The sequence below is a fragment of the Vigna radiata genome, unplaced genomic scaffold, assembly GCF_000741045.1.
Source record: "Vigna radiata var. radiata cultivar VC1973A unplaced genomic scaffold, Vradiata_ver6 scaffold_100, whole genome shotgun sequence".
NCBI classification, from domain to species: domain Eukaryota; kingdom Viridiplantae; phylum Streptophyta; class Magnoliopsida; order Fabales; family Fabaceae; genus Vigna; species Vigna radiata.
The window spans coordinates 522,921-595,009 of NW_014544133.1; the positions used below are offsets into that span (position 1 = coordinate 522,921).

The window sequence follows — 72,089 nt, forward strand, 5'->3', positions numbered from 1 at the left end:
TGCAATAATAAATCTCAATTTTTGTTGTCTTCTCTTTATGTGATTTTCTTTATATAAGTTTCTTCAAAAAAGATTCTTTACTCAAAGCGTTGACTTTCACATAGGTGTATAGTCTTTTGGTACGAGGTTAGGTGCTATGTTGTTTTTCTAAAAGCAACTGTGTTGCTTATACATATACGTCGAACACAAGGCATTAAGGAAACATTTTCATAATGTCTTCCTATATCTTAACATTCTTCTGAATCAATTCATCAAAATTTAGTATTAGAGCAATCTAAATGAAATTTGATGGATAAGTATATTATTTTATCATGTGGTGGAGAGAAAAAAAAGCAGTCTAAAATTCATTGTCTAAATATGTTTTCCATTTTCTTTGATTTTATACATTTTGACTCTTTGAGAAAAAAAAAATTCTGGTGGAAATAAATTATGAGATTTAGAAAATAAGGAAATACCATTTTTCTAAAGAATCCTACAAAAAAAATCTCATTAAAATTGGATCTCTAAATTTAAATATGGATTTATGTTTACTAACAAAAAAGTATATCTATTTGTACAAATTTAACTTTTGTATATTAACTTACCATAAGGCAAACTCCCTAACCCCCACTTTTGTTGGTTTGGAGGGACTTCAATGAGGTCACTCCCCTTATATTTTCACTTGCCTTCATGCTAGTGTGGCATGCCTTATAATGGTAGTAGTTGTGTACCAACTTGTTCAAAGACTAAGCCATGAATGTATAAATATGTAATAATTCAAACTTTTAAACTATGAATGACTTATTAAATTAGTTATAGTTTATTTTGTAGGTATGGCTCGAATAATCATAGTAATTCTAGAACTAATACATACAACAAACCTCGACTTTTGAAAGGAATGTCTTTATTGGATAAAAATATTTATGTAGGTTTTGCCTATTGCTTTGATTATTCATGATAACTCTTTGGATCACATGACCCTTGTGTCAATGATGCATCATTCAAATTTATGCACTATCAACTTTCGATATTATGATAGTGGCCTACTATAGTGGTGACAGATGACAATGAATTATGGTTCAATTTCAAAAAGGAGACCTAAGAAATGACTACCACATCCAACCAAGGTAGTAAGTTTGCAAATTACTCCCTAATATGGGGAGGTGGTGACAATAAGTAACAATATATAATAGCATTTAAATCCCTTAACAATGATCAATTTGAGGACAAGTTTAATGTTAACAATTGCGAAAATTCAAGCTTTAATATAATATATTTAAGTTCTTGTACTTAAAAAGCTTGTAATTGGATCTTGGGTTTGGTTGATCGTATGCCTCTAGTGTGCATCAGTACACTCGTCCCTTTTGTCGGAGATGCGCTCCTAACTTTAACTAGTTAGGTTGTGTCTCAAGTGTCGCTACTTTAAAGAAATTAGAGTGCTTAGCACAAACTTACATTCTAAATACATTAAAATGGGATAACACTACATGAATATTATCGTATTAGTCTTCGAGATCATAGTAATAATTAACTAAAACACCGAGGACATTCGTATTTTATAGTTATAGGTGAAACTCTTGATTTGATGAAAGATGAACAATTAAAAAAACATTTACGAATAACATTTTCAAATAACATTTTCATTAATGAAGAACAAAAATTAGATGATGAAAAACATTAAAATATCATCTTAGTCTCAATCATAAACTATGTTAAACTAGAGATTCATAGATGTTTTTTTAAGACTCTTCTAATACTTTATAAAAAAAATCAAAGTCTTTAGATTTCCAAACTAAAACTTAAAGAAATTAATGAAAGTCACCAATAGAAATGGAGTCTTGAGAAAATAAAAGTTTGAAGCAAACTTCTTGTATGCTGGAATAACTCAAATGGTTAGAGTGTGTGGCCCTTAACCACACGGTTGGAGGTTGAAGTCCTCTTTCTAGTGTTTTGTTCTATCTATTTTATATTTTACATTTTCTATCATATTTTATGTATATTTATATTTAAAGTATAAAAAAAATATCTTGTCAATTATTCATATTATTTCTTAATCTTAGTATTGTGATATGAAAGTAATAACTTATAAAATGTAACTTTGTGTTGAATTCAATTTAATTTAAAGATTCAGTTTAATATATAGAAAAAAAGATCAACTTTGTAAGTTTCTCATTGATTTATGTGGATAAATCATGGATTTTGCCTCCATGATTAACGATGGTTTCTTACTCAATTGGTAAATTTTTGAAACATGGATTATTTTTATGTAATAGACGAAATTACATTATAATTTCACTATTTTTATAAAAAAAAATTGGTATGAACTAGTAAATCTTTGTGTAAGAACTTAGAAAATAGAGTACCAGAGTAGAAGAAAGTATTAAAATAATGAGACAGATAAATTTATTTTAAATTAATCTTACAATATAAATAGAATTTCCTAAACCCGTCTCATTATCTAAAATATCGTCTATCTCTCTAAACTTTTTTCTCTTAGTTTCCTCTCACTTCTCTCTAATATTTCTTACTCCTAAATCATTTGTTCAACGATCAGGAGCTGTCTAGGTGATCCTTGCGATTGACCAGGGCTACCTATGTGACCGATCAATTTGTTGAGTTGAGCAAGTAAGATTCGTTCTTTTTTCTTGGTATTCTCTTACATTGTGATCATGCAAAGAAATATGTTTTTGCATGTGATGATTGTTCCTCTTCCTTAGTTATTAGCTCAATTTAAGTTCTAAGGTTTGTCTCCAAATGTCAATCAGTGATTTGTAGGTCGTTTTAAAGGTTCTTTACGGTGGAAGGAATTGTCGAGGTAAGGGAAGTTAAAACTTTTGTTCTAAATAGTGATTATGTTGGGAGAAATGTTATATCTATGTGCGGTGATTGAAAATTTGGAATTGTATATGCTTGGTTATATGAGAATGTTGAGAATTTGATTATGTTTGTTATGATCATGAGATTGGATGATTTGGATGAGTATAATTGGATTGATTATGTGTTTTGCAGTCATTTTGAATGGTAAATTCAGTTAGATAGCTAAAAATTTGTTGTAGAATAGGTAAGAGGGGTTAGTGTTGATGTTAGGTTGAGTTTAGTGGTTTTTGGTTGAATTTAGAGTTGTTGCATAGGGAAATTTTGGTTTGTGGTTTGTGCATAGAGAGCCAGTTTGCATATAAAGTTTAAAATTGATCTTTGTTTATAAATAACTGTAAGTTTGTACTTTATAATGGAGTTATGATTGATCTATCATATTAACTATATGATAACTATTATATAGTGATAATGTTATATTTTGGGATGTTACACTTTGTTCATATAACCATTTGTAAATATATCAAAGATTTTTTTACCACAAAAATATACATCTCTAAATCATTTTGTTTTTATAAATATTTTTACTTTTTTTTTTTCATTGAACATCAATAGTGTGTGATATATGACAAATTTACGTATAAAGATAATAACGCGATTGGAGTATTAAAAATAATTTTTAAATCTTTTTTATTGATGATTAGTATTAAATTATTAGAATTAGTAGGAGTAGTGAATGTTTCTCCATAACAAATTAATATGTAATGGTAATTTATCAAAGAAAAATATGTTTTAATCAAAAAGTATTTCTATAATAGGAATATTATGAATAAAAAAAGTGAATATATCTATAATGACTGGAAATGTAAGGATAAGTATCTAGACTCAAAGTTGGTAACTAAGGGTGTGTATACTTTGAGGAGATAATTTGGGGAGAGTGAATGGATGGATTTGAAGAGATTTGAGGGTAATTTTTTTTATTGTTTATTTGAGTGAATTTGAAAGTAAGAGTAGACTTAAAAGTAAAGTTTGTGAGAATTAATGTAAAATTTGACCGATGTGACAGATGAAAAAATTGGTTTAATTGATAAAAATTGAAGATTACGAAAAAAAATAAAAATTAATTTTTAAAATTCTATTGTTATTATTAGGTTAAAACCACTTAAGCGTCCCTATTTTTGTAGGGTATTCCCATTTTGGTCCCCTTCATTTAAAACTTCCCAATTTGGTCCTTAAAAATGCTAATTTTAAACAAATTAATCCCTGCCGTTAAAATTGAATAACGGTGTTAAATATGTGCACATGTGGCATTATAAATGAATTTTATATTAAATTTTTTTAATGAATATTTGTGTAATAGAAGGGCAATCCGGGAATTAGAAAGACTTTCTTCTCTGAAACCCTAATTCCTCTACCATTAGCCAAACCCCAACCGCCGACCACCATCCACCATCTTCTTCCTCGCACGCCGTCAACAACCTTTCCGCATCAACCATGTGCTATCTGCTTCACCGGACCACACCCAAGTCGTCGCAGCCCACAACAATCAACACAACTAAACCGCCACCATCTTCCTCTTATCTAAGGCCAATCACCATTTTCAGACCATCACCGAACAACGACGCCATTCTCCACCCTCGCACCTGCCAGAGAAAACCCAATAACACCCAGAAACGCGATGGCAGCTCTCGCACACACCTGCAGAAAAATCTCAATCGAGATCACCGCATGGAGTACCGTCGTTCTCCTTCGTTCATCACCACCTGCACTCAGAAAAACCAAGCGAACCAACCCTCCATGGATGTCGTCTCTAATCGCAACAACGTTCTTCTCCATCCACCATTGCTGCACCTGCAATCAAAATCCACAAAAAACCCAGAGAGCAAATGAAACTGTCTTTTTTATTTTTCCGAGTTGCCTTTCCTTCTACAATTGTGTGGCTTTCACCCCCTTCCTGGAAATAAAATCATTAGGGTTTTTAATTGGGGAAACCCTTTTTCATTTCTTCCCTTGTTTCCCCATGTCCTTCACTTCCAGATTGGGGTTCCCTTTTTTCTTTTTCTTTTTTGTTTTCCTTTTTGGTTTCTGAGAGATTGAAATGGTGGTGGCTTAGCACTGCTCTGTCCGGCATCAGACAACACGCGGTTGCAGATGTGTTCATGGTGGAGAAGATGAAGATCCCTTTCCACCCAAATATTCATTAAAAAAATTTAATATAAAATTCATTAAGATGAAGTCTTTCTTTTTTTTTCCTACTTTGCCCTTCTATTACACAAATATTCATTAAAAAAATTTAATATAAAATTCATTTATAATGCCACATATGCATATATTTAACACCGTTACTCAATTTTAACGGTAGGGGTTAATTTGTTTAAAATTAACATTTTTAAGGACCAAATTGAGAAGTTTTAAATGAAGGGAACCAAAATGGGAATACCCTACGAAAATAGGGACGCTTAAGTGGTTTTAACCTTATTATTACTACTACTGTTATTATTATTATTATCATTATAATTATTATTAGTTAAGGATAGTAGTGTAAAATACTAACTTTTCTCTCCCAAATCTTCTCTCATAATAGAGGGATAGAATATTCATTAAATTCATCCCTAAATCAATGCGTCAATTTAAGCCTAGATCATTTCAAAATAACACGATGATTTTTCGCAAATCCATCTTCTACTATATGTAAGAATAGTAAACCATTTCAAGTGAACAGTTTATAAAAAAAATAAAGTAAAATTATTGTTTATTAGTTAATCAAAATTTGTAAAGTTTTTAATAGGATAATTTGTTTTGCTTTTTTCTAGTTAAGTCTCAAAAGGTGAGATGAGATGGACAAGTTTGCTCATCCATTTTTTTTTTAAATTGAATATTAAAATAAAATTAAATTAAAAGTTTACTTTTTTTATGTTATATTACTTTAAAGATGCAAATAAATAATATTATTTTAATTTAAATTATTAACGCTTGTAAAATAAATTTTAACTATTAATCATAATAAAATAATTTAACATGTAAATATAATAATCATTTTAATTATTTTTTAGAGATATTAATTAATCAATTATAAACTTAAAAAATATTTATAATTAAATATGTTTAATATATGTTTATACATACATTCTTTATATATATAAATTTTAAAAATAGATAAAATTTAATAAAAAAGCTAAGGAATCGCCAAGTCAATTCATCATTTGCAAAGACAAATCAATGTTTTTAGTCTGTTTTAATATTACATCTAATAGAGTTATTTAATGTTTTCATTATCTTTATTAATGACTTTGCAAACGGTGAAATAGGTCAAACCAATATTTTCATTATCTTTATTAATGACTTTGCAAAGTTTAGTCATCTGAAAATTATTGGGTCACAAATGTTTTATTATAATTGTAAGACAATTATAGAATATTTGATGGATAAGGAGAGTGTGTAGAACTTTAGCCATTCCAAAGTTTTTTAAAACTAACATTATATTGGCCCACCGAATTGTATTAACAAAACTTAAATATCTGCGTTTTGGTGATTTTATACGTTCCAAGAGTTAGATCACTTCTCTAAATCTTTTGTAAGAAAAAATTGAGTGTTCCATTCGTTTATATCAACTTAATATATATACTTTTCATGTTTTTTTTCTTTTAAATAAAATGAAAGTAAAAGACAATTATGACCGGCAAAAAAATCCACACCCGCAGTCCGCAGATAAAATTTGCGATGAATAGTTGATATCTGTAAATATTTACTACCAGTAACTTGTGAGTAGCGGATATTTTAATACCCGCTTATAAGCAGGTTGGGTGCGAATATTATACTATTCGTACCCACAGGTATCTGTTATCCATAAAAAATAAAAATAAAAATTTAATTTGTATTTTATTAAGTTAAATTTAATTAAAATTAACATTAATTTATATTTTACAAGGTTAAGTTTAATTAAAATTAAATTTTAATTTATATTTAATTTTATTTATATTATATTTATATATTTTTTTAATTCTATTTAAATTTTATTTTAAAAATTTATAAAAATATATTTTTTTAAAATATTTGTGAGTATCCACGGATATTCGCAGGTTTTAAAATACCAGCAGATATTTTTAAAGTGGATATCCGTGTGGATAACGAATCGGGTAACAAGTGGACTTTTATTTGTCGGGTCAGATAACGGGTAGGTAATACCCGACTCCACCCATTGTCATCCTTTTTTCTTAACATTATATCAATAAGGCTTAAATCCTTAATTGGTCCCCATGTTAAGAGGGAAATTTCAGTTTATTACTCTCTTTTAAAAGTGTATACATTGGATCCTCATGTTTTGCAATTTATGTCAATTTAGTCCCATCCGTTAAGTTTGTTCTAACGACGTTAAATGTGAAATGATGTGGCAAATAACTTATTTGTCGTGGCAAAACGATATTTTATGGCAAAGACATGTATGAAAAAATATTTCATTACAATAGATGAAAGACTTAAATGGTTGCCCTAAGACATTGATCAAGAAAGGTTCGAAGGTCCTGACGTGAAGGAGCTAAGGTGAAGGAGGTGAGCTGAGGTGGGGTTCCCTTTGTCGTTCCCTTCGTTTGAGGTGGGTGTCCTAACTTGAGGAAGTTTTGTTGTTTTCTTCTGAGTTTAAGGTGGGTCGCCCTTCACTATTTCGTTTTTGTGAGGTGGGTGCCCTAACGTTAACGCTGTTATCTTGTGTGTTTGTGGTTAAATTTTGGGATTTGGGGTTGTTTTGTTGGTGTGGACGAAGGGGTGAGGAGGAGGCAATGTCAATGAATCACTCTTCGTCTTGCTCATAGGGGAGCTGCCGGGGTGCTTCATCAAGAGGAATGGTTGGCAGCCCAATATGCTATTGTGGAGAGCTAGTTGTATTGAGAGTCTCAAGAACTGCTAAGAAAGAGGGCAAGGTTTTTGGGGCTGCCCTAATTACAAGGTTCGTTTTCTTCCTTGTGTTTTTATTTCGGGGTACAATTACTTTGGTGTTCATGAGATGTTTTTGGTTCGATGATTTGTACAGAGGAATCAAAATGAAGAAGTGCGAGGATGCAATTTCTTCAAATGACGCACTGAAGATAATGTAGATGAAAGGGATACTACAATTGGATGGCAAAAGAGAAAGATTATTAACTTGGAAAAATCAGTTTTGGTTTATCAAAAAAGGGAGAAGGTCTTAATCTGGATGTTATGTTTGATGGGGTTGATTAATATCATATTTGTATGTGTTATGTTAGTTAAATTGTAGTGAAATCATAAGAATTGAATTCCCTTTCAGCACTTGTAATTCTCCTCCACTATTTAAGAATGTTGCGTTGCCTGAAGTTGTCTTTCAGCACTTGTAATTCTCCTCCACTATTTAATTCTCCTCTATTATTAGCAATTTATTATTTGGTTGATGAAGTTGTCTCAAACATGAATTTATTACTAAAAAACATGGATTTCATAGTGGAATAAAAACTGGAACTCAAAACAGCAAGCAAAGTATAAATTTTGCACTAAAATGCTATAAAAAATGAGTACAGCAGTGGTGGAATTCAATGTTACTGTATGTAAGGTGTAATTAAGGCTTCTAGCAAACTTATTTTATGAAATAGAAGATGTTTAAAGACTTAAACAACAGGCAAAGAGGTTGTAGCCGAAAATCAGTGTGAAGTTCCACTTTCAAGCAACTATGATGGTGCATAAACATGACTTTGTAAAAATTGGTAAAAATGACCAAATGCACAGTAAATTTAGATTTCAAATAACCAAAAGTTCTTGCTGAAATAGTGAAAATGTAGAGGCATTCACAGCAGCTCAATAACAGCTTTGCAGTTGCCAAATTATGCAGCAAAATGGATGAAACTACACTAGAATGACTTAAATCAGGAACTGCAGTTGTGAAAATGAACATCAATGATTGAACTGGTCAAATAACACTTCTAACACTTTTTAATAATCAAATGAAAAGTGTTCCATGGTCCAAACAGTCAAGACACAGGCAACTGCAGAAATGGACTATGCTACTTCCAAATTCAATAAAATTTGATGTATTCAACTGTGAATTTGCATATAGGCCTTGAAGTGACCAAATAAATAGTGTATACAAGTTTCAAATCACAAGATAAACTTGTTCAAATGGCAAAATGCAGAGAAACAACTAAAGTCATCAAATGACCTATGGTGTACCCAAAAGTGGAGGAGAAAATACCAAAACTGGCAGCAGAATTTTACAAACAAAATGCAGTGACATATCATCCAAAGTACTTGATATATGATCCAAAATACAGTCAAATATCATCCAAAATATAGTCACATATCATCCAAAGTACAGTGACATATCATCCAATGTTAAGTGCAAAATACATGTATGAAAAAGCGACACTACTTAAAGTCAAAGTACAACAATCTAAATCTAAAGTGCTGCTGTAATTTGATCAGCCTGGGGTTCTTCAGTAATCTGACTTCCTTAGGTGGGGTGGGGTGTAGGTTGTTCCTGCTGTTGTTGATATTCTTGAGTGGAGTGTGGTGTACCTTGCTGGTTATGTTGCGCAGTTGCTTGCGGGCAATTAGTTCTTCTATGCCCAAGTTCTCTACATATGGAACATTTCTTTGGGATTCCCTTTTGCCCAAGTTGTGTATCATCTTTCTTTTGCTCCCAACTCTCCAGCCTTCTTTTTTTTCTTGGTCTTCCTGGTAACACCCGTTTTGGTGAAGGCAAAATGTCAGGATATGAGGTCCTTTGCCATAGATGAGGTCCATTGACAGGGATAATGATTGGATTGTAAGTTTCTTCATATGTGGATGTTTTAAACCAAAGCGGGATGAAGTCTTCTGGATTCTTGTTTATAAACCTCATGGTTGTGATTGCATGACAGCAAGGAATTCCTGTTACTGTCCATTTCCTGCAGCTGCAATCTCTTTTCTCTACATCAACCACATACTTTTCCCCTATGTTGGATGTATGGCAGATCTCAAAGATTTGCATCCCTGACCAACTGCAAAATGACAACAATCAATGTAAAATGAAACACTAGTTGAATGCAAAATCATAAAGAAGTGCATGATAGTAGTTGTCATACTTGGGTATCTAATATTTGGTCTTCTCTAACTCCTTTTGTATCCTTTTTTTAATTTTAGGGCAAATCTGACCTTCAAATTTACTTATCTTCTTTCTATTGGACGTCCACCTCTTCATCAGGTATATATGAATCTCTTCCAACATCGTTGTCATTGGTTTCCCCCTTGCATCTAGGATGACACTGTTAAAAGCTTCCGAAATGTTATTAACAAGTGTGTCACAAGCTGGTCTTCTTGTAAATCTGGATCTAGACCAAAATTTGAAAATATATGAAGTTAAACATTGGAAAACAAACAAACAGTTGGCAACTCATGAAACAACATTTTCAGTTTCAAAACTTGCCTTGGTGGAATGGCTATCAAGTGTTTGAATGCATCTTCATTAACGTCCTTGATTTGACGCATCACTGATTCCCATGCTTCAGGGTGTGTGCATGATGCTGCCTTCCATAGTAATTGTCTCAAAATTAAGCCACTAAACTTTTTCATGAAATTTGAATATATGTGCCTGACACAAAAGCGTTGGTCCACACCAGGCAAAAGGCCTTGTAAAACTTGCCTAAGTCCCTATCACAATAAACAAATAATAGAACTAATGAATAAAAGTATTGTTGATCTGACACTAATGAATAAAAGTACTTACTTTCTGTTGATCTGACACAAATATACAGTTTGAACAAAATCCCCCACCTCCAAGATCATCAATTAACAATTCCAAAAACCAAGTCCATGTATCCTTATTCTCTACTTCAACTACAGCATATGCTAACAGACACATCTGATCATTGCCATCTCTTCCAACAGCAGTTAAAAGTTCCCCTCCATATTTGCCTTTCAAAAAACAACCATCCAAATGTATAATCGGCCTACAAGATACAAAGTTGTCCTTACATGCTTTGAAACACACATACATTCTCTTGAATATGGCCTTATCCTCACTTGGTTCTACATTAAGTTTAATTGTTGAGCCAGGGTTAGATCTCAGTAACTCGTGTGCATAATCAAACAATCTTTCATATTGTTGTTCAAAAAACCATCAATGTTGGCGAATGCCATAGCTTTTGCCCTACTTGTTGTGGCCCTAGACACACCAATGTTATATTTTTTAAAAAATTTATTGTGCAGGTTTTTCATATTAATTTCCGAATTTGCTTTCATGCTCTTCTCTAATCTACTGCTTAACCATTTAGAGGTAACTAAACCAATATTGAATTCTCTACTGCATGTATGAGTGTCTACAATTTTTCTTAATTGCCATGTTCGTTGGGTACTCTTATATCCACAATATGCGTACCAAGAACATTTCCCTTGTGAACCACAACATTTGACGCATATTCTTCTATTGTCATTCTTAGAAATCTTCAACTTCCTACCCTTGTGTACTCCATAAGTTCTAATTGCATCAGTGAAATCTTTTTTTTGAGGGAAATATGTCCCCAGTTGCCATTTATAATCTTTCATACTTGAGGGCTCTGAGAAGATTCCAAAATCTCCATATCGGACCGGTTGATGATCAATCATCACTTAAACTACCTTCACAGTGGTCTTCTTGGGGTTCTTCACCTCCATGCACACTAACATCCACTAAATCATCTTCACTGAAACATGCGTCTTCATCAAATCCTATCCAACTACTAACATCAAACTCATCCTGCCCATCCCCTACACCACCACCAACATCATCCTGACCATCTGCAGCATGTTCAGAAATTGCACCAACTTGACCATCCTCCTCACCCACCTCATGTACAAAATGTTCACAAACTGCAGTACCATCACCAACCTCCTCAGCAACGTCTTCTTCAACCTCTTCACCTTGTAGACCCACTTCAACAACTTCTTCTTGAGCCTCTTGACCAACCTCTTCTTCAGCCTCTTGACCAACCTCAACTTCAACATCTTGACCCAGCTCACCAACCTCTTTTTCACCCTCTTCACCAACCTCAACTTCAGCATCTTGACCCTGCTCACCAACCTCAACTTCAACATCAACAAGTTGTTCTTTACCCTCTTGACCAACCTAAACTTCACCATCCTCCTTTTCACCATGTTCACAAACTTGGGCTTCACCATCATATTCCAACATATGAATATAATTAGGATCTTAAACCATGTGAACCACAAACAAATGAGCTTGACCATTCAATTGTGCAATGTTCACCACTTCAAGTGCACCTTTGTCATCACTTAACAAATCCAACCTATCTTCTAATGCAGAACCACCCAGGGAATACCACATCTCCTTAACATTTCTATAACCCATCTCTTTCAATATGACAAGTATTTCAAAATAAGACCATCTGTTTGGGTCAATGATCAAGTTACTAGTATCACCTCCATGACATCTAAATGACCCGTCATTCACAAACTTGCCCCCATGGTGAAACACCACCTCAATATCGTAGTTGGACATGTTCTAGACTATCAAATGCCTATATGAAAGTAAGTGTTAGACTACATGCAATTGCTTAATGGCCTTCACATGCATCTACTGTCATTATTTAATGACCTTCACATGCATCTAGATTCTAAATATACCACATAACTAACCCAATTTACACGTGTAGTTATAACAACTTAATCACAAACAATCTGTTTCACATAAAACTATTACACGTGTAGTTATGCTTAAATGAATATGCATGACAAAATAAACAACATATACAGAATACAAGCACAGAATAAACAACAACCACAGAATAAACTACAACCACATAATAAACAATTTCATCTTCAAAAGTGGGACCACAAACATGCAAACATTAAGGACAACTAAACGAAAGACAAAGACAATAAAGAAGGGGACCACAAGAGATGCAATAGAACAAACTACGAGAACCACAACAGTAAACATTAAGGCGACAGGAAGACAACATACTTTCATAGGGGACCCTCACTACATCAAATAACTCATAAAGATCGCACCTTTTTACTTTTCGCAAAAACGCAACTTTCACCTTTTTGCTTCAAAGCAAGACGACACTGATGAACCCACGGTCCCCCATCGTAATCGCTCCTTCACCAAGCCTGTTGTGTCATTTGTTTCCTTCGAAGAAACCAACCACTTCACCTATGCTCACAGAACCAACCTCCTTAGTAACCAATTGAACCTTCGACAAATGAAATCCCCAATTTTAATATACCCTAACTTTTTCCCCAATTTCATTTCCCAAATTTAAAATCCCTAGCATATTTTATTTTTTCAAACCTCTATCTTCCACATCAACTCATTTCTAAACGACACGTCACATTTTGTTGCACACCTCATATATACACTCACTTCAGCATTAATTATTTTAACACCGTTAAGGGAGTATGACTAAATTGACACAAATTACAAAACATGGAAACCCAATTTATACACTTTTAAAATATGGTACTAAACTAAAATTTCCCTCTTAACATAGAGACCAATTAAGGATTTAAGCCTATCAATAATTATTTCAATACTGTGAAAACCACAATTTCAAGTATATTTTTTTACAATTAGCTAAAATTTGTTTAATTTTAAAAACTTATTGAAAAAACAAGATATAACAAATTTAAAATGTTTAATAAATTTGAGAATGAATTAGATCTTAGAAGAAAATAAACAATTTATAATGCCAATTAGGCGTAATTTAAAAATAAAAAAGTTGTAATTCGGTCAAAGTCCCTTCGTGAGTTGAGTTTTGAGATTCCAACCTGCGAACTGCGAAGTGATTAAGGTTTTGGTGCAATTCAACTCCTTTATCTGGGCATGGAAGCATCTTCATCCGTGTCTAATAAGACCATAACTTTAGAAGAATGGAACGGTTCATCACCCACAAAGCTCTCTAAGACTTTCACCATCAAGGCTTCTTCTTCCTCTGTCACCATTACAAGGTACTGCCCTTTTCCCATCATCACCAATTCACCGTCTTCAACAGCCACTCTCTCTCTCTCTCTCTTTCACCCTTTCTCTTTCTCCTTGTTAACAGATCTGGTGCCCGATTTAGCCATGTTTGGAGACGCTTACTTCAAGCTTTTGTCCCTGAGGCAAGCTTCTATTTTACTCCACATGTTCTCTTAGAAATGAAAAAGAACTGAAATTTTGTTTGCCACTGCTATTTCATCATGTGGGTGTTCTTTAAGTTCATCATTGTTGAAAAAGGTTTCTCTTTTTCCTTGTTGCTGGTAACATACAGGGTTTTCCAAGCAGTGTGACTGCAGATTATGTTCCTTTTCAAATATGGGACTCATTGCAGGTAATACCAAATGAGAAATAGTGTAGTTGAGTTGTTATTATGAATAGATAGTTATGTATTGAGGTGCAAAATGTAAATGATTTTAATCATCTAATTACAAATTATGGTGTATGAAGAGTTTGTAGACTTTAACAAATCACCTTAAAAGTCAAACTTACCATGAATTTTTGTAGGTTGATAGTGTAAATCACTTTTTACTTGCATGAATAGAAATTAAACTCTATCGTTATATCAAAATCATGTTCTTGAGTTAATCCTGGATTCACTGTGGCAGGGCCTTTCAACGTACATTAGGACCATGCTTTCCACCCAGGTAAGGCCCTGTTTAACTGGTTATTTAGTTATAGTGTTTGTCATAAAAGACATAAGTACATGAGTGGTCAATGAAATCCCTTTCAGGCTCTCCTGAGTGCTATTGGGGTTGGTGAAAAATCAGCTACTGTCATTGGTGCTACTTTTCAGGTAGTAGATGTTATATTTTCTATTTTGTAATGATTGAAACCTAGTTTGTTAGATGAGGCTTGTGAGTTCAAGCCTTTTGTGTTAACTTTATCTTGTTTTGGTACGTTTAATCTTCTGTTTCTTAGGCTGCTATTTCTTATGCATTGACAGTAGGATATTGAACTTTGAAACTGTTTCCAGTGGTTTTTGAGGGATCTAACAGGTATGCTTGGGGGAATCTTGTTCACTTTTTACCAGGTATGCGTTTCCCAAGCAAATGTGTTCATCTGTCCTTATTAATTTTTAACTGAAATGTGTGGTACTAGCTTTATGTAGACCAACCGATTGGCTTATTCTGGTTATCTCTTTTTTAATGATTCTGAGTCCATTCTTTTTAGGTATGTTTATATTTATCCTATATGCTGCAGGGATCAAATCTTGATAGCAATGCAAAAATGTGGCGTTTGGTTGCAGATTTTATGAATGACCTTGGTAGATTCTTTCACATTTATCTTTTAAAAAAACGTGAAAAAAAGTTGTGCAGGCATTTTCTACATGCAATCTCTCTCTCTCTCTCTCTCTCTCTCTCTCTCTCTCTCTCTCTCTCTCTCTCTCTCTGTAGTATAGGCATAAGCACAAAATAGTTTTACATACGGAGTCCAGGTTTATTAGTATGTTGATTCAAGGATTGAGATTGGGAATAATTGAAGGGTTGGGAGCAGAAGTATAGACAAATTTGTCAATCAATTCTTCAAAGGAGTAAACTTCCCTTAAATCATTTGAGCAAAAAAGTTACTTGAATGTTTAAATTGGTTTGCATATAGATTGGAAGTTGAGGTTCATGCATGATTCATTCTCCACTTGCCCACAGATAACATTGTCTGTTACCAGTTACAACTAATACTTTCAAATTTAACCCCAATCCATATTTGATAGTGTCAGAGTGCATGAGATTTATCATATGTGGGGTACTACTAATCTAAATACCCACGTCACAATTAGACTATATATCTAGTAGGCATAGTTATACATTGCCCAATATTTAAATGGAAACTTTTAGATTTCAGGATATAGAAGTTGTCAGAATGGAGTTAGTCTCTTCTCCTTGGATAGTGAAGGAGGACAGACTTCTCTAATTTCTTCTAACTGCTACAATTTTATGTAACAAATCAAAACACAGAACTAAAGATATTGTCTTTTTAGAAAACAATTTGAGCTTAGCTTTGTTTTTTATCTTCAAAACTTATATTAGAACTACTACTTTTTCATAATGGAATGATGTTTTATGTCAACATGGTCCTGGTTATACATTAGCAGTGTCTTCCAAATTGGTTGACCCTGCCGGATTTTTTATGTTCTCAACTAATATGAATATTGCTTCAGATTTGCATTCATTATATCTTTGATTTCACATACACTGTTGGATATGCATTTCTTGTGAGTATATTGATAGTATACTGAGACTATAACTAAAGGAGAAATTCTACATGAAGCATATTTTACTTTGCTACTAATGTGTTAGGTTCCTAAGTATTGAACCTAACTAAACTCACTCACAATCACACGGAACAACTAGAGAAAGAATGAAAGAACAGTAGTATTGCTCAAGAAATGGCTNTGTACAATGAATGGGTTGGGAGCATAATCTCCCTAGCTGAGGGCATAACCCCTCTCACCAAGCAATAAGCCTGATTTTACAAAACAATACACTCTCCCCCCACCGACCCATAATCGGGTCTTATTTATAGAATTCCTCCACCTATCATTCTAACCCATTTTAAGTCCTCTCCATGTATCCTATCATTACTCCCCCTGCAAAACAACCTTGTCCTCAAGGTTGGAACAATGAACCCACTGCCGACTTCATAGGGAGAGAACCCGCAACCACTTCAGGTCTGGTGGTTTTGGGGGTGGCAACTCCTCCTCCACCCTCTTCCATTCTTCCTCTGTCCTTCCTACTGTTCGGTTACGTAGGCTGATGGTCAACACCGTTTGGTAACATTCTGTCTCGGACCGCCTGACAACCTCACCTAGGAAATTGTGCTTGGCCTCGGATGGCTTGGCAATACCCGATCTACCGTTCGGTTTCTTCACGCTATCTTCAATCGTTCGGTCTGGGTTGGTTCTCTTCCTCTGTTCAACACCCAAGCTCCCCTGGTCCGGTTGGGTATCCTCCATGGGTAAACCCCGTTCCTCTTCCAGTCCCTTGTCTATGGAAGTGTGACGCTTTCCTCTGGTAATTGCCCTCCAATTCAGGTTTGGAGGTTTGGGTGGTAATGGCTCCCCGATGAATACCTTGGCAGAGGTGATAGTCAAGAGAAACAAAAGAATGAGAGGGCAGAGGTTGGGGTTTCGCACCCTAAACGCCATCGCCATTGACGGAGCAGAACTAGGGATGTAGAAAAAATGTGAAAGCTTCTTCATCTTCTCCATCAGTATCGGAGACGACTGGATCATCCCTTGCTTCCCCCTCTTCCTTCTTCTTCTCTGTCTCTTTAAAGTCTGCATTCTCAGAATCCGTGTGACCCTCTCTCCGTTAGGTGGCAGCCCCACGGGTTTACTAAACACCACGTCATGTTTCTGCAATAAAAGCTGTATCTCCCTCTTTTGTTTGTCGATGAGGCCCATACCCATACAATTAGGGCTGTTTTTTCTGGATTCAAATGAGCCCAATTCCCATACCATTAACCCCGCTAGCCCCGCTGCCACTTCATCCATTTTTACTAAAGCCCTGGGGCCCACCAGTCTTCCGTCCAAAATGGGGTCCCTTGCAGTGTTATTTCCCCTTCCCCTTGTTTGTACATCACCGTCAACTTCCTCCCGTCCACCGTCACCTTCCCGAGCTTCGACAGCCACTCCACACCAAGGATGACCGCTACTCCTCCGGGCTCAAAAATCATACCCGATCGGCCCCCAATCACCCCGTTAGGCTTCATCATTTGTGGCTGAGTGGAGCCTCCAGCCGATACAGCGAACATCTCCCTTTGTTTCCGGTTTATTCCGGTCTCAACTTCCTCCGTCTCCACCTCTTCTTCCTCTGACCGTGTATTGTTCAATCGGCACGAATTACAGCACTCGGACCGTTCGACATTCGTTTCTCGCGTTCGTCCCTCATAAGTCTCGTCTACCGTCTCCTTCCGTTTGAAAGCCGCCAACCGCTCCACGGTGGTTCCGAACCTTATCACCAGAGCTTCCTTCAACCCATCCCAAGAGCGATCCCTGGCTTTCTCCTTCCAGACTCTGAACCAGTAGCCAGCGCTTCCCTCCATGTTCACAGACGCTAATCGTACCTTCTCCTCTTCCGCTACTCCTTGAATTTCGAAGAATCGCTCTGCCCTAGAGACCCAACCCGACGAATCATACCCTTCGAAAGTTGGTAGTTCTACCCTTTTTACCCAATTAGGTTGGGCGTTTCTTCGGTCTTCATCCAGTTCCTCCTCCGTGCCTCCCCTTCTCCTTCGCTGATTCGCGTTAATAGAATGTTGCTCTTCATCTACAGACCTTGGACTACCTTCGAATCCCTTTTCTTGGTTCCACACCCTTCCTTCAAGTACTCGCAAGAATTCTCTGGTTTCTTGCCGCATTTCTTGCATATTTCTTCTCCATTCTGCCATGCTCATTTTTTGTTCGTTGATCCTCCTTTCCCAAGAATGAACTCTTCCTTCCATGCTGCTACCCTTTTCCTGATCACTTCTTTCCCCCCTCTTAATGTCTATTTCGCCCAATTGATGATCCGACAGTTTCTTGATCACTGCTTGATCCGATAGTTACCTCCCAAGCGGATCCGGCAGTTACCTCCCAAGCGGATCCGGCAGGTCGGACCACTTTGTTAGGTTCCTAAGTATTGAACCTAACTAAACTCACTCACAATCACACGGAACAACTAGAGAAAGAATGAAAGAACAGTAGTATTGCTCAAGAAATGGCTNTGTACAATGAATGGGTTGGGAGCATAATCTCCCTAGCTGAGGGCATAACCCCTCTCACCAAGCAATAAGCCTGATTTTACAAAACAATACACTCTCCCCCCACCGACCCATAATCGGGTCTTATTTATAGAATTCCTCCACCTATCATTCTAACCCATTTTAAGTCCTCTCCATGTATCCTATCATAATGTCTAAATTTCTTTATATTTGCTTTGTTAAACTAAAGACTAATAGCAGCTCACAAGTGTATCTTTCCAAGAGGCTGCTTTCTGTTAAATTTGTTCTTTCATATTTGTATATCGCATGATTTGTTAAGACTTCTTCATTATTTACAGGAATGTTAATGGACCTCATTTCTCCATTATTTCCATCAGCTTTTGTGTTTGTTGTTTGCTTGGGAAGCATCTCAAGATCTTTCAGTAAGTTCCTACATTGCTAGAAGTTCAAAACTAATTCACTGATCACTAATGCGATCTAAAGTTAGTTGGTTGCTGTAGCTTTGTTCCCTCTCCTTTTTCCATAAGTAATATAAGCTAGTGTGACATTATATGATCTGTCGTTTCCTAATTAAAAAAGATGTTATGCAGAAAAATATGTTGTTATCCAAGATTAAGACATTTTTCTCTTTTATTTACTGGTTGGCATTTTGTTTGTTACTAATTCCATTTTTTTGTATATTTTCTCTCCAAATTTGATTTTGAAATAGCTGGTGTTGCTAGTGGAGCCACTAGAGCAGCTTTAACTCAGCATTTTGCTCTTCAGGATAATGCTGCTGATATATCTGCTAAGGTACAAGTAACATTTATTATGAAAGTTTAGATTATTAGCTGATAATTATGTCTTCGTTCAGTTGGACATATTCTTTAGATAGTATATTTTGACTTATTAAGATTTACCTATAGGAAGGAAGTCAAGAAACTGTGGCCACAATGATTGGCATGGCCATGGGTATGCTTGTTGCTCGCATTACCATTGGATACCCACTGGCCATATGGCTTTCATTTTTATCTTTGACAGTGTTTCACATGTATGGTAAGCCTCTAAATTATAATTTGTTTCATGCATATCCTTTGCATTGTAGAATTGTGAACTGCAGTATGGTACTAGGTATAAACCTATCTCTGCAATACTGCTTTGGCTGTACAAACTACTAGAAAAAATATGAGGGAATCCTTGGGTATATTTTACCATTTCCATTTCCAGTAGTATAATTAATCCATTTTTTTACCAGTGTGTTTGGGACAAATATGTAATCTGTTTCTTTCTTGGATAGACAATGGTTGCTTTTTATTGTAAATAATGTTTAAATCTTGTTAAAGTGTGTTAGTGGTTTGTGCAAGAATAGAGATGGAATGAGTATTTGCTGCTTGTAATCAGATTGTGCTACATTACTTTCTTAATTGAAACACTTCTGCTCATTTTAAACTATCCCATTTTATTTCTTATGTTAGAGAGCGTATAATTTCAATCTGAAAGTATATGGCAGCCTTTTTCCATGCATACTCTCCTTAACCCAAAATACAGCAGCTAAATCTGAGCATCGACATTATATATGAACACCCGATTTTGTCTCTTTTCCATGCAGCAAATTACCGAGCTGTTAGATGCCTGGCATTGAACTCAATAAACCCTGAAAGAAGCTCTATTCTTTTGCATCATTTCATGGAGACTGGCCAAGGTATTGTCAGTTTCCATTCTTCCTTGCCTGTATCCACATGTCTTTGGTATTTGAGAATTTATTCCGTCTTTTTAATTTTTACCGTAAACTTGGTCATATCTAAGAACAATTTTTTGTCACCATGAGACGATGTATATTCTACTTTGTGTCGGGATTTCACATTGAGGTCTCTGTCTGGTGTATCTTTAATCCCTTCCTCAATCATCTCCCAAATTTAGCATCTTGTACAGGGAAACATAATTTCCATTATTCTAATATCCATTATAGTCCATTTTAATTATTGCTATGTATATTAATGCTTGCTTCTAAACTTTTTGCCAGTTCTCTCCCCTGAACAGGTCTCTTCAGAGGAGCATGTTTTACCCATACGGTTCATTTCATGGAGCTCAAGGAATTCTAATTATATGCATAAGAAAGTACGTTTAGGCATGAGGATTTCTTCATTCGATAAGATGGAAATGTGAGTGGCAAAAATTTGGTCTGACTCCCAATTTATTTAGAAAATAGATTTGTTCTTAGTGCACAGCTGTAGTTTTGCAGTTATGTGGTGTATTACCTGAACACTTTTTCATTGCATTATTAGTCTCTTTTCCATTAGCAAAATCCAAATGACATTCAGGGTAAATGGTACACCATGTTTTGTTCTAACTTCTAATAACCCTAGTCATAATATTGCACTATTATGTTGCTATCACTAGCTAACAAAGTTCGATAGAGTGATCTATGAAAGATCGAAAGCATTGATTAGCCCTTGACCGGCCTATATCAATGGTATTGGCTCAAAACTTGATCTGTCCATGATTGAGACTTGATTATTGTACAATAGCGCCTTTGGAATGTCATTACCAGAGCTTAATGATCAAGTTCTTTTTTCATTTGACATTAACAGTAAGGAGCATTTGCTTTCTGCGGCATCTTACTACACAAAAGGTTGAGTTTGCCTCATTACTTTAACTTCTGATTTTCTCCATACCATCCGTAGACTGAAACCTTGTATCACTATTTGTTGTTTCTGTATATAGCCAAGTATATACTTGTGGAAAGGAAGGGAATCATTGATGTTATTGTGCATAAAGATTCAAATGCTGCTGATGTCCTAAAGTCATTCTTTCATGCTCTTGTCTTGGCAAAGGATGCTCATAAAAGCAAATCCTTGCATTCAGATGGCCAAAAGTGGGTTGATAATCAATATGAATTATTTATTAAGAAGGTAATTCTTTAAGCTTCTAGTTGAATTTGATTTTGCTTCTTCCATATTTTCGGTATTATTTTAATAATACGATATATTAGCTTTTCCCTTTCTTGATATGCCATGGAAATTAAACTAAAAATTGATAGCATGTCACTTTCTCTTACTGAATTTCATATCCTAAATGGTATATATTAAGAACACTCGTTGTGTTATGTGCAGCTCAAGTCATTAGGTTGGAAAACTGAACGGCTTCTAGCACCTATAATATGGAGGGCGTACTGGAGCTATGAACCATTGGAAGAAAAAATTGATTAGGGTCATCAACATTGTCCATTAACATTAGCTGTGGCTCTGGAATGATTGAGACTATTTTATTAGGAGATTGAATATATAGCCCTTGCCCTTGTTCCAAAATGAAATGATTATTTATATGCTTGACAAAGTTTGTGATGAACTTTTTTCAAATTTATGATTTCATCAAAGTTCTGTCAAGGTTTTTCTTAAACTTGCACCTTATATATCTCCTGTACTAGTGCCAATTGAGTTTAGAAAGAAAACATGGTGGCTTTTATATACATGTCTCAGGTGAACAGAAGTTCCCTTTCACAGTTTAAGCCCATGTTTGACCTTCATGGTTTAACAATTTTTCTTTTAATGGATGCTATACATTTTTCAATTCTTCTCACATTTAATTATGCTCTGTTGTAAAAGAGAATCAATTGTGTTAGGTATGAAGCAACTTGTATGGAATTGGGTAAGTAAGTAGATTTCATGGCAATTCAATTTAGGACACCAAAGCCATTCAAATTATGCTTACCTGTGCAGAAGTAGTTAGGATTTTCTTTTCTTTTCAAAATTTAAGTAATCCTTTCAGAATCTTAGAATTTGAAAGACCAGATTCATCTTATCTAAGTCTTATAACTTTTTTTTTTTAGTTTTCCTCTTTTTAAAAGTAGATTTTAAGTCTAATTCAACTCTATAAAACTAGATTGTAAGGTGAGGTTTGTACCTCACTTATATATTATTATAATTTGGTCTTATCTCTAATCGATGTGGGACTTTTAACACTCTTTATCTTTGAATTATAATCAAATTGGTTATTTTTTCTTACTTAGATTAAATTTATTAATAAAACAAACATTATCGATTCTTTTAAAGTACTTCATGTGTTTCATCATGCCTTGATGTTTTCACTAATGCAGATTGTGTACCAAAGAAAGAAGAGTGTACCAAAGAAAGAAGAGGAAGGATTTACAATCATGGATTGTATGGCATTTGACATGTTTTTACTGGAAGGACCATTGATTCATCCCAACTTTTATCTATTTTCTGGTTGTGGTCAAGCAGCATTCCTAATTATTTAGGTCACCCAATTCAGTGAAGAAACATCCATTTTCATATAAAACTGATTATTATTCGATCAGAGCCCAGTTAAGCTGAAAAATGTTCACCATTAACAACCACTTCTTAACTATAACCATGTTATATTTTTTACGAAGTTTGTTTCTACTTGTTTAGTTTTCCATATTAACCAAGGGTATTCTTTGGCCAACAACCAAAGATTATTTTTCTTGAGGTATTCAGATACATTTATGCAGTTACTTTTCTCAGAACTTATTTTTTTTTTTTCTATGCACGGAAATCTCTGATCATATGTTTAAAAAGAAAGGTAGTGTGGCAATTTCGTCATGGAATGTTCGTTTAAGGTTTCTATTTTTATTACATGTTTTTTATTCTTGTATGTGTTATGTTGAACCAAAAACGAACATAAGTTGGGAACAATGGTAAGCATGAAACCTAGTTAACCATGTTAAGTGATGTGAGGTATCCAACACCAACCTTCATTAGGTTGACCATATACCCGCAAAGCATAACGTGAACAAGGCAAAAGAGCTTTTTTAAAGGAATTAAAAGTGACCATGTACGATCTTGCAGACAAAATTTAACAATTTTTAGTTTGAGTGTGATGAGAGAACCAACCCAAGATTTCCATAATCTAAATATCAATATTATCCGAAACATAAAACGTCTTTGACTACATTAATCTGTTCTATTAATCGTTGTTGACATTCAATGTCAACGTACAAATATAATGAGTGAAAGATATTGCTGATTGAAGGGGCAGTATATAGTGACACATATTCTTCACAGCTAATGTCAAGAAACTCCTAATATTGATTCTTAGAGAAAAGAAAAGTGTGCCAAAATTGAACCTACAATTCTTACAGAGCATTCTATCCTTAACTTACTGTACACTTACATCAGAACTATTTTTTCTTACATATCTTTTCTTGTAGTACTTCCAAAACTCATCTTTCTGCCTAATCACTTTCACACCTGTCTTAGTTTTAATCTGAGCAAGCAAGGCTCTCCAATCCTTGTTTTTCCGAGCAGCTCTGGCCTCCAGAATGGCCAGAAGAGTCTGATAAGAACTGACATCCATAGTCTGTTTATTCTTGACCATCTGCTTGTGATAAAGAAATGCCCGCTTAAAATCATGAACTCTGACAAAGGCAAATATCATAGTTGAGTAAGTTACAGAATCTGGTTGTAATTTAAGAACTGCCATCTCTTTGAATATCTGTGGCAGTTTTGAGAGTTGCCCTCCCTTTGCATGTGCGTTTATCAGCATATTGTATGTCATCACTGTTGGTTGCATTCCAAGCTTTCCAAACTCAGATATAATGCCTCTTGCCTCCATGTAGAGACCCTGTTTAGCAAAACCATCAACAAGAATGTTGAATGTCGTTCGTGTCGGTTCGATTTTGTCATTCTTCATCAACTTCCATATTTCCATAAGTGTTTGAGCTTCACCTGCACGCCTAAGAACATCTAGTAAAGTATTGTATGTTTCTACAAAAGGTTTAATACCTTCCATTTTCATGTTTTCAAATGCTATGTAAGCTTTCTCATGCAAGCCATTAACTGAATATGCATGGATTAGTGCTGTATAAGAATATGAGGTGGATTTTATACCAACTTCCTTCATCCTCAAGAACGCATCTGCAGCTGCCAGGTCACTCGGGGTTTTTTGCTTACCATATGCACTGATTAGACAAGTATACGATTCAGCATTTGGCTTCAAGCTAACATCTTTCATTTCTGCCATTAGCTTTTCTACAATCTTGGGTTGCATTCTTCTGCTGTATGCATGCATTAGAATGTTGAAGGTAGCTACAGTAGGCTTAATCCCTTTGGCTCTCATCTCCACAAAAAGCCCTTCAGCTGCTTCTACATGGTTGTATTTACAGTATGAATCCATCAGAGTGTTGTACACAATAGCATTTGAAGAAACCCCTTTTTTCTCCATTTCGGATTGAATGACCAAAGCTACCCGCATCAGACCCTCATCACAAAAAGACTTTACTAATGCACATAGGACTTCTTCATTCCATTTGACCCCTTTTCTATTCATTTTCTCAAAAAATTGCCATGCATCTTTTGCACTATGGCCAAGTTTTCTCATAACGGTAATCATAATAGAACATGTCACATGATCTGGATGAATATTCTCTGTTTCCATTGACTCATACACTTTCCAAGCATCTTCGTACCTATAATAAGAACACAATAAAATCTTACATAATACATTGTATAGCATTTCATAAAAAAAATGCTGACCAAAACAGAGTAAGATATATTTGTAGTAGGAAAAGATGAAATAACTTTTTCTAAGATCAAGTTCTTGGTAAGGAATTAAATGTGTTTACGAGAATTACTTAATTAGTATTCCCCCAAGGTAGCACAGTTTTATGTTTGAAAGCAGTGCCTAAACAGGTAAAGTGATGTGAAATATCATAATTTTTTGACATTTAGCAAATTAAGTTTCATAAACTTTATAGTCATGTATAAGTTTTCTTAGTAACAAAATAACAAAGTCAGAAGACTAAGCAAGCCCAAGATGTAAACAACAAGATTTTCATCTGCCATAAGGGAAAAACTAAATTGGTAGAAGAGAAATGCGTCTGATTTGCTCAAGCCCCAGAAAGGTAAATCATCAACGTGGTAACCAACTAATGTTTAACATTCAATTAAAATTTTAAATTATATTCTATCAAAAACCAAATTAAAACCACATTTCCACAATTAGATACTTATAACCGAAATACAGAAACATTTAGAAAACAAAGACATTTTAGAAAATATGAACTTCTGGTTCTGCCTTAATAGGGCAATACACAAAAACAATGTTTCTCACCACAGGATTAATGGAGTTTGGAAGCAAAATTATACCCCTTCAAGAGAATTTGAAAAGAATATAGACAAACTAAATCATCATGCCAAAACTGATGCACTAGTATTAGAACAGCGAGAGAATATGCATGTCATAAGTCACAGCATTATCTTGTTTGGTCTTTGTTCAGTTTTCTAGATATCAGCATTAATTAGAATTACAGTAATGATAAGATAACAAACATGTTGCACGCAACTATTTTCTTCATTTTCCAGGAGATGGGAGAAGGACAATTAGAAAAATTATAATAGTGACACAACTCAAATAGTATGGAAGGAAAATGTGATACATTATATCTAAGCAAAAGACAGGTTTTAAAATATGATCCAAGACTGATCGTGACAGCAATGTCAAGGATTTTGGGATCTCCACAATCACATTTCAACCACAATTGCAACCGTATAACAAGAAACTCAATCAAGCTGCAACATAATTTAAAAAACCTCAGAAAATACAAGCATTTTTCATTTTGATTAGAATCCTTGTTACGCAAGCTAATCTTACCAGTCCTAGGAACCACAAAAGCAGCAAGGAAGAAACAAAGCAAACCATATAATTGTGCAAGAACTGTATACCTGCCACCATACAGAAGTCCTGAAATTGTGGCATTATAAACATGAACATCTCTGAACTCCATGCTAGATGGCAAGTTTCTGAACAAACCCATCACCTCATCACCCATCCCCCCTTTTCCCAACAATGGAAGCAACACAATACAGGCCCTAGGTGTAACAAGTGATGGTTCGTGCAACCTCATCCACTGAAAGAAACACACACAACACAGCAAGAGGCGCTCCTCCCCAAGTATTTCTAGAACCTCCCAACAATCTTTCTCATTGACCCTTCCTTCATACTCACCCAAAGCCTCCTCCAGAGTCATATTTTGAGGCAAGTTGCTTGCAAGTTGAACAATTTCCCCCACAACGCCCTCAGCCTCACGCAATTTCCTCTTTTGACAACACCCCATTTCATCAATCTCCAAACTCATTTCAGGCTCTTCATCGATGTGCCACGAGGTATAAGGGTTCTCCTCAAGGAACAATTTTTCTTGGTCTTGAGCGTCTTGGGAGGAAACCCATGCGTCATTGCCGGAGAAATTGTAGTTTGGATCATCTGGGTCATGACCTTCTTCCTGTTCTGTGTCTTCTTGGTGTTGTGGTTGTTGGAGTGGGAGGGAAATGGGGGTTGTTGAAGAGTGAGGGGCATCAAATTGAGCTGCACGTAGAGAGAGAGAGGACAAAGAGGTTATGGATTGTAAGAGCAAGAAAGGTTTTGAAAGAGTATGAGTAAAGAGTGAAGAGGAAGAGTGAAAGCAGAAGATGGATGAAGAAGAAGAAAGAAGTTTAAGGTGGATGAGGTTCGGAGACATGTTTCGTCTCTGTAAATGCAGACGCTATCTTCTTGTAGTTATTTTAATTTAAAAAAAATATTATTTAACACACTATGTTGATTTGACACACCTAAACTAGTTTCCCTTTGAAGTTTAAAATATAATAAACTTAAGGATGCGAAAGAAAAATAATTAGGATTGAGTTTTAATTAAATATGCACTGCCATTTCAATGGAGTTGTGTACTTTAATCTTGTCTGCAACATAAAATGTTAAAGACATGAATTTTCTATCATAAGTAAAATAAACTTTCTTATGATAAGTGTTCTTGTGTTACACTATAGGGAGTTATAGAAAGTTTGTGCTTTATGTGACTTAGAAACAATATGTTAGGTGTTAAAGGAAATTCAATTTATTATGACATATTTTTATTACTTGTTATAAAAGATTTAATTTATTATGATATATTTTCGGTTACTTGTTATAATGCGTTCATGTTATTATGATGTGTTTTTTATTATTTGATCTTTGTTTACTTGTGAGAATAATATTTTATGATAAATTTTCAATTACCTGTCATAATAGATGTGAGTGGACCTTCAACCTACACACAATTTTTACAATCGTTTTAAATATTGTCTTAAGGATTATAAAACACTAAATTATCAAGATTTCTACAAGTCACTAATACTTAAATAGAAAAAAGATCCACTCGATTTCTTGTATCCTTATACTTTCCATTGGAATGAAACATTAAATATCTATGGAAAAATGGAATGAAGTTAAAATAATGTAGTAATTCACAATTAGATAAGTGTTTAATTTGTTTTCATTATCTTATTTCATGAATCAGTTTGTATATATAATCGTGTGCACTTGTTTCATGACATAAACACTTCAATTTAAATACAAATAATTACAACATGTTTATATTAGAACTTAAAGTGTAAAAACACAAATTACTTTAGGTGTCATTATTTACATATTCTTCCTAAATACATATGGAACACTTCACAACTTTGAATGAGCATCCAAAGATCTACAAAAAGTAGACATTCATTAAACCATAATAATCATATTAGAAGGAAACAAAATAGAAAGAAAACTTATGCCTCTAATATATTTTTTATGGACAATGTATTAGTCTTCTTATACAAGGAACACAAGAGAATTATAAGAGAATGAGGAACAATGACTAATAATTACCAATAATAGGTATAACTAGACCTCTCATAATATGTTTTGAATATAATTTCAATTTTACCACCACATACAACGTATAATATGAGAGGTAGTGAACTAACAATCATAACAAAAATACATGACTTCTTAGACCTGTCATAATAAGTTTTGATCATAATTCAATTTTGTCACCACATCCTTTTGTTATGATATGTATATTTTTATTACGAAAATGTCACTGCTTAACTTATTATGACAAGTGAATTTTACATATCATAATAAGTCATCATAAAAAGTCTTTCTTCCATAATAATTGTTTATGATTGTCTTTTAAATTTTAAAGAAATTAAGTTTTAATATCACTTTATTTTATAATGACAATTAATAAGAGTCAAGATCAATTGCTTTTGAAAGTTGAACTTTAGCTTCTATACCAAGTATTCACACAAAGAAATGATTGAAAATACTTATTTTTGACAAAGATCAAAATGTCACTAATACAACTAAAAAAAGTGGTGTGCAAATAATTTTTTAAAAGTCTTTAAAAACAAATACTTGACATTTCACAGCACATTTCAACTATACTCTTTCTTCTAATTGTATTTTTTTTTCAATTATTTATTTTTATCAAATTTAAATTTTGAGTTGCTTAGTTGATGAATGACAGATAGACGTAATTGATTAATATTTCAAACTTCTTGGTATGTCTAAAAAAGTAATTTAGTGGTTGAATTTGTTCAAAACTAAAGAGATTGTTTTATAGAACCAAAACAATAGTAACATAAAAATATGCACATGTGGATCAAAACCATTCTAAATCATTCCCAACCAAAACGAACATGATTATTAATCAAAGGCTTTGTTGTATGAATAAAAATGCAATATTCGTTATAGAAGATCCATAAACTATATTATAACATTCAAATACACCTGTTCCTCATTTGTTTATTAATATTGTTGAAGAGATGATTGTATTCGTTTTCTTACTTTAGATGACAAGAACCTACATCTCAATAACAAATACGAAAACATATGTTATTGAAAGTGCAAATTTTTGTTCAAAACATATTCAAATGATTGGTATAATCTTTAATCTCTTTTTTTAGGATATTGGTTTTCAAATATTTAAATCACTACTTGTCCATACACATACACACAGACACAGACACGCAAACATATACCCTTGTTCTTATGTCTATTGAAACATGGAGGTTTTGTTGTTTTATTGAATAATTAAAAAACATGAGTTGAATTTAAATATTTGTAAAATTCAAAACTATGAGACTACGATAACCATCATTGAATTAAAAGTAAGCTTAGGGTAGTACTAGAGTAAGATAATACTGTTCTTACCATAATAAGAATAAAAAAGAAGTTAATTATTGAAATATATAACAAGAATATGATTCTTTTATTTTGCTGTGGACTTTAGAAGTCAACATTCAACAAAGAACCCCACCAATATAATTGTATCATCGGAATCTTACTAATTTATGCTTCTCAACGAATATAATTGACCAACTCATTTGAAATTATAGACTATAATGGCATCTTCAAATTTCTTTCCACTCGAATCACTTAAGGTCAATAATTCACTTTCAAAACTACACCAATCTTTCAATTATTCAACTTATATTAATTAAACTCAAGTCATATAGTCCAAGTCCTGCAGAACTTAGGTTTTTTTAATTTGAATTTTGTAAATCAAGATCATTATTCAACAAACCATTAAGAATATATTCTAATTGCTGCATATAACCATTCATATTATAAGTTTGAACCACTTGTTTTAAAATTATCCATCTATTCTTAATTAAGTGTTGATAGAGGTATACTATTAAAATTGCATACACTAACTTGACATTATTTATTTACATTTTAACACACAATTGTACTAATTTAATCAAAACTTTGCAGTGATATTGTAGTCTTAAAAAAAGAATTTAGAATATCTTGTCTCCATCATAATCAAGTGATATTTGATTTATTTTTCAATGATTATGGGATTTCAGAAAGTCCTTTAATGGTTAAATAATGTTTTGATGTGTTCCAATTGGGATATTGGTTTAAATATAAAGTTAATCAACAATTATATTAGTTTAATAAAAAAATTGCACTAATTTAACTAACATGTGAAAGTGTAAAATATGTACTTCATATGAAGTACGTTTATCATTTTTCATTCTTAATTTCGTAATGAAAACACGATATACAAAGTTTTCACATCTAAACGTGTCTTTTTTATTATTTATTTAGTATTTTATACTCTCTATTCTATCTCAGAAAACGATTACACTTTTTATAATAAAAATATATCAAAAAATTTATGCATGCATATGTTGGATATTAGTGTTTAAATATGTCTTGATGTACGTGTATTATTACTTTTTTTTTTTTTCATTACTTTTCAAACTTCATACTTAAAAATTATTCTTAGTTTTAGAATTATTATCCCTAAGATACATTCTCCCACTATTGTGAAGCACATAAAAAGAACATTTAAACAAAGAACTATAAGGAACTTGTAGTTGTAGAAAGAAATATACAGTGTAACGTATACGTGACATCCATGCAAATAAATAGTAAGAAGATAATGATAAAGGTATAATAATTAGTACGAAAATTTCCTACAGTGTTCTTTCTTAAATTATTAAATATCTAATATGATTCAAAATAAGAAAATTTTATTATATATATGTAAATGCAAACCTTGTTCTACAAAATTCACTTTTTGAGATGGTCTGTATTCACTATTTTTTTTTCCATATAGTTTGCTATGCTGTCTGTGATTAACAACATTAAACTTTGGAAACACTTGAAAACATTGCATGTTTTTGGAACCATAACAAAGTTACTTCTACATAGCACTGAATTAGTGAATTCAGCAGCTTTGAATTCTATGTATGATACGATGGTTGATCCTTCAAGTGTTGATCATTTTCGATGCCCGGATGATGCCATTAGCACAGCAACAGCTACAATGAACATAAGCAACATGCTACCAAGTAGCAGATATGTTCTTTTCGATGATTTGCGATATTCACCAAACAAAACAACGCCCCAGAAGGTACTCACTAGTGGAAGTGCCTGTCATAATCTTTAGTTAGTAAGAATTGGTGGTTTGAAGAACAAGCACTTGTCAAATGTTGAAACAGATACATGCAAAAAAGGGAGAAATTCTCAAGCAGATATGAACATGATCATTAGCACTAAAGTTATATTAAATGTAATTAGATTATGAATTTTCTTTTAAATCTGACTTTAAAGAATAAATCTGAGTCTAACAGTATAAGAGATTGATATATTTTTTGTTGAAAACCTTAAAACAATGGTTTAATGACTCTTTGTTTTTATACTATACTCCACTTTCTCATTTCTACCTATTTTAAAATGTAGGCTTTAACCATGACTCTTGTACTATGTTAGACATAGATTTTAAACCTAACTCAATCCCACAAAAATGGTTATCTATTTATATACTATGAATTAACTTTATTTATAATCGATGTGAGAGTTCCAACAGTTTTATAAGAAAAATAAAAAAAAGTAAGAAGCCACCTGAACAGCATCTGCTGCTGCATATCCTGCAGCCTGACCTCCCATAAATTGGAGGCCATTTCCAAAGCCACAAAGGAGACCAGCCAAGAAAGCCCAACCTCTTCCATCCCAGTCTCTCAAATAAGCCTTGAGTGATGACTTTGGTAAATTTAAGACAGGGTGGTAAAGGAAACTGATGTTAAGAATAACGGCAATAACAAAGCAAGACACTGAAAAGTAAAAGAAGGCTGTGTAAACACTCAAATGGTGAACCCCTTTCTTCAGAGTGTGCCATTGATCATTTGTTGCCAAATTGAATGCTGGTGAGAACAGAGAGAAGCAAACTCCAGCAAAGAATGTTATAGCCAATCCAATGAAAGTGCTCTTCCCTAGTACCTGCAAAAAGTTTTTACAGAACACCATTTTCATCTACATCATTCTTCATCAGCAATGACAGCAAAACAAAATCTTTCAAAGAGTTTATTTGACATTTTAGACATCTTTTGCATTTCTCTATTCTTCATTGTGTAATATACAACATAAAATGCAAAAGGGTATGTGAAAATCGATTTGATCTTTCTAATGCAAGTCCAAGGTAATAATACCTATATTATAAATTGGTGTTATATTTTTATACTTTTTTTGTGTCAAGACGAGAATTCCAAAAGATTTATTCTATAAAGTAATGTAAATTGGTCTTATATATATAGTTGGAATTCCAACAGATTTATCCTATAAAGTGAGCTATTCAGTTCAGTAAAGACAAATATGTGAAAACTGTACTGCACAAATTCCCTGAAGCATGTAACCACTTGCCTTAATGGATCTTTTATTCTCAAGCTCTATGAGGAAAGCTGCAGTTCCTGCTTTGGCTTTGTGTACAGAAGTACTTCCATCTTCTAGATCCTTCGAATCAACTATATATATGTAACAAAGGAGACGAAAAATGCTAGCATTTATCAAATACAGCAATTCCATTTGGCTAAGCTGGCTAAAGATGGCTAGTTACCTTCACTTGTTTCTATCGAAGTGGTCAAAGTGGTGTTCCTGGTTTCAAGAGTAAAATTTGGTAGTGAGATCTTAGCTAAAAATTCAAAAAGAAAGCTCACTGAAATCATAATCTAATAACTGCATTGATCAAAATTATCATCTAAACCTCATATCACAAAACACACCAGCAGAGGTTAACTTCATTTACAAACATAAGCAAGAAGCATTTGCTCTCATACATTTTGTATATAAAGAAAAAAACACATACTTAGCTGCATCTTTGTAATCAGCTGAAAATTCATTGAGCTTGGCCTTATTATCAGCAGTGTTAGATGAATGAACAGCAGAACCTAGACATACAGCAATCAAAAAGCAACCAACTCCTGGGAAAAGAATCTCAGCTTTGTTGATCTTGTCATCCAAAAAGTAATTGAAGGTTGTTCCTGTCACAGTCAACAGAAATAGTGCAATTACACTAAGTATTAGTCCATAGCAAGCTATAAACTAGACAGATATCGAAACTTCTCCGAGTATATTAGGATTCATTGCAATGTAGGACTTGAGTCTGGTAATGGTTAACTTTTGTGGTGTGTTCTTATCAGAGTAAGCAACATAGCTTCAGAATCTAAGAGGGGCATCTTCGATGGTATACCTATAACAACAGTTATGCTTGATGTGATCACTTCTACAACTGATAAGCCAACAAAAGCCCAAGCATACTGCGTTGAAAGATTTCCAATACTGAGGACCACTCCACCCCCCATGGCAAACAGAACTGAAGGCCAGTTTTCCTGCATCAGATATAATACCACATTTATAAACCAGTCCTAAATAAATAATCATATATCATAAAGTTCAAAACTGAGAATGCTACTATTCAACTTGATAGTTCCTAACCAGAGATAACTCTATAATTAGGTCGGTCAGGTCACATAGTTTGATTTGATTGAATACTTGGTAACAAGGAAATCCCTTTTATTTTTCTCCATTTTGATGATTCTGATATAGTTATTCATAGCAATTTGTGACAGGAATCAGGATAGAAACACAAAAGTGCTTATACTATGAAGAACTAATTTGCATATAAACAACAAATAAAGTTATAATGCATACAACTTTCAAATCTATCAAATAAAAAGTCTCTCCAGACAATTCATAAAAAAGAGTATAAACTATTTTACAGTAACTATTCTTATCATGAAACTAAACCATACATGACAGATAAGAATGCAAAAATCCATATACTTGTTGAAAAGAAAACTAATTGAAATCTGTGCTGAGGCAAAGTAAGCTGATACAGAAAATGTTTGTGTTCTGCACAGAGACAGAAGAGAGAAGAGGAGTACCTGATGGAGCTGAGACAAGAAGTTGGGAGCAGTGTTGCCAACCTCTCCAAAGGTGAAAGCAATGATAACAGCAGCCATGAGATTGGTGAGTGTGTAGTCAAGGTAGGTGTGCTGAGGAAGACGACCTCGTCTCTCCAGCAGAGTCATTACAGCAGGCCATGTCCCCAAGAACAACAGGGACACCAGCATGCACACTATGGCACCCCCCTTGCTCTCTATCAGATACATTGAAAACAACTCCAAATGAATCAAACAATGAAACTCCAAAACTCACTTCACAGCACAAATCAACACAACACCACACAGCACAAGATGCTACGCTAGCTGATGCTCTCATATATTCATTAATACACCCCAAGTCAACCACACCACAGGGCACGAATCTTCAAAGCCAGGTCACATCCATAATAGTAATATCGAAAACTTTCGTGAAATATCATTAAGTACTTCATTACTTTCTTCTTTATGACCACAATATCCCAAAAAGATCACTATATGGTCAAAATCCCACATCGCTATCCATAATATTTAGATATTTAATACGACTATAATATGTGTTGATTTTTTCTTCATATGAAAAATATGTCATTCATATTTGTTCCAACTTGCAAAAAAAAAACCTTTCAAAGTAGTACAGTCAAACTTATTAATGTAAGTTTATGTGTATCTTAATAAGAACCAAAAAGACCTCCACTTATCTTAATAATATTTATATGAATCGCATCAATAATAAAAGTTGGACGAAAATAATTAAAAATTATTTTCCTAGATTCTCGCAGAATGCATCACTGTATCCTTTCTTGTTGACCATGCATAACACCGCCTAAATATCTTTTTATAAATTAAATTTAATGTGTGCACATATTATGAAAAAAAAAATTCAAAACTTTAAATGAAATATATCTAATTAATTTGATATGAATCACTACTGAATGATCTCATAATATCCATACTTTATGGAATTTAGAGTACAGTTATAACAATAACAATTTTTTTTTATGGATATGTATATCATCAATAAATTGATGGTATCTAAAACCTTATCAAACTTATTTTTAATTAGTTTTTGTTTTTATTATCCGCGTTATGAAAGGAATATCATAAGAATTCAGGTAAGTGATGCAAGAGATGAGAGAAAAGGACCAAAAGTAGTGTCATGCATTGAAAACTTATGAATTGTATAATATATATATAGTTCACAAGTCTAAGAATATTTAAGTTTTTTCAACTAGAAAAAGCGTGTGAGTAAGAAACTTAATGTGTAGTTGAGTTTCATAGGAATATTATTTTCTCATCTCAATCCAACAACCAAATAACATACTGTTTGAACCTATGTTCAAATCACATGCTACAATTTAATACAATAATAGTTAATATTCTTATTCTGTTGTTTGTTTCTGAAACCCAACATTAAAAATAAAATTAATTTACAATATAAAAATAAATACAGGCTTCATTTTATTTGATAGTTTTATAGAATTAAATAAATTCAATATTCATTTTTATAATAATACTAGAGCTATATTAGTGTAAACTTTAATTTTGATTTATCTGTAATTATTATAATTTTACAATATTAAGATATTCATTTTTGTTAAAAAATGTTTTATTATATTCCTAGTTTTATCAAAAAGTCTCCTCTTAAATTATAAAAGATTTGTAGTACCTAACTTGTTCAAGAAACTAATAATTTTAATTTTTTTTATTTACCTAATCATGTTTACGAGACAAACGAGTTGCTTACTATGTATATTCTATCAATTGCAAATTTTTATTTTGAAATGATGATGCCGTTCACATGTATGCACATTACAAATAGAATGGCTGGGGCCATAATAATGTCCATAACAAACATACTTTTTTGACATTATTATCAATGTAACATTTCAACTTTTTACATATTATATACATAATAACTATAAAAGTTTATCTTCTCTTACATTCCTCCCCCTCTATTTTATTTTTTCTTTTGTTTATAATAATTTCTCTCACATTCCTCTCTAACTGTTAAATTTCTTTAATTTTAAATTTAAATCTTTTAAATAATGTCTCAATTTGAAAAATATACATAAAAATAAATAAGCTATAAAAAATATGTAATACAAACAAAATAATAAAAATTATATTAATATTAAATTTTAAATCAACAAAATAAAATAATATGATAATAAAGCAGATACAAATAAGCATCTTATTTCCGCCTTAGTATGAAATTTATATATCGTCAAAAATTAAAAGTAAAAGAGTATTTATCCCATTAATATGTTTTAATTATACTCTTATTACAAAATAAAAAACTGTCACAATAAGATAATATTTAATAATTATATCATGGACACTACTTAGTTTGTGTTCCGGTCTTTAAGTCCAAAGTCCATCCTAAGGTCAATAATTACATTTAATGTATTGCTTCCTTTGATGTTTGAAAATTAATTTTGTTCTGAAAAGGCATATCAGAAAATTAGAGTTGTCATTGATTTTAATTCCTAAGTAATATGAATTAGGTGTTCCGAAATAAACCTAATTCTTAAATGATGTGAATTGGATGTATTGGAACAAATCTTCTGGTCTTATATCATCTAGAAATAAAGCCAATTTAGAATATATTACTGGGTGTAAACTTCACTTTACAAATCAGTTTTGTGGAGTTGAGTTAGATTTAAAGTCCACTTTTTAATATCCTATCAAAGCCACAGTTTAAAGCATATCTTAGCGAGATATTTGTTAGTTGCTGAACATATTCCATTAGTTTCTAGTCTCACACTCAAGATCTATATACCTCGACATAAGTGAGTGTGTTGAAAATCTTGCATCGACTAGAGATAAAATCAATTTAGAATATATAAGTGGATACCTTACCTTACAAGCTAATTTTGTAGAATTGAGTTAGACTTAAAGTTCACTTTTTAACATAGGACTAGAGGAGTTTTTGTCTCCATAAATGGTGTCAATGTTGTGGTCCTAAGTTTGTCATGTGACATCTCAATCACCACATCTAAGGTATTCCACTTTGAAGTTTAGAACTCTTTCATGGTTTTGTCCTTAAAATATGACTCAAAAAGTGAAAGGAGAAAGAATTATTTAAATTATCATTGGTCTCAAATCTTGAGTGATGTAGATTGGGCGTACTAGAACATTTTTTAAATAAAAAAATATAAGTTTAATTTGAAATACGATAAGTAGTTTTTTTGTCCTTCTTTTATTAATTTTAAGTGTTGACAGTATATTGAAAATATTACAAGCTGACTTAACTATCAACTTTAATTTAATACTTACTTTAAATGCTTGAAAAAGAGAGTTTTGTCATACATAATAGGTATATTTATTTACTCGAAGAAAGTTGTCTCTAAAAAAATAATATGAGATTACATCCAAACAACACTTTTTTTTATTTATTTATTTATAGTTTATAATAATCATTTGGCAGTGAAGGTCAATCCATCATGATTAAAATATGTTTTGGGTGTATGGGATTGAGTATTCACTTAAATCAGTCTTTTACACTTATTAGCTTCCTTTGTTCGTGTTCAGATACTCTAACCAAATCAGGTGTACTTGCAAAAGATACTTTAATGCTTAAGTTAATTCGGTATTTAATAATTTAAGCAATTAATGTTGAAATAAATGTGTCATCAAAGTTCCCAGAATCATACCTTTGACCTGTATTTATAGGTTTTCCATGAGTTTATGATTAGGATCGGCCTAATCAGGACCCACTTCTGTTAAACTTGATTATTGACTTATTTAGCTTAATTAGATGATCAACTGATTTTGATCGACACAAATTACTTTCCTCCCTGCTTGAAAGATTGTTTTGGGTTAGTTTGGTCGATATGTACCGATTAAGTGGGTGCCAAAATATTTCAAGTGTATGGGATCGAGTGTTCACTTAAAGCAATCTTCCTTACTCTTCAACTTTCTTCCTTGCTGTTCGAAAACTCCAACCGATCAGGTGTACCTGTTAAAGATATTTTGATGCTTAAGTTAGTTCGGTATTAGATTGGTTTAACAATTAATGCTTTAATAAATGCATCGTAAAAGGTGCCACAACCATACTTTTGACCCATATTTATAGGTTTTCCATGGGCTTCTAATTAGGGTCGGCCTAATCAGGACTTAATTCTATTCAACCTAATTACTGACATGTTTAGCTTAGTTGGATGATTAGTTGACTTTGATCAACACCGATCGGTTTCCTCCTAACCTGTATGATTGGTTTGTTATGTCTTGTATATGTACGACTGGTGCATATATAGTACACAAGTCTCCCAAGCCTTTAGTTTGGACTAAGTCAACAAGTGAAAAGGTTTGTTAATATGACCTTTGGTGATGGAAGATTGCGTTGCCTTGCATATCGCATTGATGCCTCATTGAAGCATAAATGTGTTAAACAGTGTAAAAAATTCAAATGTTATCATGAAACACATTTGAAACTTCAAATAAACTTAACAAAAGGACTAAACTTACGCACTTATAAAGATGAGAGACTCAATTTTATCCAAAATTTCAAAGAGAGACTAATTTCAATTTTCACTAAAAGTTAAGGGACAAAAACATGTTTAATTCTTATAATATTTACTCAAACAATCTTGTTGAATATCTTATAAGTCCTTACACTAGTTCAAAAGGTCCTTTCAATAATGATTACAACACAAATCGTCATGATATAAGCTCGTCAAAACCAAATTCTTTAAATTTGAAATTGTAATATAACGACAGTTAAGAACCATATCATTATGATAATTTAATTGCAAATTTTAATTATTTTTTATGTAATTTATTTGTTTACCGACGTATAATGTCGTGATTTACAACAATCATAACAATATCCAAACTATCATAATTTTTCATCAAATTGTTTACAACAACATGATCAACTACTATAAAAATTTTGTAGTAAAAATCTTATTTTAAGTATCATAATACGCCTTTCTACCGTAGTATTTTTACATACATTGAAATAAACTCATATGGAGTCAACAATACTAACTTAACTAACTTAAAGACTAACTCTTTTTTACCCTCTCTAAATAACTTGTTTTCGTATCCTTTCTAATTAGAACGATAGATATTTGCACACATGCTATAAGCATCTTACTCATATAGTCATTTTATATTTAATAATATTATATGTTTTTTTTCTAGATTTTTATTTAAATGTTTTTAAGATTTAGAATTTTTATAAATGCCATCGCCAGTTACACTCTCAAAACACAAATTCTAACTTTATGACCATAGTGTAGATCAACATGGATCTCTACGTAAATTCTAGAAAATTTTAAGCTTTTTTTTCGACAAATATAAATATATATATATATATATATATATATATATATATATATATATATAAGTTAGATAAGGGATATAATCAACCTGACTCTAACACATATTGATACCATTTCCTACTCAAAATTTTATTAAAATAATAATTTCATGACATTGTTATTTAATTTTTTTATTCAATGTGAAATTTATATTCATATTTAAATTTTCAACAATAATCAAAGTGAAACTTTAATACTTGGTTTGGAGAGATTGAAAATAAGATAGTAAAAGATGAAAAAAAAAGAGAAAGAAAAATAGAATGAAAAATAAACTTTATTAAATTAAGGTTGAGAGTGAAAATAAATAAATAAAAAACTCATAAGTGATTTTATTAATGTGATAAAAGAAAAAAAAATATATAAATTGACATGTTTACAAATTATGTAAAATGCTCTTATGGTAAAGATGAAATATGATTAAGTATATTGATATATGATTAAGATTTATAAACCAAGATTTGAATATTAATAATATAGAAAGAGCTCTATATGTCATCAAGTTGTTTTGATATTTAAGTTAATAAAACTATATATAAAATAATTCAAGTGGACTTATTATATTGAGGATGTTTATATATAAACTTTTGAATTAAAAACATAAATGATTATACTTTTACGTATTATGATTAATATTATATTTGAGATATTATATTTTACATATATATTGAATACGATTCCAGGTCCTTATCTAATCCTAGATAGTTTTCTCACTGCTTTCCAAGCTTCTTCCACCATTAATATTTCCACTGTTGCGTCACGTTTTCTTCTTCATCAGAAACTCCACAGCATAATTATCTTAAAAAAAAATTTATCATGATTCATTCTTGATATTTCTTGTTTCTTCTGCGAATTATAATTCAATATTGTTGTTCTAATGCTACACTTGAAAGATAAAATTATCAATAAAATAAAAATATATAAAAAAAAGAAGCTAATATGTGATGTGATAAGAAGTTTTCTTCAAAACTTAAGAGAATCAAGTGGTGTAAACTAACTTTGTCTTTGAAAGAAAAAGGTTCCTCAAAATAAATCATCCCATTTTCTTTAATTAATTAATTATTTTGTAGAAGTCTCATGGTTTTGACAACAATCAATTTCTATTTAAATGAGTTTGAAATTGATTTTTCAGAAAGAAAAATCCAAACATAATGTATTAGATCATGATATAATTATTAAAATATATTAATAATCATAAATGTTAAAAATTCAATCACTCTCCTAGCATAGATCGTCATAAGAAAAGATGTAGAATATATATATAAGTTAATAGAAACCTACTATAAATAAACAGTTACAATTTTAAGAATATTCTTTGAAAAAATTAAGTTTTTTCAAACACGTGTTCCGAACGTAATTGCAGTGATCGCAACTTTTCATTATTAAATGTCTTTTTCAAGGAAGAAGTCTGTTGGAAGTTCTAAGGAACACCGGCTGATACGTGGTGCATCAGTCAACTGCTATTTCTGACCATTGGATACAATACAAAACGATGTATGGCTAGGATTACTTAAAAGTGGTCAAATAATTGGTGGGTGCTTTTTAAAATTTATATCTACATGTTTTCAAAATTTTAGAATCCTATTGGAAAACATTAACGTTATATTGAATTAAAATCTTTATTTTTTTTTAAATGAAAACGTCTTATTTATTAATATTATGGTATAAATATTTAGAAAAGTACACATTCTTAGAGAATTTTTTACATGATGATACAAGTTATTTATAATTTTAAAGAATTAAATGAGGTTTGGTGACGATTTTTTTTTTTTCATATTATTAGGATTATGGTTCATATAATTGTTTTATATTACAAAGTATACATTAAACAAGAAAGAAAACTTCTTAAAAGATTATTCAATAACTCATCATTTATTTTATTACAAAATGGGTGACAATACCATGATATAAAACTCATAGAATAAATTAAACAATTACAATAAATAAAAAAAATATGGATACCTTTTAAATGGAAAGTAGATTATAAATAAGAAAGAAAAGTTAATCAAGTTTAAAGTCTTATTACTAAGCATTTTCTTAAATTTTTAAAATAATTAAACTTTTAGTGCTTTGATGAAAATATTTGCAACTTGTTTTTTAGTTGGATAATATTTGGTCTCCACTTATTTCTACTCAACCAACTCTCAAATATTATGAAATTGAATATCAATGTGTCTAGATTGTTCATGAAATACTATATTTTCTCTTAATGCAACTATAGACTTGTTGTAAAAAACTATCTATATGGGAGTATCTTATTTTTTATGAGTTACTTGAAATTCTTCTTAGCCATGATGTATAGGTTGAATAACTAGTTGTTGCAATGTATTTTGTTAAAATAAAAGGAGAGATTGAAAGAAGCCAAAAGAAGATTGAATTGATTTGTAATTAAAGTTTTGATTTTTAAAACTTTTCAACTATTCAAAACTTATGTTTAGTAAACCTTAAGTTTGTATTAAACTCTAATAGCAAATATAAGAGTACTCAAACTTTTGGAAAGTATGTAAAAATCATTTTTTTCTCAATAGGAGCAAAATAAAGAATAAAAAAAGTCACACAATTTTTTTTATATTATTTTAGACCAAAACAAATCTTATATTCAGTTTCAATCACTTTAAACAAAGCGATTATGAATTACTATTTTGAACTTGATTATTACAACCAATGACAAGTTAGACATGAAAATTCATAGTCAAGATAAAAGCACATATTTTATGTAAAAACTCGTAAAAAATGATAAACTACCTCTCTTGAAACTACAAGAGATGAAACACTTCTCCCTTAAATAATCATTTCAAAATGCCTTGTCAAAGCGTCTCTGAACTCTATAACCATTTTGAGATCGTTTCTAATAAAGATTAAATCGTAAACATAAATGATTACAATTAGAATGTATTCATGTTCAATAAACTTTATATATAAAGTATGCTATTTTGTAGCTTATTCAAAAGTTATTGGCTCAAAATTTGTAAATAAAGCAAAATTGATAATTTTTTTATTAAAATGTTCATTATCGTTACTCACAACACAATATCCCAATTTGTTATGCCTTTTTGTGTTGTCTTTATGGTATTCTAGATGTCGGTGTTCTAGATGTATCTAACTCATTAAGAGTCGATTCTAATTGTTTTGCTCTACATAATTGCTTTGAATCACCATAGACTATTTTAGACTTTTAATGTCTAGTCCTATATTCCTTCTTCACCAAATGTCACACCTTGACTAATTATCACTTTGTTTCTAGATTGTATAGTTTGGATATTTTTTAATATGTGTAATACCCAATAAACACATATTTCTCTCCTTCATCATCAAGTTTCTTCCTTAGTTGATTTGGTACATAGGCATAAAGATATATAACAAAAAAAATTTAAGATGTTGAACTGATGGTCTCCTTCTAGTTCAAGCTTCTTCAAGCTTTTTATCATGAACACTTTTAGTTGGACACGTGTTCATTATAGTAATTAGTAACAACAACTTATGTCCATAATTTTATAGGCACATGTTTAGCCTTCAACATACATCTCACCATGTCCATGATTGTCTAATGTTTCCTTTTTGCAACTCCATTACGTTGATTAAAATATTTGGTTGTTATTTGTTGTTGGATATTGTGTTGCTCAAAGAAGTATGTACAACTAATATATTATTAGTATCTATTGTTCTCAAAGCTTTAATTTTTCAACCACTTAATTTCTTCATAAATGTCTTGAAGGTATCACAAGCTTTTGATTTTCACTTTAAGAAACATATTCATATTTTTCTAATAAATTCTTCAATGAAGGTAATGAAATAACTATCACCACCAAGAATTAGAATCATAACTTTGCATAAGTGTGAGTGTACAATCTCTAATATTTTCTTTACTCTCCCTAACTTTCTTGTAAGAAATTATTCACTGTGTTTCTTTCCCAATTGACAAGTCTCACACACATTATTAGGAACATTGATAAGGACATATTTTACCATGATTTCAGTAATGAATTAAGAGAAAATATCAACTTTTCCTTTACCTTTTACCTTGTAAATCCTAGTTTTCTCCTAATTTAGTAAGTGGTTGCACTTTTAACTTTAATGGAATAGTTTGATAATTAATCCATGCTTTTATAGGCTTAAAGTAGTTGGAAGAAGTCTGTGCATCAAATGAAGGCACTGAAACCCAAAGAAAGAAAGAAAAAATAGCCAAAAGGTGAATTCTGGGATGCTGCCGCTGGGCTACCGCTCGAGCGGTGACGATGCTGTTCCAACCAAAATGTGGCGCCCGGGTGCCCCAGAAGGGCGTTGGACGCCCTTCAGCTCGCAGTTTTTCCCTAATTATGGCGCCTGGGCGCCCCCAGAGGGCTCTGGGCGCGACTTTTTGCTGACTTGGCGCCCTAGACCTATAAAAGGCACACAATTTTCGAGGGTTGCAACTCTTTGGCGGTTGAAGCTCTGAAACATCATTTTGGACATCTTGGAGCAAGTCTTGGGTTGTGGGAACTCACCCTTCTTCTTCTTTGGGTCTCCTTCTACCTCATTTTCTTCCATTGTAAGCTCAAGCTCTCCATGACTATGGAGAGCTAAGTTCTTTTATGTTGGGGAATGATGTAAACATACAAACCATTTGTAAATGCACTTGTTTTAAATGAAAATATGTTTCTTTCATTACTTGTTAGTGTTTATTTCTTTGCTTAAAGCTTGTTATGACTTGATCAACCATGACATGATAGGGTTTGCTTAGTATTGGGAAATATTTTGGGAACCTTGAAATGAACATAAACACCTAAAGGAAATAGTGTCTAGGGATAGAGCTAGGACCTTTGGTTGTCTTAAACTTCTTTTCTTAATGCGGGTGAACTTGTTGGGTTGCCAAGGGATTGNGATTTTACAAATGAACCTAGGCTTTCTCACCAAGGGATTGGATTTAAGTAATTTAGATAGTTGACAAGAGCAAGTTAATGAAGAAGAGTGGTTTAGTGCATTTGCATAGGATTGTATTAGTTGAAATCATTCTCTAACATATTCATTCCACATATTCATCAATCATTTCATTTTCAAGTGTTTTGGCCCCAAGTAGTTCAACCCTTTACTTATGCATTACTCTTACTTTCATTGCACACTTTCACACTAAAATGGAATCATTCTTTAGCTTAAATTAGTTAGCAACTATACGATAGTAAAGTAGTGACCGAGTCTCTTGGGAAACGATATCCGGTCTTACCGATTTTACTACTTGAGCGATTTGGTGCACTTGCCAAAGTCTCAACAAACATTTACAATAAGTAAACTAGAAACATATTCTTCTTTGATGAAGGATTCAACATAGAAAAATGAAAGTGTCCAAAGCCATATGCCATAACCAATCATCATATGGTATGATAAAACTCAAACAAGGATACTTTTCATGTTGAATTTTCATATAAAATAGGCTATTTGGAGTTGCTTTGACTTTAGTACCTTCTATTCTTTTCAATTAATTTGCAACATTGATGACAAGTCTCTATACTTATTTGATAGTTGTCCCATGTTTAGTAGGTTATGGTGAAGACTCATAACATAAATAAAATCAAAGATGAAATTTTGAGTATCGTCCTTCAATTTATTTCTAATTCTCTTTCCCCAAAATTTACAAATTTTACTATGGACTGAAATGATTTAGAAAAAAAAGCAGTTTATTATTTTCACAGATATGGTTACTGCAACTAGTATTTAAATACCAAATGTTTTCATCTTCTAAAATGTCCTCTTCCCCTTCCTCTAAGATTACCATTACCTATTCCTTTGAAGCTTCCCCTTTCTCTACTACTGAAATCATCACAATCTTTATTGTATACACATGATAAATTATGCTATATATTATTGAAATTGACCTAGATTTTCAATGCTTATTCATTTATATTTTATATAATATTCTTCTTGCATGACATTCAACACTTACTCATAACTATACTACTATTATATATACTACTCCATAGTGCTTTGGTTGTGGGACTTTATTATCATAGTCACCACATGATGATTTAAAAAAACATATTTCCACAACCTTCCCATGTAACATCCTAAAAATATAATGTAAAACTATATATTATAGAATCATCACATATATAATAATCTAGAATAGTCATCCAACTATAATATAAAGTATTATCTTTTACAGTTATCTCAAAATAATCATAGAATTTAAAACTTTATATACAAAACTATATACAATACTAAAAGCAACAAGTCTAAGCTGTCGCGTCATCCAATGTCTACTCCAAGGACACCTCATCTTCCTCTGCTCACACCCACAGGATGATCATTGCAAAGAAAGAAACACCAACACATACAAAACACAGATAACAAGCAACATGGTAAGCTAGTTTAAACAAAAGAGCAGTCATATATTTATTAACGACAATTCACACAATCATATCCACTCATAAATAAATATCACCAACTCTGTATGCATGACACTACACTGAATTAAACCATTTGGACTTAGAATGATAGCCGAGCTATGGCGGGTTGTGCACTCGTGGTGGCTTCTATTGCTTTGCAAAGTCGTTGCCAATGGGTTTCACCCTACCGCACTCACGAGGTTAGTTTGTACCATGCCTTAGAGCATACTGGAAGCCTCCAAGACTAAGACCTCCTGCTACTCCTCACGACATGGTTCAATCTTCTCTATGTGAGAATGAAAGACCATTGGATTTTTAAGATAACCTCCAAGACTGAGCTCCTGCTTTCATTTTAAACTACACTTGAAATCTCACCAAGAGATTCTACTTTGGAACTTTACTTTCACCTTGATACATGATACATAACATATTCAATTCATTACTTTAATACACATTCATACATACTCAAACATTCAGTCCAATACTAGATTTAAATCATAGAAGAACTAAGAAAAAAAGAATAGACCAAAGAACCTAGGTCATTCGCTCTATGCAGGATCTCGCTGAGCGAAATTAGAGGTGTCTTGCACAACTACCCAAACTCCCTGTGCGAATCCTCAAACAGAGACTCAAACCTCACAACCATTCGCACAACGACTAAACTCGTTATGCGAATAAACTCGCAGAGGTTCCAGACATCCATTCCTCGCATAGCGCCTCAAATTGTTATGCGAGAGCCCCAGATAGTGGCTCATACTCCCCAAACACTCGCAAAGCGCACCCATTCACTATTCAAATTAATCTAGCATTTATCCCAGACCAACACTAGTCACATAACTACTAGATTCGCTATGCGAATCACCAGATAGAGAGCAACCCTCTCCAACCATTCGCACAACGCACCAACTCGCTATGCGAATGCCCAAGCAAAGAGCAATTCTCTATAATCATTCGCACATCGCACCAGTTCACTGTGCGAATGCCCTAACAGTGAGCATCTCGCCAGGTGACTCGCTGAGCGAATCCATTCGCTCAGCAAGTCTGCATAATCTGCAAAATTATGCAACTCACCCACCAACTACCAATTCTAACTATTTTTCCCAACTTCTAACACTCCTAGACTATGTTATATACTTAGTTTGACTTATCTAAGTGATTTTAAACGTTCCTAACATTAAATAAAAGTGTTTATGAACTAATTTCCATTTCAAAACTCTAAATTTCTCAACGTAGAGCCCCAAATCTAATTCTACCACTTCTGATGCAACTTTAACCAATCTAGTGACTCAAGCAAGTCACATTTGACTTACCTAAGCTGCTCCAACAGACCCTTTAAGCATACAACCTCTACTTCTCATTTTCACTACCATAGTTCCTCAAAATGACCTAATACACAACAAACTACCCCAAATAAGAACTAACCAGACCTCAGTACAAATTTTAACTCCTTTTAATCATCAAAACATATCCAAATTACCATTTAAACAATCCAATATATCAGTTCATACAATCACACTCCAAATTCATCACTTGTTGTCATTGTTCATCCAATTCACAGTATACAAAGCATGACTTCACATAAACAATTCAACAATCAATTTTCTATAAACATTTATCAGTTGTTCAACTATAATTAAAAGGACTCTTAGCTTCCCTTACCTCAGCTCAACATTGTATGCTCACAAAACCCCGATTGAAGCTTGTGCCACAAGGAAAATCAACAAAAACCTATAACTCACCAATTGGTGATAGGAAACAACTCTTAGAACTTGAATTGAACTAGGAATTGAAGATGAAAACCACAAGACACATGCAACGGAAGAAATTGCATGATCATAGCTCAAGAACACACTGTGAAAAGAGGAAAAACAGCTTACTAGCTAGAATCAGAAAATTGATTAGTCAGTTGTGTAGCACTCTACTCCGTGATCGTCTGGACACTTCCTGATTGTCAATTAGACAACTTAATAGAGAAAAACTATAGAGAAAAGGTAGAGAATGAATAGAGAACAATGTTTTAGAGAGATGAAGTATATTTAGATAATAAACCGACCTTCAGAAAATTCTATTTATATTATAAGATTATTTTAAAATAAAATTATTTATCTCATTATTTTAATACACCGATCTACTCTAATATTTCATTTTCTAGATTCTTACATCCCACAACCTTATTGTAAGAAATATCCTCTCCATTTGCTCTCACTTTATTGATGAGATTGATAATATTAGTAAATTGTTTTTTAACACTTTTTTAGTTAAATATTTAAACTTTCTTAATAGTTTGTTTGTAAGGGATGCAACTTTGACATTTTTTCTTTCTTTTTTCCTTTACATAATAACTTTAAAGTGTGTCAGACATTACTTTTGCAGTTTTTCAATTTGCAATTTTACTAAAAGTAAAACCGTCTACTCCTTGTTTAATTTGGAATAATATCAATTGATCCTTCCTTTAATTTTCTTCATTAGACTTGTTTGGTAAACCCAATTTAACAAAACTCTGAATACTGCAAACTTTTAATAACTCTTAATAATTATAATCTAGTTTCCCATCGTGAGACGAGATCATATAAGGTTATAGTTGGTAATATTATATATATACTTTTTTATTACTCACTATCATTTTTTCTCTTTATTTTTTATACCTACACATTTTCTCTTTTTTTTTACACCTAAACTTTTTCTTAGGCTCACGATTGTAATACTAAGTTTAACCAACTATATCAATTTCATATCAATGAGATACTATATAATACCTCATTAAAATTTATGGGTCACATAAGCATGAAACAAGGAAGATAATTCTTAAAGCCTTATTCAACAATTCATCATTTGTTATATTCCATAATACATGGCAATGTATTTATACAAGCTTCATAAAAATATATTAAATAATTATAATAATTAAGAAAAATATAACTACTTCTTAAATGGAGAGGAAATCCACAAATAAAAAATTGTAGTAATAAAAATCGTCCAAAGAGATTGAAATTATTGAATATTAACATGGTAATAAATATCAATTATTACTCATAAAATTGACGTAGTTTAAAAGTAACTACAACTATAAGTATAATTTAATTATTATAAAAGTGCCATAAATTAATTTCATTTTTTTATATGCTCCTGTACTTTTCATTTGATGCAAATATTCTAAATATTCTTGAAATTAATTAATATTGGATTTAATTAATAGTTATTCTTTGTGAAGTAAAATTATTCATAGTCCAATCCCTTTAAGTAGTTTGAGAAACTTAATAAAATTGTTAAGGACAATAATAATAATAATAAGCTCAAATGAAAATTAATTAAATACACTCAATTTTGTATGATTTACGTGTCATTCTATAATTGGTCCATAGTGGTGTTTATGATTATTATTATTGTTTTATATTAAAGGTTTGTCTATTTTCATAATATATTTTTTTAATGGTGTTGCATTATTTATTTTTTTTAAAAAAATAGTTAATACTATCCATTAATGAAACTTTTTTTTTCCTTTTTTTAAAATAAAAGATGACTAGTCACAAATTATATAATTATTATTTTTCTTCACAAATTAATTAATTACTTGAAAAAAGGATGGGCGATGGTTAGTTTAAAAGTATATTAAGAATAATAACAACAATACACAACATTAACAATTTTTGTGTCAAAAATAAAATTTACCTATTTTATAAAAGGTGTGAATTAATTAAGGGAGTTTTATATGTTAGGACAGAAGGAAGGTGTATTGCTTTATATTAATCTCTTCACATTTAAGATACTTTTTAGTTAATTAATAATTTAAAAATTGATTGCATGTATCAACGTTAATAACTTTCCTTCTTGTTATTCTTAATTAGCATGCATATGTATTAACAGAATCTTAATTTACATTGATTTTTAACAAGTATGAAAATAATCTTAATTAGCACTGATTATAGATAAGATGTTTCAAAAGTAAGATTCGAATGGAATCTCAGAGATCCGATTCGGAGAAAGTATCTCTCGAATTTCCCACCAGAGCCCACCCATTACTTTTGAGGTTTTTATCAAAAGAAAAAGCATGAACACAATGTATAATTCTTCATCCAATAAAAGCAAAACAATAATGAATCATTAATTAATATTAAAATCTGCAATAATTGGGATTAGAACCGAAGAGTTGAAATGAAATGATCCTGTGCCAAGATTCCAGTTCACTCTATCTATATGAAGTGTTTATCACAATTCAAAGTTCTCATCATTCTATTAGATATTTTTTTCATTGGTATGTGAGAAAGGACCATTTCCATTCACACAATCATCCTTTTCTCTTTCATTTTTCAGAGTCCGTACAGTTCTTGGTGAGTACTTCCAATAATGCAGATCAGCAGAGGTGGAATATTCTCACCCATCAATAGTTTTTTGAGATTATGAAACCATTTTCCAGGAAAGTTTGGCATGTTTAGTGCTTCATAGTTTCAAACATTTCTCTATCAGCTGGCCCACTACTGCTTTTTGTGTGTGGCTGGAAGCAACTGGGTGGATTTGTAATCACTGTTTGACCTTTTATTTAATAGCTGATTAGCTACCGCAAAGGCTGATATCTTTTGACTTTTCCTATTGTGACTTCCTCTTCTTTCTGATCCATGGATTCCAAGGTAGCTGGATCCTTTTCTCAGTTCTAGGCCATTCAATGTGTATTTCCATGCTTGACTTTCTCAAGATTCTTCGTCTTTTATTTCTCTTAATTCCATTTGGGTGCTTCATGGTTAACTAAAAACTGAATTTTTACTCGTTTATATACTTGTCTTTTGGCTAGTTACCCCTTTCTTCATATCAGTGGAGAGGATCTGCTGACTTGTTAAGGTTTCAATGACTTATCATGGATGCCCTCATAATCAGTCTCTATTTTCAGTTTTTTTTTTCTTTTTTTTTAAACAATCCTAATTGAAACACTGATCTGTCAACTATAAATGTAGACAAGACACTCATTTTATGGATTCAAACCTTGTTCACCAAATTGTTGGAACTTGTCCCTTCTGCTAGATTTACCCCCTTCCAGATCTAACACCTGGTGGCTGCGTTTATGTGCACAGTGTAGTTAATGCTTCTCTTTTTCACACCTACTCAAATTGAGTTTTTCATTATCCGAAGTAACTTTTAAGCCGTTTATATGCAGTTGTTGCACAGTTTATCCTTTGCTTTTGACCGTGATTTTCAAACAGTTTCAAAAGATTCACCTCCTACTCCTATTGCATGAATTTCTAACCTCTTTTGTGTGGATGAACTCATTGCTTAGCAATAGCTAGCATCTTGTACTTTTCTGATGAGTGACTAATTCATGCTGCTTTCAGGAGTTCTTTGGCCTTTGCTCCTTTGTTCCCTCATTATCTGAGAGCAGTTTGTGCACTACTGGGTTGAAAATGTATTTGGTGGAGAGCAAAGGAGGAGCCATAGCATGCATGTTCTTGGCTCTTTTCTTCTTGGGAACATGGCCTGCACTTTTGACCATGTTAGAGAGGCGTGGTCGTCTTCCTCAGCATACCTACCTTGATTACTCAATCACCAATTTCTTTGCTGCTTTACTCATTGCCTTTACATTTGGTGAGATAGGCAAGGGCAAACCAGATGAGCCAAATTTCTTAGCTCAACTTGCTCAGGTATGTATTTTTGCTGGTGTTATCATCATAGAATAAAGGGTAGATTACGTTTTGGTCTTTAGACCTATGTAACTACACTTTGAAAATGATAATTTTAGTCCTCTTCATCCATTTTAAAAGAAGAAAAAACTTTGATACAATACCTATCACTAATTAGAATTGAAGTTTATTCTGTCAGTAGTAAGAGATAATATTTAATGGAGTTTTGTATACTCTATAATAAAAGGAAATTCACTGATTTTCTGGGATAAACACAGATTTATCTTAAAATCTTAGCGATGGATGGTATTGAATCCATCGCTTAAATTCAATATTCATCTGTGTAGTTTTTTTAATGTGCAATTTTTCTTTTTACAAAGATTTAATTATACACTTGGTTTCTCAATTTTCGAGTATTAAACAATTCTAGTCCACTACTGATATGCTTTTAAATTTCAACCGGAAAATGTTGATCAATTATAATAGCAAAGTCCTTCCTTCACTGCTTGTACCAGTTTTTCCAGAATCCATCTTTATAATTTGGATAATAAATACAATATCCTTTTCAAAAAGAGAGTATGTACATGCAAGCTTTTAACTAAAGAGAACATGAGGAAAGATCACTAAAATCTAAGGATGGTTGGAGTATTTTGCTTAATATTCCAGTATATGAACGAAAAATTTTGAGGTGACAATGAAATGTCACGATTTCTGCTAACATTTACATCACATATAACCAGATGTAATGAATTTTTTCTTGTTAGATGTAAAATTTAAAGATTACCCACCTAAACATTATTTCAGAATCTTCTAATAATTTCTTCATTTAAATTTAAACTCTTGTACCATCTACCACATCTAATTTTACCAATCTGTAGTTAAAAGCATGTTTTGCTTTGAACATCATATGCAGTTGTGTTTTTTCTTTTTTCTTTGGCTTACCATTAAGTTATTACTTGCAGGATAATTGGCCCTCAGTTCTTTTTGCAATGGGAGGTGGAGTGGTACTTAGCCTAGGGAATCTATCCTCACAATATGCATTTGCTTTTGTTGGGTTATCAGTTACTGAAGTGATCACAGCCAGCATAACTGTTGTTATAGGTAATTCAATCACACAACCACTCCAAGATAGTTCAATAACTATAACAGCATGAAATGGGTTGGTTATACAAATTACATTATCTCAATAAGTTTACATATATAATTGAATGTTCAAGAAAAAATACAGTCAATGATGTGTGCATAGGCTATCTACTAATAAGTTCTGACTTCTGTGATGATTTTCAGCTTGTTCCATTACTGAACTTTAGAACTTTGTTCCAATTGTAACAGGCACAACCCTGAATTACTTTTTGGATGACAAAATCAACAAAGCTGAGATCCTTTTCCCAGGAGTTGGTTGCTTTTTGATTGCAGTTTTTCTAGGTTCTGCCGTTCATTCATCCAATGCATCTGATAACAAAGCAAAGCTCAACAATTACACAAGTGATTATAAAGAAGCAGCCATGTATGTGTTGTTTGCTTCTGATAATACAGTTTATGTTGAGAAATGAATAGTAGTTAAATTTTATGGTTAATGCTCCTTACTGATTCTCTATTATTGTTATTTTGTCAACTTTCTTTATTAGTGTGTTGCTAATTCTATCTGCAACCTTTTGTTTTGTGCCAGCATCTCTTCAAAGGAAAGCGATTTAGGTAAGAAGCTCTCATATGGTTCAATGTGTGAAGGGAATTTCTCTGTCTGAAAACATGTCAACTTATTCTACCTTTTCAACATATATTATTGCAGTAAAATCGAAAGATCTCGAAAGGGGAAGTAGTTCTGCAGACAATGTTGAAGCAGGAACTGCAGTTTTCCTTTTAGAGCTTGAGGAAAGAAGAGCAATTAAGGCATGCAACTATACTTTTTGATATGTTTAATGTCTTAGTCATGCATTCTACTAATCAACCTTGTATGGCACATAATACACTTGCCACAAACCAAATCCTTGGCCTAATATCTAACTAAAATTCTACTTCAGGTATTTGGGAAGAGCACTTTGATTGGATTGGCTCTAACTTTCTCTGCTGGACTTTGCTTCTCTATGTTCTCACCAGCATTCAACTTGGCAACAAATGATCAGTGGCATACTTTGCCAAAAGGGATTCCCCATTTGACAGTTTACACTGCCTTCTTCTATTTTTCAATCTCCTGTTTTGTTATTGCCATAATTCTAAACATCACCTTCCTCTACCACCCTGTCCTAAACCTACCAAAGTCATCATTGAAGGCTTATTTGGAAGACTCTGATGGAAGAATCTGGGCCTTGTTGGCTGGTCTCCTTTGTGGTTTTGGGAATGGCCTCCAATTTATGGGTGGTCAAGCTGCAGGATACGCAGCGGCAGATGCTGTCCAGGTTAGTCTCATTATAAAAAAAAAGGAATTTGATTGAAATGCAGTGACACTGTAAAACTTGTTTACATTGTCATTGAATCATATAGTTGTTTTGCATGATAAAATCTTTATACTTGAAGTACATCAGCTTTAAACTCTTAAAAAGTATTCATAGCACTTTGTTAATCATAAGCATAACAACTGAAAAAGAAAGTAAAAACCAGCCAAGAAGCACCAAATTTAATAAACTATTGAATCATTTCACAATTTGAACAATATATGTGTTGATCAAACAGGCACTTCCACTTGTAAGCACTTTTTGGGGTGTTCTTCTGTTTGGGGAGTACAGAAGATCATCAAGAAGAACATATATTCTGCTAGGGAGCATGCTGTTTATGTTTATCGTGGCTGTTGCTGTTCTGATGGCATCATCAGGCCACAGAAGCAGTTCTCACACTGCCAAGGAATAATTGCCCATTGCAAAGAAGAAGCATTCTCTTTGTTCATTAGTGTGTGAAAAAAGAGAAGGCAAAAAGGGTGTGGAAGAAGAAATAAAGCAGGAACTTAGTTATAATATTGTTATTGAAATATATTCATTTTTGTTATTGCAGGCTTTTGTGAATATTTCAACTTTCAAACTGCAATTTGTACCATGAAATATATATCCAATGCTTGTTCTGCTTCTATTTTATTGTCTATTTATTGCCTTATCATATGCTTTAAAAATATCAAAGATAAAAATGACAAAGTCTCAATTTATCAGACAAAAATGAGCAAATATTTGATAAACAAAATAGAAAAATCTCTACATTCCTGTTGTCCATAGTTGAAGAGAAGTAGAATATTGGTTTTCCTTCAGTTTCTGTAATTATTGTCCATAGTTTAAGAGTACATTCTTATTTTCCTTTATTTCAAGTATTAGTCTTTCTTAACCTATCTTGGTATATTTTCTTTAAATATAGATTAACTTAGAACTAATGGTTCAACTTTAATATCTCGGTTGAATTTTTATACATATAAGTTATCCTTACTTGTCGAAGTTGATGATTTAGGAATAATGAACCCCAGACTATTTAGTTTTCCTTTCTTCTGTTTTTTTTTTTTCACACTTTACTTTTCCTATAAAGAAAATAGGTTTAATTAGTTATTTTTGTCTCTTTTATAGTTCACAAATGTCTTGGTCCTTCAATTTGATCTTGATTTATGAAAAAATTAACGTAATTAGATTTCAATTTGTAATAAACTGATGTAATTAGATTTTTTTTTCCATTAATATGGTAAAAATAGTGTTAAATATGTCCATTTGTAGCTTTTTGAATTTTTTTTTTATTTTTGAATTTTTAATTTTTTTAAAAATATATTCACTTATCAATTCAAAGTTATGTCATGAGTGTCACGTGAGTCTCAGTTTAATTTTTATATTTGTTTTTTGATTTAATTTAATTTTGATTTTTTTTAATGGAGTAATGTGGGTCTTTCTTCAAATTGGAACAAATTTATTTATTGTATAAATCTTATGTTATTTTTATTAAAACTGACATTTTTATTAAATTTTTATGATTTTTTTTAAACTAACTTTAACTATATTAGTGAATTCCATCTAAATAAATTAGTATTAAGTAAATTTTATTAAGGTTAAATTAGTCATTTGCCATAATAGTTCTAACTTGATCTTTGTCAGGCTTGTTCTTGTTGTTTTTAAATGTATTTACTGTCATATTGATTATTCATTAGTAAATTATGTTTGTACCTTGTAAAGTAACATCATAGACAAGATTTGTTAAAACAAAAAGGTTGACTATGTATACACACAAACAATTTTGAAAAGAGATTTTCATTCTTTACAATGTCTCGTATGAATTGCAATCATTCATTGCTTTTGGTGAGTAAAACTTTTTTTTTTTTTAACTTTAGGAAGATAAATAATTTTTAAAATCGTGTACTATGTTTTTCCATTGCAATTAGGATTGTTTCCTCAAATCTTGTTAGAGACTAACCCCTAAGGTAAACTCTGATATCAATTGAAGAACACGAGAATACACTAGAAGGGGAGGGGGAGGGTGAATAATGTCTTCTTAAAAATTTTCACAAAGGGCATTTGATGAGTTTTTTTAAAGGATTACAAAATAAGGATATTCTTCAGACGATGCAATAGAAAACTTAACAAAAGCTTTTAAGGAACAAAAGCAATAAAGCACCATTTTTATATTGGTTGACTCAACTTGAGCTACATCCAATTCTCCCTAAAGAACTCTTAAGGGGTTCCATTAATATTATCAAAGATTACAAAGAGTTTAACTCACTTTCCTATTATAAGTATTATTACCACTCCTGGTCTCCTAGTCAATCATGACAAGTTCAAATATTATAAACCACTCATGGTTCTTCTAGTCAACATGACTAGTTTGAGTATTCTTACACCACTCTTGGTTCACCTAGTCAACACGACTAGTTCGAGTTTACTCACTCTCGGTTCACCTAATCAACACGACTAGTCTGAGTTTACCATTCTTGGTTGTTGAGTATTATAACCATTCTTGGTTCCTCAAGTACTGTCAGCTACTTTTGGTTCCCTAGTCCAACATGACTAGTACACAAATTTAGGACAAATGTTTCAATACAAACACAAATAGTGTTTTATTATAATTATAGATTGTGTAAGCTCTCATGGAGAGGATTAATACAATATAAAACAATTTGTGAACTCACGAGGTCGTCTTATTGTAAAAGCATTAGACAATATAAGCTCACGAAGTTCTTTCTCTCTTTTCTTCTCTTCTTTCTCTTTTCTTCTTCTTTTTTCTTCTTTCTCTTTTCTTTTTCTTTTTTCTTCTTTCTCTTTTATGCTTCTCTTTTCTTCTTTTTCTTCCCTTCATTCTAGAAGCATAAAACATTGTAGACTTGAAGGTATAATAGAATACTATATATGATGATAGATTTCTCTTCACATTTTATCTTGCTTGAACTTGCTTTCATAATATTTGTTGAGTTGAAGAGTATGAGATGATATAAGCTTTGAGATGAGGTAGAGTTGATAAATGATGATCTTTCTTGAGCATACTCTTTCTCTTGTTCTTCTTCTCTTTTCTTCTTTTATTTTTCACCTCTTCTATTTTTTTTGCTTCAACCACCAACTTCTCTTTAGTTGATCTTCTTTATATATGTTATCTTGTAAGATAATCATTGGACACTAAAGTTAATTTCAAGAGAGCAAGTAGCCTTTAGTTGGAAAGTCAGACTTTAGTCTACTTTTTAAGGGGTCAGAGCTTTTTCTCATAGCATGAAGAAAAACTTGATCTTGTACAATGTCACAGAGCACATGACTTCAAGGGAAACATTTTCATAATGTTCTTCTTCTATCACAACGTATTTTTCTTGGATGTAGTGATTATGATCATATCTTTCTACTTTATTGATCTGCATGAATATCAAGAAATAAAGTATACAAGTATCAAAGTACTTTACCATTGCATTAAATGTTTTGAATGTTGATAAACATTAGATAATGTAGCGTGTTCAAGACATTTTATCATTTGTCATTTCATTCATAAATGTATCATTTGGTAAGACATATAACATGTATAATTATTAGATGGTATAAACACAAGATGTTTTTCAATGGCTATAGCGTTCAACGGACATACATTATACGATATTTTATTTTAAAAATTTGTTTGTTGTAACATTGTGTTGAATAAAAACTTCTTTTAGTCTTAATGTTATACAAGAGATGGACTTTTATTTCTATGAGACACTAGCTTGTTTTGCTCATATAGTTTATTAGATGATTTTAAAGAGAGATGTTTTATTTCAAACGTTGTTTATTCTTTTCTAATTCATTTAGACAACTTGATCTAGAAAACGTTATATATAAATTAGGCTTTAAACGTAATTAAGTATTTTTTTTTATTTAGACGTTATTGCTTTAAACAATTTTTAACTTTTAGATCATGCTTAGATGATACTATGGTTAAAGGTTCCCTATCGTTTAACACTAATATGAGTACTACTTTATACATTTTCCTTAGTCATTATATTGATTAAATGTTTTCATATGTTTTTCAAAATATTGTTTAACATCTAAGTTTCATAAGATTTATACTTATTAGATAAAGACTTTTTTTAGTCAAAAAGAGACATTTCTCTTAGTAAGACACTATTTATGTCTAGTTGACCTTTTATAGGTTCAGAAGTTATTTGTTACTTATGTTGTTTATTAGATGATATATTTAAAAAGAATTTTCTTTCTTAGACGTTTTTCTCTATAAGCAGAATTTCATTGAGTGTTATTTGATAAGCTTCAAAACTTGGGTTGCTAGAATTCTGATTTTGTCTCAACATTCTTTCTTTTGAGTATTGGTGATAGCTTGTAAAATGTCTTAGGCTTATAGTGTTTTGCAATCTTTTGGAGAGTATTTGTAAAAGTTCTTAAGGTTGTAGGTTAATGTATATGCAATTTCATGTTTTAAAGTTTGTTGGACAAATTAACTGTATAAACTTATTTGCTTAGGAATTGTTTGATCTGGTGATATGAATTGTTTAGGATTTGAAAGTAAATTGAATGAAGAAGAAAAATGTAAAAAAATCATAAAAAAAACTAACGTACTATGATGGATTTTGAATTAGTTGTCATAGTAACTTTAAAGGTATTATGATTGACCTAGTTGTACCTGTCATAATAGATCAACTTTACTATGACAAGTCTTAAAATACTTGTCATACTGAGCTGGAGTTACTATGCCAAATTTTCGAAAATGTGTCATGATAGGATGGGCTTACTAACAGGTTTTTAAAAATTTGTCATAGTAAAATGAACTTACTATGATAGGTTTTCAAAAATAGGTCATGGTAAGATGGATTTACTATGACTATTACTCGAATATTTGTCATAGTAAGTTAGTCTTACTGCGACAAGTTTCACAATGTCATAGAAAGAGCACATTTTCTATGACTCTCACAACTATGACACCAAAATATTTGTCATAGTAAACTCGTTTTAGCTATCATAAAATGTCCCATGTAGGGTAGTTGAAGTACACAAGAAACCACTAAAGGGGAGGGGGGAGGAGATGAATAGTGTTTTCAAAATATTTTCGTAAAGTAGCGTCTAATGGTTTGTTATGAAAATATACAAAACTATGTTTAGACGTGTTGGGAAAATCTCACGATACATACTCAGATATTTTCCTATAATTTGAGTATCACATTTATTGATAACTGAAGGGCTTTAAATAGTCGTAATACTTACAATATTACAGGAATAAAAAATAAGCATTGAAAATAAAATATCACTGTCTTAAAAATAAAATTTGCTTAATCTCTCTTAAAATAATATTCTACCTAGATAAACAGAAAATCATAACTACTTATCCCTATTTTATCTCTATCAAATCAAACTAAATATTACTAGACCCAAAAACTAATAAAATAAGATTTAAACAAAATTATTAATAAAACTCTAAAATTTAAATTTATCCCAACAAACTCCCCCATAAACTTAAATTCTTCCTTTCGACTTTCCATGTGCATCATCCCACACTGGGTTTGATTCTTTCAATCAGATTTGAGTTGGAGTTATCCAAGCTCTTGCTAGTCATACCTTGCTTCAAGCACTTTCTGCCCAAGATTTTCAGCTCTAGTTCTTCTTCACTTTTGCTTCGGTTGCTAGACGACCATGCTTATCCTTTAAATATAGTACCTAGTCCTTCATAAAAATTGAATTACCTTTTTCAATTATCTGACTCATGCTTAAAATATTGCTCTTCAGCTCGGGAACATAATAAACATCCTTAATCTGTTCAACTCCTCCATTCTTTTGAATATGTCGAATTGTTCCACACCCTTTCACGGCCACCTTGGAGTCATCTTCGAAAGACACAAATTTGGTCTCCACCTTGGTGAGTTTATAAAAAATGTTCTCGTTCCCACACATATGATTGCTTGCTCCATTATGTAGATACCATACCGAGTTGGTAGAAATCTCATCAGTCTTTGATTTCAAAGATGGTCCAACATTTGCCTTCTTCATCTCCTCAAGCTCAACCCTCTGTTTATTCATAATCTCATTAGCTTCATCCAGAAGCCTCCCTATCTGCTGAATCTCTTCATCTTTTTGCTTGAGTTCTTTTTCCACGTTTGTCGCACCTTTTACCAGGATCACTTCATCCATTATTGAGACAAAATTTCCCATTTCCTTTACCAGCAACAATTCTTCTGCATCTTCAGTAATGAGATTCACCTCCCCCTTTGTCTCAGTCTTGCAATACTTTGCAATATGACCAAACTTGCCACAGTTGTAGCACTTGGTTAATCTACACTCATTTGCATAGTGTCCATATTTGCCACACTTAAAACACTCAACTCTTGATCGATCTCCTCAGCCTTTTCCTTGTCCTCGGTCACGCCAATTCTGCTGACCGGTTTGCTTTTCATTATAATTCTCAAAATTCCCTCGGCCATGTCCACCTCGTCCTCGACCTATTCGCCCTCTACCGTTAGGACCTCGACTCTGAGTAATCCGAGATTTATTCGAGTCAAACTGTACCTGTAGTGCCTGATCGTCGGGTTCAACCTAATCATCCCAACTCCTTCTCCTTTGTTCGTTGGCTTCTAATGTCCCAACAAGTTCATCCACTGTGAGAACTGACAAGTCCTTCGATTCTTCGATGGCGCAAATAATACTTTCAAAATTTTTTGTAAGAGAACTCAAAATTTTTCCCATAACCCGGCTAGGTGGCATTTGTTCTCCATTCCTGCCGAGTTGCTTGGCCACCTTCTCCACCCGAGTTATGTACTCGGTTATATGCTCTTTGGGCTCCATCTTCAACCGTTCAAACTCTCCTCTAAGAGCTTGTATTCGGACTTTTCTAACGTGTTTGTCACCTTTATACGCAACCTCCAATATCTCCTAGGCTTCCTTTGCTGATTTGGCATTCGCTATTTTTTCAAATCCTGGCTCATGTACTGCATTGTAAAGAAAGTACAATGTTGACCCATTTCTTGCATGTGTTTTCTTCAATGTTTCATCTATGCCACCGTCTGATGTTCGTCCACATCAAGTTCAACGTACCGGTCTTCCACAATATCCCAAACGTCTTGGGATCTCAATAATGCCTTCATTTGTAGGCACCAATTATCATAATTGGTTTTTCTCGTCAATTGTGGCACACCCACACCATTGACAACCTTTGTCATCTCTCTCAAAAAATAAGCACTTACTTTTTCTCTCACGGTGTTTGACTCTCTCCTCTCACTCTCTCTTTCTCTCTCTCGGTACTCAAAGCATAAAGCTCTGATACCACTGATGGGAAAATCTCACGATACACACTAAGATATTTTCCTAAAATTTGAGTCTCACATTTATTGATAATTGAAGGGCTTCGTGATACTTACAATATTATGGGAATAAAAATAAACACTGAAAATAAAATATCACTATCGTAAAAATAAAATACGCTTAATCTCTCAAAATAATATTCTACCTAAATAAACAGAAAATCATAACTACTTATCCCTATTTTATCTTTATCAAATCAAACTAAATATTACTAGACCCAAAAACTAATAAAATAAGATTTAAACAAAATTATTAATAAAACCCTAAAATTTAAATTTATCCCAACAAATTTTGTAGGGAGGTTCGACATACACATATACGCATAGATCTCCACATTGATAAGATATTGTTCGCTTTGGGCCAAGCCCTCACGGATTTGCTTTTGGTACCACTCCAAAATGTCTCTTATCAATGAAGGTATCTTATGTGTATATAAACTCATGTCCACCTCTCATTTTTTCTGATGTAGGACTTTGTTTTTACCCAACATCCTCTCCTCAAACAAAGGACCACCTCCCCTACAACAGAAGTCTTTTTCTTTCTTATCCTCGAGTACACCATGGTCAACACTTCTCTCTCACAATCCATGGTCAAACACTGAGCATATCTTGCTCTCCACCTCTCATGATTCACTTTCGGGCTATCTGCCACTAGCCACCTACCAAAGCTTCACCCGATCATGGAGGAACGTACTCGACTGAGCCTAGTCACCAGACCCGAACCATGGGCTCTAATACCATTTGTAGGGAGGTTCAACACATACACACACACAGATCTCCACATTGATAAGATATTGTCCGCTTTGGGTAAAGCTCTCACGGATTTTCTTTTGGTAACACTCCAAAAGGCCTCTTATCAATGGAGGTATCTTATTTGTATATAAACTCATGTCCATCTCTCATTTTTTCTGATGTGGGACTTTGTTTGTACCGAATAAGACACTGGGTTTATCAGATAAGTAAATAGAAATTCCTTCAAACAATGATATAGGAAACTTAATATTAGTTTTAAAGACAAAAACAATAAGGCACAATTTTTATACTGGTTAACTCAATCTTAAGCTACATTCAGTTCTCTCTTAAGGGGTTCCATTAATTTTATCAAAGATTACACGAGTTTAACCCACTTTTGGTTGAGTATCATCTGCTACTCCTAACACTCCTATACAACACGTCTAGTCTGAGTTTAGCCTCTCTAGGATCTATCCCTAGACAATTGTCTAGACCGAGTTTACCCACTCCTGGTTGAGTATTATATGCCACTCTTGGCACCCATAGACAAAACATCTAGTCTGATTTTATCCTCTCTAGGATCTACCAGTACATAATTGTCTAGATTGAGTTTACCCACTCCTGGTTGAGTATTCTCACCACTCTTGGTTACAAAGAGTATTTTAACCACTCCTAGTTTACAAGTGTTTGATTACAAGATAAAAATAACTCTCTTAAAGATAATGTTTAATCAATACAAAACATTCCTAAATTCTTGAAATTGTTCTTTCTCTCTTTTTGGTCGAAGNCATCAAACGATATGAGCTTAGAGCAATACACTTGATTTTTGTTGATTCTCTAGTTTTCTTTCTTCTCTTCTTTGAGCATTTGTTTTAGACGTTATAAGCATAAAGATGAACTTCATAGTAGATTTTCAACAAGGCTTATGTTTCTTCTTTTTCTCTTTTCTTTTCTTCTTTTTTCTTTTTTTCTTTTTTCTTCTCATCTCATTTTTTCTGAAAGCCTCAAACATTGCATGCTTCGAGATTGAGTAGAAATCTAGATATGAAATGATGGATCTTTCCTTCACTCTTGCTCATTACTCTTCTCATTCTCTTCATCTAGAGCATGCTTTCATTCATGGTAGTTGGATTGAATAGCATCAAACGACATAAGCTTTGAGATGATGTAGAGATGATAAATGACATTTTTTCTTGAGCATACTTTCTATCTCTCTCTCTATCTCTTTCTCTTCATCTATTTTTATACTTCAAAATCAACTAAACATTTTCTCTTCAGTTGTTCTTCTGTATATAGGTTCTCTAGAAAGATGTCGTTGGATGTTAAATTGATTTTACAAGAATAGGTAACCTTTAGGTGGGAGGTCAGACTTTACTCTTTTCTACAAAGGTATAGTGATTTATCAAATTTCACATTGAAGATCATGTTGTACGGTTCATAAGAGCAAAAGTATTCAAGAGAATTATTCCTAGAATGTTCTTTACTTCTTTCAACGTCTTTATTCAACGTGTGCAGATGTTTTGATCAATCCTTTGTGTATTCCTATTCTGCATAGATAATAAGGACTAAGTATACAAGCAAAACAAAAGCACTTTACACTACATGCATTTAATGACATGAAATGTCTTGAATGTTTATTAACGTTAACTTCTATAGCTTGTATAAAACATTTTTTCATACGTGTTGTCAGTGATTAATGCATTATTCAAGTATAAAGTTTTAAAAAATGTTAGACGATGTAGCACATTGGCAGTAAACAACATAAAATGTTAGATGTTAAATGAAAAGTTGTTTTAAATGTAGAGCTTGGTGTGTTTTTCATTAGACTATATTCTTCACAAGACGTTTTTTCTTGTAACATTGTTTTTATATGTAAGATATTAAGCTTCAATGTTTTTATGATTTTCAAGAATAGATGTTTCAATCAGAGAGCTTGAGAACACATTTTATTGTTTTGAACATATCCCTTAGATGGTACCTTTGTGAATTGTTTTTCTTTTTATCTCTCCATGAGTAGTTATCCCTAAGCATGTTACTACTAAAACTTTCATGTAGACTTTTCTTATTGATCATATGCTTCCTTTAAACAGTATGTTAGACGATATAGACTTTAGAGAAACATTGTTTTGTATGTTCTTATTTGGGAAAGACTTTGTATTAGCACTTGGATGATTTACGTAGCTTCTCGTATAAAACATTAGGTTTTCATTTGATTGATTAAATGCTTAGACACTTCAGGTCAAGTGGACGTTTCTCTTTCTAAGAAGATAGTTCATTCATTACTTATTGTTAAACTTCAAAACTTGGGTTGCTAGATGGTCTAGTCTCTCTAAATGATCTTGTTTTAATACAATAGTGTTTGTACGATAATTACACTTCTATATTTGATTTGATATCGATAATGCATTAATCCTTTCATTATTTTCGAGCTCAATTTGGTAAGTGCACAATAATTTGGTATCAAAGTTAGTTTGAATCTCTTTTGTTTTTAAGGATTGGCTCTCAAAAATTCTTGAAAGAATGATAAGTATGACTTTGAAGATTAAGAAGTTCAATAGAAAAACTAATTTACATCAACCCATGGAAAATCAAGATAAGAGTCTTAATCAAATAACCAGGGGTGTTTACAACTTTTTGGCAATACAACACACATAAAGAGGTATACTTCCAAGTAGGACTTAATCATTTATGAAACATTTTTAGAATTTGCACCAATTTGCAAGTCAAATTGCGCCAGTTTAGTAAATATTTAGACTATAAATATAAGGAACTAATGTTCTTAAATGACTATATAAATAAGTGTTATTCAATTCTTATAATAATTAAATTCTACATATGGTTACGATTTACTTTATTTAGGATATGGGTGTATGATATATATGAAACGGGTTAATTGCAATAAAATGTGACTATCTTATTCTGTTTTATGCGTAATTAGTCTATAAAGAATGTAAGAACGAGAATAAGGGGAGGGGATAAGCTTTATTTCTTGGAGGTTTTAATGAAAAAAAAGGAGAAATTTATCCTTAAAACACAATGTAATTAATAATTATTTTCTTTTTTCTTTTTTATGATATTATTCCAAAAGTAGTGAGGAGAAGCATAGAACATTCTAGCTCGAAGCTTGGTGATAGATAAGTTTTTTTCTTCATTTTTTTTTCATGGTTTACATGCAACTATTTTAAGTTATGGAAAAAGTTGACTTTGATTTTCGAAGTGTTAAATGAGAACTTTGGTCGTTGTTGTATTTCTTGGACAGGAGTAGAGGCAAGAGGCAATCACTTATTAAATTCATGAAAAAAGAGCATAAAGTTTGTTCCTATGAAAAAATCAGCCATAGATTTCTTATGTCGAAGACCAACGACATTGAAAAGATCATGGCAAACATTATCAATTATGTATAATAATTTGACGTGTTCTCAGATTTCAAAACATGTTTCATAGGAACAAATAATTTTTTTTTTAAAAAAAGAATGAAGGGTACCCTTGACAACAATGTGTCAGAGCAGCTGCATCAGAATGGTTAGCCTGGAATAACAAACCAAGAGGGTTTTTAATTCAAACGTGTGCCTTTTAATTTCTTCTCAATTTATCTTACTATACAAATAATAAATATAAATAAAAGAGTAAGGTTGAGAGAAATTTGCACGGATGATTTTTATAATGGTTTGAATCTTACCAATCATACGTCCAGTCGTTTATCTCAAACCAAGATAAACTTTCCACTATCACAAAACAATTACAAATAATAATCACAAAGAAAAACAATTTGTAAAAGTTTAGAAACCACCTCTCTTGATACCACAAGAGATGAACCTGCACCTCCTTTGAATTTTCACAAAGGATGAGACACCTCCTCCGAATACTTCACGAAGGATGAAACACCTCCTCCGAATACTTCACGAAGGATGATCCTCTTCCACACACCTCCTCCGAATACTTCACGAAGGATGATCCTCTTCCACACACCTCCTTAGATGCACCAAGGATGAACCAACTATTCCTCCGTCACCGTAGTAGCAATATACCAGCACCATAGACAAGAATTTCCTTAGCTGAGCAAGAGCACACACTTCTCAAAGAGTTCCGAGTGTTTTAGTCCAAGGGAAGAGTTGTTATTGATGTATAATGGGAGCCTATATATAGACTCAAGCAAATACTCTTCCATTCTTCAAAACTGGCCATTTAACGCTTTTAATCGATAAATATTACTGTTAATCGGTTAAATTAAGTGCAACGACTAGTTTTTCAAATCTGAAACCTCCAATGGCTAGTATTAATCGATTATTCCTGATTTTAATTAATTAATCGATTAAATTAAGTATTAATCGATTATTTCTATATTAGTTGAGTTTTCAGCTTTTACTCGTTTTAATCGATTAATACTAGTTGTAATCGATTAAAACAATGTGATTTTGACTCTTAACACTAATTACAAAGTATGAAAGTACATGGAATCAAAACCAATGAAAATCTAAGTCCTAAACAATAAACTACAATTATTACAAAAGTTTTTTATAAATAAAATAAGTCTTCAAAGGATCTTCATGAATCTTGATATATCTCTTGACTTGATTTGGACATCATCAAAACTTCATCTTCATCATTTTGCTAACATTCTCCCCCTTTTTGATGATGATCAAAATCTACTTTGAATTAAAGCTTTTAGTAATAATCTGAGTAAAAACACAACTCATGAATTGACTTGATTTGGACATCATCAAAACTTCATCTTCATCATTTTGCTAACACAATGCATAATTGGGAATCACTTTTCTACCAACGGGTAACAACAGTAGAATCAATAGTCGTCACATTCTGAGTAATATAATCATCATACCCTTGACTCTTAAGCCAAAGTTTAATGCATGATGCCAAATTCGCATACGTAGTGTCATCTAACTTATTAATAGATAAATTCACATTGACATAGTTAATATATATGGATGGGTCAAGAGTACTAGTGACAAAAAAAGGGGTCAAAAGAGACAATAGGGGAGGAATCCATGAACAAACATGGGAGAGAAGAAACCTAAAACTAAAAAAAGCTCAATCAACGTAACAAGACTAGAGTACAACGAAGGTGGTTGGTGTTAGAAACTACGAAACACGTGTTGTCACGCGCAGATGGAAGGAACGACGACAATGAACTGTGATCTGTGCATGAGAGCGTGTCTAGACTCAACGACAACGATCTCGATGACATTGTGGTTGTCTGGTCAAGGCGAGAAAAATTGTGTGGTTGTTGGTTGAAACTGATTATTCGACGATGATAATGACGATCGACAACGACAATAGATGATGACGACGACAATTGTAGTGGACATGGGTGACAAAAAAATTTTCAAAGAACCTTAGGCTCTAGATTTTATGTTCAATATAGTAAAAACTATGCTGAAGTTGTGAAAAAAACACTAGAAGGAAGGTTGAATAGTGTTTTCATAACCCTTTTTCAATTTCCAAATAACTAAGCATGAAGTACGTAACACTTATGAGTTGGTTGTACTTTATCTATAAATGTAATTTTGTGAAGATCGTTTACAGAGCTAACTCAATATTTCCAAAAGATATTTAGGAAGTAAGTAGTTGAAGATATAAATGCTAACTGATAACTTAATGCTAACTTGAGTGCGTATTATGATCGCCTTCATTAAGATCCAGTCATTTACTAAAAAGACTATGTCACAAACAATTTTTATACTAATTCACTTCTTAGAGGTACATCCAGTTCTCCTATAAGTTAACTTAGAGGGTTCCATTAAATATTCAATGAGGTACAGTTGAATGTTTTAAAACACTTCTCGTGTTCCTAGTCGTATTGAGTAACCATTATTACTTTTGACTAGTTGAGTTCTACTCACTCCTGATTGTGTAATATTATTCACCACTCTTGATATCCCTAGACGCTTTTAGTATCACTCTAATACATCGTCTAGTTGAGTACCACCATTCTTGATTGTGAAGTATTTTTCATCACTCCCATTATCCCTATCAACGAATAACCTCCAGTTACCTTGGACCAGTTGAGTATTCTCATCACTTTTGGTATCCTCAATCAACGAGTAGTTGTTAATTACCGATATTGGATGAGTATTTGAACCACTCTTGGTATCCTCAGTCAGCAAAAAACCTCCTGTTACCCTAAAGTAGATGAGTATTCGCACCATTCCAAGTATCCTTAGGCTCTCTTGGTATCTACCGACACACCGCCTAGTTAAGTTTCACTCACTCCTAGTTTTGCAATATTTTTCACCACTCTCGGTATCCCTAGCCAGCGAATAACCTTCAGTTACCCTAGACTAGTTGAGTATTCGCAACACTCCTGGTATTAAACACTTTTGGTATCCTCTTGATATGGTGCCTAGATTTCCTTAACTCTCTAGAGTTAAGTTGCAAGTGGTTTTATTCTCTCTAGAATTGCAATCAACGATTGCTTACAAGTCGTTTAGACTGTTATTCTCGTAGATAGGGTATGAGTACAATAAAATATTATCTAAACACTCGCATGTGTTTCTCTCCCCACTCTTTTTCTCTCATCTTACAAAAGTAAGAAAGTAATGCAATGAAGCTCTAGAGTGTTGCTTTACTTCTCTTTTTCTCTCTTCTCTCTTTTTTACAAAGATAAGTAGATATTACAATGAAACTTGAGAGAATTTCTCAATGTTTCACTCTTTTACTTTCTCTTCTTTCTTCAAGCGAATGTTCTAATGAAGCTTAAGAGTATTCTTTTTTTTTCCTTAGCTCTTATCTTTCTCTTTTTCCTTGGTTAGAGGAGATTTTGCTTTAATAGCTTAAAGAGATTTCCTTGATCAATTGATGATGATATATCTTCAAATTCATCTCTCCTTCATCATCATCTTCTCCTTCTTTTGATCTTTTATTTATACACCTTGATGATATATTCATTTTGATAATGTTCATTTTAAGATTTAATAATATGACAATTTGGTGAAGCTTGTCTCGAGACTTAATCTCTTCTACTTATTAATTGGTGTAGATGTCTGTTTTTGTAATCAGACAACTATTTTCCTTAGTTCCTTGGTAGGAAAAATCCAAAAAGAAAAAGGAAAAATAATTACTCAGAATATTTAAACAGAATAAATACAGAATAAAAAATTAAAAATATTGTACTCTTTTCTTTTCTCTTATTTACTTTTAAAAAAAATTACTTTTATAGAATATATCTTTTAAACCATAATGTAAGACAAACCAAATCATATAAAATTCAAAACATTTTCCCCAGTAATTCGGCACAAACATATAGGGCGTGTTTACTTCCAAGTAATATACTATTCAAACCGAAAAGCGGGCGACGAATTAAAAAAAATTGTGTTCACTTTAAGGTAATAGCGAGCGACGATTTGGAGGTAACACCGAGATTTATCTATTGTAGAATCACTCGCATATATGCGAAGATTTGGAGGGGTCGAGGATGCTTTTTCTGAAATACTGATGGGTGTCGCCGCGCAATCAAATTTGATTGCATATTAGGAATGCAGTATAGACTAGGAAGTGACTCCTAGGTCGTCTCTCAAGGACCAACTGCGGTTCAGAATCAAGTCAAACACGAAGGGGGGGGGGGGTTTGAAAAGTTTGTGACTGTGGATAAACAAAATCAAAACACAGAGGCAATTAATAATTAAACACAAATTTAAAAACGATTTTAAAGGCAAAATAAAAACACTCAAATTTAATCGATCAGACAAAACAGACAACGACATAATGAACGGGAAAAATAAATTAAACAATACAATAGATAAATGTCCAAATGCAATTAAGGCTAATAAAGTGCTAAATCTAAATAAATTAAATACATGTTGCGGAAAAGTAAAATTAACGTTGGGAAACTACAAATGATAAATGAGTAAAATGACTTAAAAAAAAATTAGCAAACATTAAACATGCAGAATTTAAAAGCAATTATCGATTCAACATAAAGTAAAATAATCACCACCAAAACCTACTCTAAAAGAAACTAGATAAGATTCCCTCTACCATTAATGCACTGAAGTTATGTTATGAAATAAAAAGAAAACATGGTAAATGGCAAATGGAATGAGCACGTGCAGCTACTTCTAATTGAATTCAAAGCACCAATTCTCCAAGCAATAAATCACCGTGAGATACTTCTTCTAAGAAATGAATGCAGAGCATCAGTTGTGTGCATATTTCGGCAAAAGAAAAACTAAATCCACCGTAACATGTTCTTCATTCCGAAAGCAAAGAAAGAGTATTCTAACATTCTACATGGTAATAACATAAAATAAATTTGTTCCCAAAAAGCTTAGCAGACATTCAAAAATAAAACGTAAAAACAAATGGTGGTTTGGCCTTCTTCAATCAACCAAAATCAAAGTGTTGAAACATCCTTTTTTTTTTCAAAAACACGTTCCCCAGTCTCTGTCGGCTGTATCCCCCCTGGCCAATGTAACAGTGTCCCTAGCATGGATGAAGAAAGCTGAACCTAATTCCCTACAGCCGGGCCGTGGACCTGCTGGATACACCTCACGGAAGCTGCACTACTGGACCATGAACTCAGCTTGGATATGGAGATGATGGGCTGCTTTGTTGATGTTTGGACGTGTTGCTTTGCTGCTGCAGCTGGGATGTTGATTGTTAAATGCCATGGGCTGGGATAGTGTTTGAAGAATAAATCAACTCCAATTCCTTGGGCCTGCAGCATGGTGTGTGCGTGACTAAAAATCTGGATGCTGCAGATATGGGCAAGGCCGTGGTATTTGAAGCTGGACGGGTGAAGATGAAGGCCTGGGCCGTGAGTGTTTCTGCTGGGACATTGAAGCTGCTGGAGTGCGTGGAGGTGTGCAAGCTGTTGGATTTTATTTGCTGGATGCCCATCATTCTCCAAAGCCGTGTTGCTCTCTCGGTGGCAGCTTGTAGTGTGCACATGGGCCATCCAAAAGATGTGGCAGCTGCTGCACCAATGTAAGCCTCTTCCACCTTGTGTTGCACGCGAATTTGTTATTCCAAGCAAGCTGGACCGTCTCCCAAATTAATTGCCCCATGGGCCCATTTTTCTCTTTTAAATGGATTAAGCCAACTACAGCAATCCATGCCTTCCTTATAAATTGAATATAGTCCTAGGTGGCAGCTGACTTTATAAAATAATGAAAAACATCCAGCCCCAGCACGCTGGCTTCATTACTATCATTTTAAAAGTTCGGAGATTGTTTATTCATGTGCCGAGCTACTGCCCGTGTGCTGTGTTTGGAAAAATGGGCCGTGAGTTGTGAAATTTCCAAGCTTGATGCTGCTGGATGCTCTCTCAAAGCTTGCTGTTTGCACCTCCAAGGACTTCCAAAATTAATTGCCATGGCCCCATTGCCTTGCTAGATGTCACCCCCAAATTCAATGTTTGCACCCTCTTTTCATAAGCCCAAGAATAAAATGACCATAGTGTCCTCCTTCTTGACCACACTTGTTTTGTGGAGAGTTTTGAATTGTGTGACAACTCTCAATATGTCCAAAATTATATTTCCAAAATTTTCCCTGAAAATGATAATGCAAATAATTAGCTCAGAAAATTCAAATTAATTAAAATTAGAATTTCCGGTCAAATTAAGCACAATTAGTGAAAACGGGAAAATACTGGACATTTAAGCACAATTCCCTGATTAAATTCGGTACAATAAACTAAGTGCAGTCAATAAAATATCGACTCATCAAATACCCTTATTCATTTCAAGTAATTACCTTATTCCATAAACCATAAAATATAAGAAATATTAGCACTGCAGATTTACTTTCCCTGTTCATTCACGTGTGACTGTGAGGAGAGCTGAAGAATAGTGAAGATTCCTGAACGTTGCTTGATTCAGGCATGGAACAGTTCAGATTCGTTCCTTCACACCGTTCCACAGAAAAGATTCCTTCTTGCACCTGCACCATTGACAAAACACTTCACTGAGATATAGCCAAGCTTTTTGACCGAAGATGTATTAATATGGGCTTTGGTTTGTATTGCATTGTTACGTTGGTTCATCGAGAAGAAGAAAAACATTGTGTTGTGTGCATGCGTTGAGTGCGAAAGAGAAGAAGGAAGAGAAAGCTCGCTGGTGGAATAGGTGTGAAGAAGAGAAAGGTCAGCTGAGGTGAGGTTTCATACCACTGTTTTGTTATGTTTCTGTAATATTTGCAGGGGTAGTGGTAAAGGAAGAAGCTGAGGTTAGTGGATGATGAAGAAAGGTTACGCTGAAGAAGAAGAAGATGGCGCTGTATCCGGTTACAGCTGAAGAAAAAGAAGAAAAAGATGTTGTATCCGGTTACAAATGAAGAACGCAGGGCTTACGTGAAGCCGGCGATGATGCAGTTTGACGTGCATGGTTGTGGACGTTGGCATGGTTGTAGGGTTCGTGGTTCTGTGGAGTTGCAGTGGTGGACGACGCAACGAGCATGAAGCCAA

General features: G+C 32.7%; 4 protein-coding genes across 11 annotated transcripts; 2 read left to right on the forward strand and 2 right to left on the reverse strand.

Annotated features, from left to right (window-relative positions):
* The first annotated feature begins 13,521 nt into the window (after window positions 1–13,521).
* Window positions 13,522–22,000, forward strand: LOC106755324 (protein root UVB sensitive 3). 4 transcript variants are annotated; one of them, XR_002667086.1, is made up of 15 exons: window positions 13,522–13,722; window positions 13,818–13,875; window positions 14,025–14,084; window positions 14,359–14,397; window positions 14,484–14,546; window positions 14,727–14,783; window positions 14,954–15,017; window positions 18,790–18,873; window positions 19,161–19,243; window positions 19,357–19,486; window positions 20,040–20,132; window positions 20,454–20,592; window positions 20,831–20,903; window positions 21,022–21,062; window positions 21,155–21,225. XR_002667086.1 is itself a non-coding variant. In XM_014637463.2 (15 exons), exons 1-15 carry the CDS (start codon window positions 13,598–13,600, stop codon window positions 21,637–21,639), a joined length of 1,320 nt encoding a protein of 439 aa, XP_014492949.1. In that variant the 5' UTR covers window positions 13,522–13,597; the 3' UTR covers window positions 21,640–22,000. The 4 variants fall into 4 exon arrangements, 1 of the variants encoding a protein (XP_014492949.1); XR_002667088.1 differs by having other exon boundaries at window positions 20,471–20,592; XM_014637463.2 differs by lacking the exon at window positions 20,831–20,903 and adding an exon at window positions 21,544–22,000 and having other exon boundaries at window positions 21,155–21,342.
* Window positions 22,001–23,341: 1,341 nt separating this feature from the next.
* LOC106755337 (pentatricopeptide repeat-containing protein At5g50280, chloroplastic) lies at window positions 23,342–26,953 on the reverse strand. The gene is made up of 2 exons (XM_014637479.2): window positions 26,134–26,953; window positions 23,342–24,878 (listed from the first exon to the last, which is right to left on the reverse strand). Exons 1-2 carry the CDS (start codon window positions 26,925–26,927, stop codon window positions 23,570–23,572), a joined length of 2,103 nt encoding a protein of 700 aa, XP_014492965.1. The 5' UTR covers window positions 26,928–26,953; the 3' UTR covers window positions 23,342–23,569.
* A 3,783-nt stretch (window positions 26,954–30,736) lies between these two features.
* Window positions 30,737–34,448, reverse strand: LOC106755293 (ureide permease 1). Its single transcript, XM_014637411.2, has 7 exons — window positions 33,943–34,448; window positions 33,249–33,387; window positions 32,865–33,039; window positions 32,616–32,653; window positions 32,423–32,523; window positions 31,628–32,002; window positions 30,737–31,156 (listed from the first exon to the last, which is right to left on the reverse strand). The coding sequence occupies exons 1-7, from the start codon at window positions 34,168–34,170 to the stop codon at window positions 31,004–31,006; spliced, it is 1,209 nt and encodes a 402-aa protein (XP_014492897.1). The 5' UTR covers window positions 34,171–34,448; the 3' UTR covers window positions 30,737–31,003.
* A 15,373-nt stretch (window positions 34,449–49,821) lies between these two features.
* LOC106755332 (ureide permease 1) lies at window positions 49,822–54,288 on the forward strand. 5 transcript variants are annotated; one of them, XM_014637474.2, is made up of 8 exons: window positions 49,822–49,950; window positions 50,944–51,249; window positions 52,191–52,329; window positions 52,561–52,735; window positions 52,898–52,923; window positions 53,018–53,118; window positions 53,250–53,624; window positions 53,899–54,288. In XM_014637474.2, the coding sequence occupies exons 2-8, from the start codon at window positions 51,013–51,015 to the stop codon at window positions 54,070–54,072; spliced, it is 1,227 nt and encodes a 408-aa protein (XP_014492960.1). In that variant the 5' UTR covers window positions 49,822–49,950; window positions 50,944–51,012; the 3' UTR covers window positions 54,073–54,288. The 5 variants fall into 5 exon arrangements, with proteins under 5 accessions (XP_014492960.1, XP_022633938.1, XP_014492958.1 ...); XM_022778217.1 differs by lacking the exon at window positions 49,822–49,950 and adding an exon at window positions 49,959–49,982; XM_014637472.2 differs by lacking the exon at window positions 49,822–49,950 and adding an exon at window positions 50,028–50,247.
* The last annotated feature ends 17,801 nt before the right edge of the window (window positions 54,289–72,089 follow it).

What these genes read in the sequence shown, in the direction of transcription:
- LOC106755293 (XM_014637411.2), bottom strand. Translation starts at nt 34,170, where the DNA reads ATGTATCTGATAGAGAGCAAGGGGGGTGCCATAGTGTGCATGCTGGTG. An exon ending in AAGCATAACTGTTGTTATAG is followed by an intron (nt 33,040 to 33,248) that starts GTATACCATCGA and finishes TGACTGTGACAG; the next exon opens with GAACAACCTTCAATTACTTT. An exon ending in AGAATAAAAGATCCATTAAG is followed by an intron (nt 32,003 to 32,422) that starts GCAAGTGGTTAC and finishes AACTTTTTGCAG; the next exon opens with GTACTAGGGAAGAGCACTTT.
- LOC106755324 (XM_014637463.2), top strand. Translation starts at nt 13,598, where the DNA reads ATGGAAGCATCTTCATCCGTGTCTAATAAGACCATAACTTTAGAAGAA. An exon ending in TCCTCTGTCACCATTACAAG is followed by an intron (nt 13,723 to 13,817) that starts GTACTGCCCTTT and finishes CCTTGTTAACAG; the next exon opens with ATCTGGTGCCCGATTTAGCC. An exon ending in AGATTTTATGAATGACCTTG is followed by an intron (nt 15,018 to 18,789) that starts GTAGATTCTTTC and finishes CATTATTTACAG; the next exon opens with GAATGTTAATGGACCTCATT.
- LOC106755332 (XM_014637472.2), top strand. An exon ending in CAGCATAACTGTTGTTATAG is followed by an intron (nt 52,330 to 52,560) that starts GTAATTCAATCA and finishes CAATTGTAACAG; the next exon opens with GCACAACCCTGAATTACTTT. An exon ending in CAGCGGCAGATGCTGTCCAG is followed by an intron (nt 53,625 to 53,898) that starts GTTAGTCTCATT and finishes TTGATCAAACAG; the next exon opens with GCACTTCCACTTGTAAGCAC.
- LOC106755337 (XM_014637479.2), bottom strand. Translation starts at nt 26,927, where the DNA reads ATGTCTCCGAACCTCATCCACCTTAAACTTCTTTCTTCTTCTTCATCC. An exon ending in GGACTTCTGTATGGTGGCAG is followed by an intron (nt 24,879 to 26,133) that starts GTATACAGTTCT and finishes TTCTTATTATAG; the next exon opens with GTACGAAGATGCTTGGAAAG.